The sequence below is a fragment of the Gavia stellata genome, chromosome Z (assembly GCF_030936135.1).
Source record: "Gavia stellata isolate bGavSte3 chromosome Z, bGavSte3.hap2, whole genome shotgun sequence".
Lineage (NCBI taxonomy): Eukaryota > Metazoa > Chordata > Aves > Gaviiformes > Gaviidae > Gavia > Gavia stellata.
The window spans coordinates 44,850,056-44,922,144 of NC_082637.1; the positions used below are offsets into that span (position 1 = coordinate 44,850,056).

Here is a 72,089-nt window from a genome sequence, read left to right on the forward strand (position 1 = left end):
CAATGTAAACAATATTCTATAGACCAACACCTTGCAAAGCAGATGAAAGATAATGGATCTAACTTAATCTAGATTAGGTAAATACAGCTAGATAGGAATTGCAAAACTCTTTGAACTCAAGACCAAAGTTAAGCAATCAGATTGCATACTCATTGAGAATTCAGTGCCAATATACCCGTGTGGAACAGCCTTGGAAAACTTAAAGCAACACGAGCTCTCTACATGCTGTGTATAACAAATGCGCTTGCAAGACAATGTCAGAGATGTTTATGCAAACATCCAGGACAACCATTAGTTTTCCCCCTATTAATGCAGTAAGTTAGGGAAGTGTCATTCACTCGTACCTTGTCTATTACCTTAAGTACAAACTCTTGTTTTAGACAGCACTGCTGCATCTGTGTGCATGTTGGGAATGGGGAGAATACCAAGCACAAACCATACACAGATTCGTCTTTCTGGTATAAACTAATTGGAGTGAAGACAAACAGCAGCCAGACTACTTCTAGTCTTGGAAAAAACAGAGCTTCTAGAAGAAGTAAAGTCACTGGAGAATGAAAAACACCTATTCACTTTTAACAGTATTCATAGTATTATAACTGACCAGAGATAGTGATTCTCATGTAGATTTAAAACACTAATAAAACTTACAAGTTGTGACAGCTGTCTATCATATGGAAGGATTTCTTATCCTAAAGGTCACCAAACAGTCCCTACAGAAAAGGGGAAAAAGCCCATTGCTCTACTTTGTGGGTCCCCAAGAAATCCAGATGGAGGGCATGTGTATCTGCATTTCAGCACCATCCCTTTTGTGGGAGGGATGGCACAAGCAATGCCCTTCTCTGGAACCAGCCATAAAATATCAAGGGAAAACATGATCACCACATGTCCCATCATCTGGGCCTGCAATAGATGTATGACACTTAACTTACTGAATTTTGAAACAAATTACTTTCATTTGTCTCTAATATTCTAGGTAATTAGAATTCATATTTATGATGCAAACTGTAAGCTTCATAATGCTTCTAGTAATATTTCCACACTCTGAAGTTGTAAAGTTGAAGGGGAAATTAATTGTATGTATTTACTTACATTGCTGAAGCTGTCAAGTATTTGTTTATTTAGTACTGATTTTTATATATGACAACCTCTCAATGAATCAGCAATGCTAAATCTAGTACCCACTGAAAGTGTTTCAGATAAATTTATGGTCAGTTTGCTAGAATCTGATATACAGTGAAATGCAGTAAATTAAATGTTCTATAGGTTTATGGTTTATGCTCAGTGATGAGCGTGCATTAAAACATATACTGAAGAATCATGTGATGCTTATAGATAACCACCAAATGAAAGTATGAAAAAGGCAGTGAGGCTGTATTACCTAAAGTGGAAAATTAGAAGATGGTAGAAAATAACAGTAATGGGTGGAGAGGTGAATGGTGGAGCAGATGGGGAGGATGGCAAGGTGTTGAAAAATTAATTAATGTTTGAAGCATCTTGAAGAGGAAAACGACTTTATAATCGGTAAGTACCATCATTAATCAATTTAAGTTGATTTTCTTTTTTCAAACAGCCTGTTACACTGAAAGATTCCCCTACATGTTGTGGAACGATGTAGTACCTTCAGCATTTCTTTGAGCTGAAGGGCTTGTCAATTTATTGACTGTTAGGGACATGAAGTTCAAATGCAGAAGCTTTGTAATAGCTCTTATGTTCAAACAAGAAGGCCACAGCAAAGCCATTATGAAAAAGAAGGCAGTCTAGTGAGAGACGAATGGATTTTGCACACACTTATTCATACACGCACACAAAAAATCCTATACAAAGGAGTTTCCAAGTGTACCAGTACAAGTCTAAATGCTGGATCAAATAGAAGCAAAGTAATTACTGGTCTCTATTGTTGTGTTAAATATGAAAAGATATAGAGGCTATGGAGGGGCAGCAGTCAAGGTTTTGACCAAGCAAGTATTTGTTGATCTGTTAAGACCTGACTGGTTACATATTCTGTTATTTTCCTGTAGTTGTCATCAGCTATCACCACATTACACATTCTCTGAAAGATTATTTTTCTCTGTAATGAGAGAAACGAGAGTAATGAGAGAGACAGTAATGAGCTGGTCTCTATTAAATGTGCATCTACGCAATAGAGGCTACAGTCTAGCATTATTTAGCACACCAGAGATATAGTTCATAGTTGTAAGTGAATCAATGCTTCGACATGCAATCAGTTTTTCAACAAGCAAAAATTACTATTTTCAGGCACTACTTAATTCCTTTCCTTTCCCTTCTTATTTGCAGGAGATAATCCACCAACATGGAATTTCTGCTCCAGTGACTGCCCCGACATGTGTTCTACTGCCACTGATAGCAGCACTGCCTTATTTGCTAAAACATGAATCAGAAGATGTACCTCATGCCCGGCAGGTATTCCTCTTTCATTCATTTATATATTTATTGGGTTTTGTCTTTTAATACAATTCTGAACTGCTGAATACTGACACCATTGTTTGTGTGAGTTTAAGGTATGATAACCTAAGCCTTAGTTATCAGGTATTTGTAAATCCAGGTCAAAAGACATGCTTACACTTGATCCAAAAGGCTAAATCCCCTCTCTTCAACCAACACATCTAAGCAAAAAAAAACGCAAAGAAGGATTATCTTGGCAAGAGTACATAAAGGTTATTCTTTTAGCTACTGTAGTAGAACACAACTACTTAAGAGCACTATCAGTTAGCAATGTCCTTGTAAAAAAAAAGCCTGAAAAAAACAAGTCAGACCCACAACTTTCATACCTTAGTAGAAAAGAATTGCACACATCACCCTGAGCTTTGTCTGTCAAAGAATTTGGATGCCAGACACATTTCAAACTATGCCACAAAATAATCTTGTCTTCTTGATGAAAATAGACAAAAAAAGGCAGAAAAATGAAACAAAATTTGATGGCACGTCAGTAGTTATATAATTCTTTCGCTATGTCTTTTTGGTGAAAAAAATAAGGATAGTCAGTAGAATCAGACACTGGGATTAAATGACATTGCCATATTCTTCCCAGGAAAAATATTATCTGCATCATATCCTTCTCTGGTCTGAAGGATACTCTGTATGTATCAGCTACGAGCATACTTCTATAGTGGCTAAGGTCCTTACCATATGTACAGTAAATTGAAGAATTATTTACTCAGAACAAAAACAAGTGGAAAAGAAAGATAAGGTGATTTAACTTTCATTGACCACTCATCCTTTTCTGTACATTCCTTAGTACTATACCTAGGTTAATTTTAAACGTGTTAGTTACCTTGTTCAGTTTTGGTCCTTTTTAATCTGTAGGATAGGAAAGGAAGCCTAATTTTAGTCAGATGTTCCATAAAATGATACAACTCTGACTGCAGTGTTCTCAACTATTCTTTTCAAATTCTCATTCCATGATCGTAATAAAGCCTGTTTGCAAACATAAGTAATTTTTCTTTGATGGTGTTTTTACCCTTTGATTAATTGCAAATTAATGCATCTCACGCCAAAATCACAGTCTTCACATAAGCATACACTACCCATTCATAAGTTTGAGTGATTCCTCACATACTATAAATCTCAAGTATTAATTTAAGTTTTAACTCAACTTGTCTTTCTGCTAAGAAGATACCAAAACCAAGTAACATGACTGAATCAAAACATAAGGGAGACTGAGAAGGACCATTCACTACCAATAAAAGAAAAAACTCTACTGGATCACATGAAAGGTCCCTCTAGGCTAAGTTCCTGTCTCAAATAGTATCTAGTAGTTAGTTTCTTCCCAGCTTCCTCTTCTTTAATCCCTGCTGATCAGGGAGAACTCTAAGGTTTGAAAGGGAGAGGTGGTACCCATGCCCAGAGAGAAGAATTTTTTTAAATGTATCTTGTAACAGATGAGTAGGTGTGGTGGGTTGAACCCAGCCAATAGCCAAATACCCAGACAGTTGCTTGCTCACTCACCTCTCCCATAGGCTGGGGATAAAATAGGAGAAAGGTGAAAAGACCTTAAAAGTCCACTGAGTTTATTCAGTCCACGACTTGGGATCCATCTATTACACTGATTGCTCAGAAGAGAAGACATGGTTTGTGGTGTTGTCGAGAAGCAAAGCCAGCTCACACTGAGTCACCACCATACTTGCCCGGTTTCTTGTAAGGTTCATCCTCCATTCGTTTGGGTGGTTCCTGCTATAGCACTTCCTATAACATACAACTGAAACCATGCGTTACAACAGGTTAAATGTATATCCATTACAATCTCCACACCTTGTCCCTTTGGACCAGGCTATAGAGTTAGTACTACAACAACATCCACCCATTGCACCTGTACCAGCGTGGATCCTCCATGGGCTGCAGTCCCTCTGAGGGTGTACCTGCTCTAGTACGGGTTTATTCACAGGTCACAGTCCCTTCAGGGGTGTTCCTGCTCTAGTTCATATTTGACTTCCTGCATGTCTGGTATGACAGTACAGGAATGGCAGTAATGCCAGGGTCATACACCAGCCCAGGCACATGGGCACATACTGTTAACAAAATGTTACCAGACACAGCAAAGTAAGATGAGAAGCAGTACATCAAACAGCAAAAAGCAAGCACAGCCACTAACAAGCCATAGGCTCTAACATACAACAAAGTAAATGAGCCCCGTGGCAAGCACTGGAGCCTGCTAATTAATGGCTAAGCAGTTATAATAGCTATAAATTCAGTCTAGCAGACTACAATCAAATCTGACATTATGTCAAACCCCTTAAGCTCCATGTTGTGCAACAAAACGGCCTGTGATGGATTGACCCAGGCCAACAGTCAAACACCTACACAGCCACTCGGTCACTCCCCTATGCCTTGGGAAGGAGAGAAAACACAAGAGACACAAGAAGACTCATGGATCAAGGTAGACATCTTAAAAAGGTGAAGCAAAAGCTGCATGTGAAAGCAAAACAAAGGAGGAATTTTTTCACTATTTCCCAGGGGCCATCAGATGTTTTTCCACTTCCTGGAAAACAGGGTCTTAGCACACATAATGAAGACACAAACCATAACCACAAATGTCCTTACTCCCTCCTCCTTTCCTTCAGCTTTTATTGCTGACCATGATGGTATACACACAATATCCCTTTGGTCAGTTTGGGTCAGCTGTCCTGGCTGTGTCCCCTCCCAGCTTCTTGCCCATGCCCAGCCTAGTCACTGAGGGGGGAAGGGGAGGGAGGAGAGTGAGAAAGAGTGAATACCTTGATGCTGGGCAAGCACTACTCAGCAATAGTCAAAACATTGTTGTGTTGTCAACACTGTTTCAGTTACAAATTCAAAACAGCACCATACAGCCTACTATTAAAAAAAAATTTAAGTCCATCTTAAACAGACAGAGTACAGTAGGGAAGAAAAGACTAATGAATTAAGGATAGTGATACTTCCCTGGTGAACTTTCTTAACTCTCAGTACTCTGCAGTTTAGGGATGTCCTGAGGTAGTGGCATTAAGCATTTGATTGGCTAGCTTGTGCTATTACTAGATTTTTAGCTAGAATTTAGAAAATTAACCAAATAAAAACCTACTAATCTTTTTTGAGTATATGTAGACTACTGGCATACACATTCTGTATGACAGACAGTGTTACTGTAATTTCAATTCACAAGTGAAAAACATTTTTCATCTCTACTGGAATGGTTCTGTTCAGGGAATTACACATGGAAATAAGATTTTGTGCCACATAGTGCATGCCCAATAAAAAAAACCAACTTATTTGCACTGCACAGTCTGCATGCATGCCACTAGGTCAGGTCATCAAAGTAGTTATCACACCCCAGGTTATCAGACCTTATCAGACCTTTGGACATGTTGGACGAGTGGTTGGAATCCTCATATTGTGCACAGGACAGTTCAAGGAGGACTCGAAAAAATAAATAAATAATCCTCACAAAACCAGCCAAGCATCCAGATTTTCCTAAATACGTGGCAATCAGAACCACTGCTCTTAGGTCTTTTCTGGCCACATGTTTGCATCTCCCCACTGAACACTTGCATGACTAGTTATTTCTTTTCCCTTTGATCTTTTATCATATTTTGGGAAGCTCATCTTTTCTGCCTTCATTTGTTCTACTGTATTTCTCACTGTTTTATCTGTCCTCACACATCCTACTAGTTTAGCAAAGCCTATGCCTCTTCCACATTGATCACGAAAGACACACACTCTATCATCAGTGCCTACATGACTTTAGGAACTCCTCAAAAAATCAACACACAGGTCAATTCCCACCCCATCAAATTATAAGATCTGTATCCACAGTAATTTGAATGATAAAGTTCACAGAAAACTATAAAATCCTCCCATAAAGGCCATTTTGAATATTCCATGTCGGATATCGATGCAGTAACAGATCACACAATAGTATGATTTCACGTATTTTTCACCATTTATAGAAGCAATGATTTTTATAGTTTTTCTTCTCTTCCTCTACAACAACTTGCACTTCAGTTCTACTAGCATTTATTTTCATTTGTGTTGCAAGAATAATGAAGGTTGCGTTACGCTTGTTATAATTCTATCCCTTGCTTATAAATTCAGCAAATTTTACTAGTTAAGGATTAAATTTTCATGCTTCTCTCTGGCTAAGGCTGTGTTAAATTTATTTAAATGTACGAGCAGAAACAGCTCAACCATTTCCCAGAAAGAGGTCAATGGGAAAAAGAAAAAGAAAATTGGTGAAACTACCTATTTAAGTCAGATGATTTGTTTAACACTACTAGCCACTTCATGACTTGCATTCTGTAGAGGATGAGCAAAACATCAAAACGTTGCATTTGCTATCTTTATAAACATATACAGATTTGAAAATGCATTTAGAAAATAGAGAAATCTTTTGTCCAAGATTTAAGTGAGATTTGTATCTTAATTCTTTGAAAGGTCTAGCTTTCCTTGACATTCCCAAATCACTTCAACCAGGCACTTTGACAGTCTGTTACTTACTGGCATAGGAGCCTTATGAAAAATATGCTTTTATTTGCCAGGAATAATACTATCCATTTTGCAATACCTTCTGATACAACCAAAACAGAACTAAGTCTTCTACCACATAGAACTGTAGCATCTATGATGAGCAGACCAAGTCTACGCTTGACTGTTCTATCCTCTATGAGAGTTTTCCCAGAAATGTTATACTCTTATGCCAGAGACAAGGGTCAATCACAGGAACTTCAGGTATCAACATGCCCCTGGTTTCCAGCTTACACACACTAGCGATTCAAGTAACACTGTATCTCTAGTTACTTAGGTTAAGAACACAAGCAATAGAATATAAGAGTATCTTCTTGCATAAGAGAAATCCAAGGCTGAGATGTGAACAATGGGTATTACATGGGCTTTGCCACTTTTGGCTTCCCTTGATCCCCTGAAACAAGAGAAGAGAAATGATTAGCCAAATCATTCAAACTACAAAACCCAGACCACTGCTCTGGTAGTCTAAATGGATCACAACATATATTTGCACTCTGACAAGATTTAACCAATTTCTTTTTTTCCAGAGAGATGGTGTTCACCATTGAGGATATTCAGAATAATTTATTTTAGGCAATTTATTTTAGACCTCATGCTCCTACATTTTACATATTTCCAGTAGATAGTAGAGACCAGCGCCACAATTAAGAAACCCTTAGCTTGAGCAGCTGTTTGATGAACTTGGTTGTGAACTCAGCCTCAGCAACACCTAACTTATACACAAAACAGGAAAAACAACTTGGACAAAGATTATCACAAGTGCACAGCCTAGGGTTTTCCCGGAATAAACTTGAGTTTTACAATACACAGTGGTCCCGCTCTATCCTGCTGTCAGTTCTATACTGAATCTGTAAAAGATGGGAGGCAAAAAACTGAAAAAATTATCAGATAAAAATAAATTAGACATGGAGTTTAGATTTTCAACATTCCAGTTAAAGCTGTCTTGCAGTAACTTTCAAAGGGCTAGAATAGCTTAACTTGTTGCACGTGCTTAAAAAGAAAACCTGCAAGACCAAATGAGGAAAAATCATTTGTCCCCAGAGTTAAGTGACAGAACAGGAAGTTCCCTTTTCCATGTGTTTAAAGTTCTTGCTCTGAGATCAGTAGTGGTTTACTTTCTCATGGTAAATAGGCAACAGATTCATATCCATAGTTCAAGTAGATTCTGCATGAACTTCTTGTGGAGAAGTTTCTGAACCACAAACAGAAGAGTCCTTGAAACTGTGGTCCCAAGATAACCAACTGAAAAAGGAATAGCAAGCATCTGATGTCAACATTTTCTGCTACTTAAAAAAGGATTAAGCAAATCTTCAATCTAGATTTCCAGCCATTTTTGGCAGACAGCTACATCTTATAGGCTGGACTCTGGCGGGTACTCTGGAGACGGTATAATAACCTCCATTTGTCATGTTTCTCCTGATAGCCTCTCTAACTGATAGCCATTTCCTTGCTAGGAAGAAATCCTGCTAGACAATACTAGTCTCTTACTTGCTAAATTTTGAGGGGGTAAACTGAGTGAATATAACAAGCCTGTAGACATTATCTAATAGGTCCTACTGACTCCAGCATTCACAAATAGTCCATGAGAAGTGAGTTGCCTAAATAACTGCCATGTTCCTCCTTCCCTAGGTGCAATCAGTTGCTTTCACACTTGGATTGAATTCCAGGTTTGGGGTTTAAGCTATTAGGCTTCATATGTATGGAACTCATTTGAAAGGCAACCCTTCTCCTTTGCCATACTCGTAGAATTACTAACACCAGTGTCTAAGCTGGAACTTCAGTGACATATAAGAAGGCATAGCTGGTAAGACTTGCAGCTTCAAAAACCTACTTTCTTACTTGTTCCAGAACAACCCTTATCTGTCTCTGGGGCACACTAAAAGTAACTGCTGAACTGGAGCTGCAAGAAATTGGCTGGAGATGCATATCACTACTGAGTTAGTTGAGATGTGAAGACTAACCTTCTATATTTACTCCTCCTGGATTAACTTTTATCTGATTGAGTTTCACTCATCTGCTAGGACAGCGAACTCAACTCAGTGAGATTAATTATTTTGGAGTTCTGATAATATAATGGTTAAGCCTGCTCTTCTAGGCTAATCTAGATCAGCATCACACGTGCCCTGTAATTATTGTTCCACTACTGTCTCGTGAAGACTCTGTTAAGGTCACATAAATATTTGCCTACCTGTAACAACTGTCATAATCAATCCCTAAAATACACTGCCAATTAGAATTTTTTATTTACACAAGGAATTAAGATCTTTTCATTTACAAAAACTGTATTTGCCAGTAATTCACATTTCAGTTCTACCACAACACACAGCAACATTTACATCAATTATAAACAAGTTGTTCAGTCATATATTTTAACGTATATGTTGAAACCTAATTAGCCTCTTAAGTGAAACTGATTATGTCTTTTTAAATGTTTGCTTTTCTTATTTGCTATAAGTAAGATTTTAAACACAAAATATACTAGGCAGCATTTCATCTGAATCCTATCAAACAAAGTTATTGAAGCATGAGGTCTATATAACCAGTGAAGCAGAAGACCATGCTATTACATGGATAAATGCTCCAGAGTTACTGAAGCAACACAAAAACAATCGTAGAAACATGGCTTTTGAAACCTCATAAGCAACTCATTTTGGAAAAAAAAGTTTGTGTGTGTCTGCGTATATATACATACACATATATATATGAATATACACACACAAAAAAAAATAAAAGCCATTTGATATCAAAAAGTCCAGAACAGATACATGTGTCTTTGATTAAAAAAAATTTTATTTCCCACTCACCTCCTCCCAAAACCAACAGAAAATAAGCCAGAAATCAAAGCTATCTATCTATGAGACTTAAAAAATATATATATATCCTTATTTCCTTATCATTTATTGTTCTTTTTCACATGTTCAGACAAAGGAGGAATAACAGTCATCAACCCATTTTGTCTTTTGAAACACCATTACCTCACAGTAGCTTCCGCACTCATCTTACAAATTCCTCCAGGGTTCCAAGGGGGCTGTGCTCAGGCTCTAACACAACTCATACTCAGTCACCATTTGGGATTAGACACTACCTCCTGGCCTACCTTTTAGACAGCCAAACTTATGCCCATGTATGTACGGTGTTGGGGCATTGTCTCCCCAGGGTGACTGGAGAGGGCTATCGGATACTTAGGCCTGGATTCCCCTGCTCCCAACCACTCCGCAGGGTTTTTAAAAGAAAAAAAAAAAAAAAAAGAAAGAAAAAGCTTATGTCAAACAATGTGAGTTTATATAAAGCAGCACAGCCGAGCCCCATGGAAGGCTGCACCCCGCTCCCCACACAGCATGTGGGAGCACGAGGCAGCACCAACACCCAGAGCGCGGCAAGGCCAAACACGGCAGAGAGGCTGGCTGAGCACAAAATTTTACTCTTCTTTATGCAATTCACCCAGCGATGCAGAAGAACACACTTAGCAGCCTGCAGCCCTGACATCCTCTCAAAAATAGGTGCTGTTACAGGGTGCCCATATAAATAGCACTCTCTCAAGGCCTCCATTTACCCACTTCGTGCTTTCTACCCCCATGTCTCCCCAGCCCTCTAAGCCTCTTGCCCTTCACAAACATTCATTTCCTCACCACCCTCTCCGCAGCCTTGCTAGCCTGCAGCAGGGCAATGTTTGCTCTCTCTCCTCTCACGCACAGGGCCTCCACACACAATGTGGGAGGGGTTTCCCTCAAAAAATCCACACTAGGGCATATCCCCAACAGTAGACATCAGCACCCACCACCCCACCATGCCGCTCACCCCAGGGGATGCCATTTTATACCACCACCACCACCTCTGGTGGAAGAGGTGGCCCTGCGGCTCTACCCTCACTCACCACCCCCACTGCTATGGGGGGAACCTTTGGGTCAACCCCCTGGGCCAGGGTCCAGCTTCACCCTCACCTACCAGCTCCCAGGGTGCCCCAGCCTCTTTAGCCATCCCCCACCAGCAGCGGCTGGCGCCTTCAAGGGCTGGAACCTCAAAAGAGGCCAGCAGCAGCTAGTGGGGGCAGATCCCGTTTCTCCTGTGTTTGTGCAGCACCCAGAAGTTTTTAATTCAAGCCTCCCATGATCCCAGGGGACAGCAAACTCTCCACAGCCACAAGCAGCTAGCCCAGGCCTCAGCCACAAGGGCACTGGGCTGGGGGGGTGATGGAGCGCCAGCTCTCACCTCAGCGCACAACCTCCACAGTGAAGGCAAAGGCTACCATAGCACCAGGCCAGCGCCTTTGATCCAGGGTCAGAGGCTGCCACTTAATGAGTAGGTTTTTTCCATGTTTGCAAGTGTTTTCCATGGCACACAGCAAGATTAGCGTGGCGCTCATTTGTTTCCAACTGCAAACATTTGTTCATTACCCTAGCCTGATCAGCAGGGTAAAGAACAAACATTTGCTGCATTGATGAAATGGGGCAATGAATAAATACCTTGGGACTAGCCAGTCTTAACATTTACAGTTGTTTTAGTTAACTTGAATTAATTGCCAATTAACGCGTGTCACTACACAACCAAAAATTCTAATCAGGATAGTCCCAAAGTGAAGGCCTTCTATTTCTTGTATTTTAATTATTTACTTACTCAAAATTAACAAATTCAGACTATCAAGATACACGTGTAAGGGGACTCTTAAAAGAAGATACTCACAGGATATAAGAAAGAAGATACCCACAAGATACTCCAGGACACAAAACATGGTACACATTCCTCATTCTGTGCAATGTTGTCAGTCAGAGGAGCTGGAATGGAGATTTTTCCTTCCATTCAAAGACCATAATGAAATGTTTTTCGTCACAGAAAACTACCCTTCAGCGATTTGTTTTCATAATAATAATAACCTAAAAGACAAATGAAAGCAGTCAAAGAATGAAACTAATCCAAGCAATTTTGCAAGAACAGCAGCTGGCACCCATAGCCACAAACATATCTGCTGCACCACTAACTGCAACATGAGTACAGCCAAACCAATGTACAGCAAAAGAAATGTGCTACGGGAGTGGCAGAGTGGTTAGATTTTTGAATGTGAAGCTTAGCCTTGAGGTAAGTTTCACAAGCAACTAATAAACCAGTCAGAAGGGTTGTTTTCCTGAAAACAGTACTGAATTTAACTAATACGGTACGAATGTTCTGCTATACTAACCTACTTTTTGACTGTATGTATTTCTAATACGGGGTTTTTTTGTGTGTGTGTTTTTGCGACAGCAGCCTAACCTGAGGGAATAGTTAGAATAGTGTTACATTGAACATTTCTGCCCTCTAGTGACTACACAGAACAAGCAATTGGAAGAGAGCATAGTTGCAGCAAAAGGTTTCTTTGCTCTCAAGATACAAGTCATCAGTTCGGTATCGTTGAACTATGATAGAATTTTATGAGAGTGAAATCTTAGTTAACCTTAGCCTTAAAATATCATTTGAATAAACAAAGTGCTTGAATGTAAATAAATAAGTAAACATTTCTGTAAATGGAATGTGTATTGCAACAGATGATCACAATCAGCAATAATTTTCTGTTGCATTAAAATACTGCATGACAAGTAATTCAGAAAAGTTACAAGAAATCTGTATTACATGACAACTAGTTCAATAAAAAAATTGGTCTAATTTATCTAGGAAACATTTTATCTATGTGGCAGTGTTTACACTACTGGGAATTTTCACAGTAAACACTGTCAGACATTTCAACAAAAAACAGCATATATCATAAATGTGCATCATTGTCTTCATTCCATAAATTGAGCATGTGCAGAATTGCCCATCTTTTCAGTAGGAGTAAATGAGTACTATAAGGTTTGTTAAAGATTCAAAGGGGTTTTTTACAAAATCTGTATTTTTCAGTAGACAAGTTGTTTGGTATACTTAATACTGTAGTTCCACGTTAACTCTAATGGGACCTTGCCCATATTACAAACAATGCTGAAAATCATACCCTTTGATGCAGTTTCTTGATGCAAATTCTTATGCCTATTGGTTTTACCAGCGTAAATACCAATTAACTGGACTAAATTATAATAAACTGAATATCATAGTAAACCACTTCAGTAAAAACCTCTTTTTTAATCTTTATGTGCAGCACGCTGGTGGAGAATGTCTGCATCCTACAGACATAAACCTCCAGTTGGACTTCACAGTCATTTGTAACAATATAATAAAATTACCACAGCTAGCAACATAATCACATAACTAGTGTAGGTTTGTTGGTGGAAATGGGAATTGGAAAGGGTTAATGCACCATTAATGTTTCCTAGTGTAATCATTCTTGAGAAACTTCACTGTTGTTTTTCAAAAGTAAGTTCTGGAATATGAGATGGTTGTTTTATGGTATTACTGCTGATTTCTCAATTTTAACTTCCTTAAACTGGTATTTCCTCCCAATAAAGAAAGGTATTGCCACTCAAATACAAAGTTACCAACTAGGAAAAGGAATAGCCTGTTCAAAAATTACTATTCAAAATTACTATTTACCATACTATTTACCATACTACTACCATACCTAGGCATTACCTAGGCCTATGTTTGGCACTATCAGGACATTAAAAGTCAGTCTCTGACCCAATGAGATTATAAACTAAGTGGATGGTGCCTTTATGTAAGCCAGAGTATTTCTTTTTCCAAGTTCTCAGGCTATATCTAAACAGCATGCACCACAGATGCTCCTTGGATGCTTCAGGGAAGCTTCTTTTGGACCTCACTCCCGTTTCCTTTCTGCTAAAAACCAAGATGAATGTGCAAAGCAAGGAGGAAAGGAAACAAACCTGTTGTGAATTGGGAACACAATCAGAGCACGTACCAAGGCCTAACAGATCAAAGTCAGTCCTGAGTCCATCCTGGTTAGTGATAGTGCATACTGATAGTGCAAACTTGTCTTCTGTAGCTAGCTTCAGTAAAATTCTCTTATGAATCAGATTAATACTGAAAAAAGCGCCCAACTTGTTCATGCCATCTTTACAGTCTTTCAGTTTGCCAATGCCTTTTGGTTTCTCATGAATTTGTGCTCTGACTAGCAGAACACATTCCAGTTTTTGGTTAACCCAGGACTACAATGTTCCAGATGAGTGCAGCAAAACTATTTCTTCTGTCATTAGCAACCTTTTATCTCTGTAATGAATCTGGCAGAACAGAGGGCACCAAGTACTAAACAGCTATCTAACTAATAATCAACCCCTGGGACACACACATGCACTCTTCTAGATTCCTGCACTGCACTTTTCTACTCAACCCATAAGCTCTTATCTGGAAAGAATCAGTGATAAAAACAGCCACCCATATTTTCCTATCTGAAATCAGACCAATGCCAACTACTCTCAGAGAAAGTGTCTACCACCTGGGCTCTTCTTTAGTAAGTTGGCAAAGAAACTGTCACATGATTATCTGAAAAAGTTTTCCCTGAGGCAGAGCAGAGACAGGCCCAGGAGTGTCAGAAGACAGAGCCCGTGCACTGGGATCACAGTGAAGCAGAAGGGATGGAAGTTTGCAAAGGAACAGCTATGGGTGAAAGAAAAATAGAAAAGACATGGATAATTGGAAGTAGATGAATGAGAGGGGTGTGGAAAAGCATCGAAGGATGATAGTGAGAGTATGGGAGGGATAGACAGGTAGAGACACAGGAAAAAGTTAAAAACAAAAAGACTAAAAAAAGAACTAGAAAACTCCAGGGCTTGGGAGCAGAACAGCAAGCCTTTCTGGGTGTGCTGTGCAGGTCGACTTTTGGCCTTCAAATATTTTGCTACATTTTTTGGATATATGAGTTTCCTTCAGGAAGGAAATATTTGAAATGTCTTGATATATAAAGTACTCAGTTGCCTAAATCCTAAACCTCAAATTTAAGATAAAAGCAAGAAAAAGATGGGATTTAATAAAATATTATGAAATATTATAAAATGTTTACAGAACTTGTCTTTAAAGAAAAAGACCCAGGTTAAACCTGCTTATACCTCTTTCATTCAAAGTTACATAGGCACTTCCATGCTTTGCTGGTTGGGATTTTAAAGCTCTCCATCTTCAAAAGTATTCTTTGGAAGTATAATTTTACCACTTTTATTCAACAAAATCCTATCAGTAGCTAATCACCAAAGATATTTCACACTCCACATCACCTATTTATTCCATTCACTGAAAGTGTCATACTCTATTTTGAAAAAGCTTGATTTGTCATCACGCTCTCTGGGAAAGCCACTACACACAGGCTGCATGACTCCTATCCTCCCCAGTACTTCATTACTTGTAAATACACTTCAAAAAAAAAAAAAAAAAAAAAGAGACAAGTCTTTCTTTAACAGGCAGAAAAAACTATCTCTCCGTTACACACATGAAATGATCCGTGCATGTTCCCCATTTAAGAAGGACAGATTTTATGCCCATCGCAGCACTTCACTGCTCCAATTATTCACGTTCCTCTTCAAAAAGCACAGCTATTCTGTGAGAACCGTAGTGCTCAAATGGGCCATGAAGTCTTTAGGAAAGACACTATTTATTCCTTGAGACCACCTTGCAACCTAAGTCATTCATGCAAATCTTGGAAGAGGATCATTCTGAGGCACTTCTATACTCAAATGTTGATGCACATTCCCAAGTAATTACACAATAGAATGAAAAAAATGTTGTAACACCTTTCACCAGGGAAGTGGTTGAGTCACCATTCCTGGAGGTATTTAGAAGATGTGTAGATGTGGCGCTTAGGGACATGGTTTAGTGGTGGACTTGGCACTGTTATGTTTACAGTTGGACTCAATGATCTTAAGGGTCTTTTCCAACCTAAATGATTCTATGATTCTACGTTCAAGGTAGCTCAAAGCACTTTACAATAAAACACTAAAAATACTCTGTGGCTTTCAAAAGCAAAAGTAGTTGCCAGTATGTGCTTAGACAGATACAATCTTGGATTCAGAACAGACTTACGCTAAGAGGAAAAGATGACAAGAACACTGATGTCACTGTTATCTTTTATGAAAACCACTATGGGAAAGCTCCTGTGACCTAGGATTTTATTTTTTTAAGGGAAAGACAGTAGTCATTGTTTCACATACATATATGCATGCATAATACATATATATATACATGCATGTGCGTATATAAAAGAAAAATAAGAGTATCTATACTCTAATGTGTGTGTGTGTATATATATATATGCATATATATATATGTATATACCTCCCTAATCCTGATTTTCCAGAATCGGAATATTGCTGTGCAATAAGAAGTTACTAGTCTCTGCTTAGCCTTACACTACCGCTCATGTTTGGTCACTTCAGATGACTTGAAAATAAATGTGGAAAATTTTTGTGTATTTGCTGAAATCTCCTAGAATTTATTTCATCTATACAGCTTTGTTCAGATTTCCACCAGCTTGACCAAGGATAACGGTCAAGAATGGGAAGAGTTACAGTGTTGGCAAGCATTGGGTATGGTTCAGTTAGGATGCTTGTGGCCCACAACTCTGGTTACAGGCAAGTTTGATGTCACAGCTCTGATAGTACCAGAACTGTTCACAAACTGTTACTATAATTCACAGTTTGGGCTTCAGATTAGATTTGTCTAAAACATTTCACTGAATTGATAAATTCTATTTTTATTTGCATCACTTATATACATAATTTAAATACAGCACCATCTGTCCTCACAGGACTGGTTTTAATTTGACATCTTTCACACAGTTAATTCACTACATTATTTTACCTTTGCATGTGCATCTATTCAGTATACAGAGGTTAAGTGAGTTTGTTTAGTGGAATCATTGCAAATCTCAGGCACTTTGACTTACTCAATTGCTCAATTGATAAAGGGAACTTTTCTCATAAATTTACTGCAAAATGCCTGAAGATTTTCTTTGACAACTCAAATAACAGTTACCTCTGTACAGATATGTTTGTGACATTAACAGAACGGTTCCCTAAGAACTGTAAAAGGAAACTACAGAAATGGATACAGACTAAAACAGAAAGCTACTTCCAGCAAAAAAAAAAGCCATGAGGCAGTCAGTATTCTGTTCTAAATACAGTAGCCTTGGCCTTTTTTTCTGTATCTTCCTATATCTTAAATGTTTCCATTGCTCTTTTATTCTGGTGCAAACACTTTTAACATTTTTCCTCATGGAAATTCACAATTGGAGCTGGGGAGCAGAAAAAGTAAGCAACTCATAAGGAGGATTTTCTCCCTTCCTTTAAGGATTCAATCCTTGACTCTGTCGTTGATTTTTTTTTCCTATTTTTAAATAAGATCAAAAATAGACCTTTTGCAAAAGGAAAACAATAGCAAGTTCTTAGCACAGTCAGTGATTGTTTGCACAAAGTAACAGAAAAGTGTAAATAGAAAACTACCAGGTAACTATTTTTAGTTGCAGTAAGATGACCAACTTTCATTGCTGCACATCTCATTTTTCTTGGGTTACACCACTAGCTTATGAACTAGAATTCCTCACTGACCATAATATCAGTAAGAACATATAGCCTCTTAATGTAGGACTATAAAAATTGTTTCTGAGTGTATGTTGATAGTATCAGGTATTAAATATAGCTAAATGTTTCAGTTTCAACAACAATTTTTAATTTGTGCAAATTATGAAGAAGACAAAACTACATTTTAATTCTTACTACTTTTATGGCCACAGGAAGAAGAGGTTACAGAAATAAGGGAGAAAAATCCCTGAAGAGGAAAATTAATATGAAAGTTAAATTTAATGTCTTACTTATTAGCTTTGTGTTCTAAAAGAAGGGAATTCAGGCTTCGAAAATTTTGTTAGTGATACACACCCCACTCCCACCCCATCATTCCAGGGCTTATTGCTCTGTGGCAGAAAGGAGCACATATTCATGCTTTAGCTCCAGATCCAATCACTAGTGAAGCCATGTGTGAGATTAGAACAGGACTCGCTCTCACACTATGCCTGCTGTCCCAAGCCATGCTTTTTCTGTTGTTCTAACTCCCGATTAAATTGGAGATTGATATGCATGAGAATATAATGCCTTTAATGGACTTCAGAGTAGCTACAAAAGACAACTCAAGCAAATCTAAAATTCCTTGAGAACTGCCAAGCAGAAGGTAAAACTTTCACTCCAAGCCTATAAACAAAAAAAGATAGTTTACTACTAGCCAATGTCACTCTAAACTCGTTTCATCCAGGAGCTCAAGGTGCTAAAACTTTGCAAGCACAGATGTCACTAGTACTCAGGAAAGCAGCAGCTGTTCTGAAGCCTAGGAACATACACCACAGCAGTTCTGCCAGTAAATCTAAGGACTAACTTAAAAATTTATGATATATTTTACGTTGTTCTCAACTACCTTACTTTTTATTAAAATGATGTATATTTAGTATTTTAAGTATTGTATTTATTAAGAATGTATTTGTAAGAAGATACCAGACAACAAAGTGTTTTGAAGCTCCCATTGGATCAGCATGGATGGCCAGGCTCAAAGAGTTGTTGTGAATGGAGTTAAATTCAATTGGCAGCCGGTCACAAGTGGCATTCCCCAGGGCTCAGTATCAATGATCTGAACACGGGGATCAAATGCATCTCAGTAAGTTTGCAGATGACACCAAGCTGGGCAGGAGTGTTGATCTGCTTGAGGGTAGGAAGGCTCTGCAGAGGGATCTGGACAGGTTGGATTCATGGGCCAGGGCCAACTGTACGGGATTCAACAAGGGTAAGTGCCAAGTCCTGCATTAGGGTCACAACAACCCCAGGCAACGCTACAGGCTTGCGGACGAGTGGCGGGAAAGCTCCCGCGCAGAAAAGGACCTGGGGGTGTTGATTGACAGCCAGCTGAATATGAGCCAGCAGTGTGCTCAGGTGGCCAAGAAGGCCAACGGCATCCTGGCCTGTATCAGAAATAGCATGGCCAGCAGGACTAGGGAAGTGATTGTCCCGTTGTACTCGGCACTGGTGAGGCCGCACCTCGAATACTGTGTTCAGTTTTGGGCCCCTCACTACAAGAAGGACATTGAGGTGCTGGAGCGTGTCCAATAAAGAGGAACAAAGCTGGTTAAGGGTTGTCGTGGTTTAAGCCCAGCTGGCAACTAAGCACCACACAGCCGCTCACTCACTCCCCCCAGGTGGGATGGGGGAGAGAATCGGAAGAGTAAAAGTGAGAAAGCTCGTGGGTTGAGATAAAGACAGTTTAATAGGTAAAGCAAAAGCCGCACACGCAAGCAAAGCAAAACAAGGAATTCATTCACCACTTCCCATCGGCAGGCAGGTGTTCAGCCATCTCCAGGAAAGCAGGGCTCCATCACGCGTAACGGTTACTTGGGAAGACAAACGCCATTACTCCAAATGTCCCCCCCTTCCTTCTTCTTCCCCCAGCTTTATATGCTGAGCATGATGTCATATGGTATGGAATATCCCTTTGGTCAGTTGGGGTCAGCTGTCCCAGCTGTGTCCCCTCCCAACTTCTTGTGCACCCCCAGCCTACTCGCTGGTGGTGAGAAGCAGAAAAGGCCTTGACTCTGTGTAAGCACTGCTCAGCAGTAACTAAAACATCCCTGCTTTATCAACACTGTTTCCAGCACAAATCCAAAACACAGCCCCATACTAGCTGCTATGAAGAAAGTTAACTCTACCCCAGCCAAAACCAGCACAAGGGTCTAGAGAACAAGTCTTATGAGGAGCGGCTGAGGGAATTGGGGTTGTTCAGCCTGGAGAAGAGGAGGCTCAGGGGAGACCTTATCGCTCGTTAAAACTACCTAAAAGGAGGCTGTAGCAAGGTGGGTGTCAGTCTCTTCTCCCAAGTAACAAGTGATAGGACAAGAAGAAACAGCCTCAACTTGCACCAGGGGAGGTTTAGATTGGATATTAGGAAAAAATTCTTCACTGAAAGGGTTGTCAAGCACTGGAACAGGCTGCCCAGGGAGGCGGTGGAATCACCATCTCTGGAGGTATTTAAAAGAAGTGTAGACATGGTGGTTAGGGACATGGTTTAGTGGTGGACTTGGCACTGTTATGTTTACGGTTGGACTCAATGATCTTAAGGGTCTTTTCCAACCTGAATGATTCTGTGATTCTATGATAACATTTAAAGTTGTCAATTTTACCTGAAACAGCTTTTAATTTGGGTTTTGGGGCGGTTTCTTTGACATATGTACCCCTAAGTATTTCCTATTTGAGGTCTAGAGCCCTATATAGAGCATATTTGCAATAGGCTTATTACTTCTGTCTATTTTTTCTTTTCTTTCTTACCTTACTAATATCACATATTAGTGGTTAGAGACAGAGTGGCTAAAGCATCTTTGTAAACAGATACAGCAGCATAATATCAAGACTTACTTGGGACAGCTTATCTCAGATCAAGTTGATGACTGTTCATTGAGGCTAAGAAGTTGGAGGCAGCCAGAAATACCAGTGGTTGCATCACTCTTGTGTGCTGTCGGCCACAGAAATTGGTGAACCCTAACGACATTAAGCTGACAGGTCACAGTTGCTATGCTGGACTGCTGCTCATGAGCACTGACAAAAAGAAAATACACTGAAGAAAAATGGCTGTTGAATCATATTTTATTATATAGCAATTTGTAATACAGAAAGTGTGTAGTTGTTTTTAAACATACATATGTAAAAAATAACTGAATGCAGTGATCTGTAGTTTTGAGGAGGAACAAACGGCATCAACACCACAGTTTTACTTGTAAACAGTATAAATTAAAGTTCCAGAAGTTTTCACAATGTAGAGCCTTATTTGTATAATATTTTTATTAAAAGTTGGCACATGCAATTGGCACTGAATTTCTTCCTCATACTAGTATGAAAATACACATCTATTTAAAGACGTCACTTTATATTCAGTGGGAAATCTTCCCAGCTTGGGTTTGTTTGTTACTCAGCCACCTAATGACAAATTTCCTATAAACCCAGCTATTTAAAGCCATAACTCAAAGAGCAGAAATTGTAGAAAAAGGACTTCTTTTTACAAGCTGAGTAATACATTTGAGCTTGGATTCCACATATCTGAGTCAAATTTTCTTTTACCATAAGCATTTTATCACAAAACAAGATAGGTGGAAAAAAAAAAAGAATAATGATGAATATTGACATTACCAGTCCTAAGGATAGCAGTAAGAAAGGATTAGGCCTGATAGTGGAAGAGAAATACTAAAATAACTGGTGATGTAAAAAGCTTCTCCAATCCATAAGTAGCCTTGACAGGGTCAGAGGGATAGCATTACATGCTAGCAGGGGTAGTGGTAAAGGGCATTTGAATTGTACAAGAGATATTGCCCCTTTTCTTTAATTACCTAATACAGTCAGAAACATCTTGGAAGTAGGTCTCTTTGTAATATAATAAAGTGCCTTGACTGTATGAATAAATATCTCCTTTTGGTTTATGAATTAGGGATCTTTCAGTGAAATCTTTTTCCCTAAAAAGTTACCTAGCATTGCTGTACAGCAGTGGATTGAGGAAAAAAGAAAACCTCTTTAAAAGGATCTGTATATGAACAGATTGCCTGCACCAGCACAGAACCTACTGGCTTAATTGGGGATCTGCATGGGTGTACATCTACATTATGCTCTTTGCAGGAGTGGCCTGTAGATATTTTCCTTGGAATACACTTTAATAGGCTATACAGATTTAAAACTATAATTTATGTTTCCTAAAATAATAGGCAATTCTGTAAGTCAATACAAAAATAGTTACACAGAAAAATACTTAAACCATGTTAGGTCATAACTGTACTTCTAAGAACAATTAAAAGAAGCTGCAGCTTGTCTTATTAAGCCACTAAAGCATGCTAAACAGGCACAAAGTGGTTACAAGAACTTATGTGATCAAAACATTTTCAGAGCATCTCACAGAAATTACTGCTTCAGAAATGTGTACCATGCCACAATTAAAAAGGGTCAAAACCAATACAGGATAAAATAATACTTCTGTGTCAACTGAATAAAAATAATTTATTTACAGATCATGAGGAAAAACACGAAAGGCCTTTCCTTTTCAAATAAATACATGTATGAAGGGAACACATCCACTAACTAAAAAAATAACTGTGCGATTAAATGAATAGTTCTTATGTACTAAACAAAACCATAAAAACATTCAAAGTACAATAGTGCAACCATGTCAGAGCAGAAACCTGATGTTTGCCATTTTACATTTTAGGTAGAAGGTAATGTAACCTTTCAAAGCAAAACAACAGAAAACTTTATATATTAATTATTTCTATGTATAAATGCGTGCTTTAATTTCTAAATTTGATTAATTATTTTTCCAAGTTATTTTGCTTTAACATGAATTCTACATGGTATTATATGACTATTCAGACTTGATAGAACTGATCATCATAGGATTTCTAAAACCAGTTCCAACTGAGCTATAAGCTATATCCCCATTTGGTAGTGCTTTTTTAGTAATTTATACATTGACCATAAAACTACTCCAAGGTAAAACTTTGTTAAGTTTCCAACCCTGAATCTTATTTAAAAAACAACACTGTTTCAAATTAAAGTTGCTTTACATGACACATAAAAATTACAGAGCTTAAAAAATGGGATTCAGTTTATATAATTTGGCCAAATAACACAAGAGAGATTTTGGTCATTAAAATAAATGAAAAAAAGTACCCAAAATATCAAGGGCCCAATCCTGCAGAGAGAAAAAAAACAGGTGTGAAGGCAGGTCCCTGAACTCACATCCTTCAACCAGGCTCTCCAGAGGCATGGACATTCACATGGCACTCTCTGTATGATAAGAATCTTAGATATGAAAGCAATTACTGCACATGCACACACGCTGCTAACTCGGGGATGTGGAACCTGCATTTCCAAGAGGTACCTCACAATGTTACTACAATGGTGAAAAGAAGGCCAAGGGGGATCTAATAGCCTACAGACATGAAAGGAGAGTTACCAAGATCACAGTCAAACTCTTCTTCGTGGCAGGAGATAATATAATGAGGGGAAACGGCTACAAATTTGTAGCCACTTGGGAAACTGAGGTTGGGCATGGAGAGAAAATTTTATCCAGAAGGAGAGTGCAAGCACGAGAACAGGTTGCCCAGAATGGTGGTGGTATCTTTGTCTTTGGAGATTTTCATAGCCTGGCTAGCCAAATCCCCAGCTAACCTGACCTAGGGCTGGCAACAGTCCATCTCTGCTTGTGTGCTTGGGAGGTTGGACAGCACCACTTCCAGAAATCCTTCTTGCAAACAACTTTATGTGACCCTCTGTATCCTGCCAAAATATTTTGCTCATTCAGGTGTGTCAACAAGGTTTAGGCAAACATATTTCACCTCATTTACTGCAGGCCAAGACCACAGAGCTGGTCAAACACTGTGGTTCAGGAGACACACATAGAACACTGAGTCTCAGTCTAAGCCCTACAAGTTAACAGAAGTTAGTACCACTGAAGGAGCAATATTTTGAAATGTAAGTAACAGCTTAGAATCATGACCTTCTCATACTGAGAAAATGCAAATGCCTACGTGTTGTAAGCTTACACTTCAGAAACCAAGCACTGGATCATCTCCCTCTCTCCTCCCTACCACTGCAGGAAGAACTATCTGCAAGTACAACCCACATTAATTCTACTTCCATTTCACTCCTTTGGAGAGAGAGAAGCTTTTACACACAAAGAACACAGAAGAGGCCCTCATCAATGCACTCAGTTAAGTGTGGTTTTCTTCCCAGAGAAGCTAATTACACCTGTCATTTTCTTGTTTAAATAATACAGGGTTAATAGTAAACAATACATATGTGACCAGGCATATTCCTGGTACACCTGCATTGCCTTTATTCTCTGCCACCTGCTCCAGATAAGTCTCAGGACTACAGTGAAGTCTCTTGTGCTGCTGGGTGGGAAGACCCTACCCTAAACTCTCCTGCATGGAATAAGGCAGTGTGTGAAGATTCCCTTAGTTCTTCAAAAAGGACACCAAACGTGTTTTCTCTTCTAGGGCTGAAGTACAATACAGTGAAATAAAATGTCTTACTCCTTCTGGCATGAGATTTCTCTGTCTTGTTAAGAACAAGATTTCAGGATTTGCTGCTCTGATCTAGACGTTTGAAAGGATGCCTAAAAACACTGCTCTTACTACTTTAAAACTGTATTTTTTAAAAAATGATGAACCAACCTGTTTCTGAGAACTCCACATTTTATGAAACTGATAAAGCAGTACAGGTTATGCAGTGTTCAAATATAGTGCTGATAAAATGCAGTAACAGCTGCTAGTCATCTGGGTTTCCAATCAGTCCATAAAACTTTATCCAAGGTTGATTTATTGAACTAGGTTTCAGTCTCAAGATGTTTTATTAATATACACAGAAAAGATTGAAATGGTTTGCTGCTCTGAAGGGGCCCTATCCCATTCCCATCAAAATTAGTGAAAGCTGAGAAGAATTGGATCATGATTGTTAACTGCAGAAATATCTACAATTTTTACTACACTATAGGACTCTTGGGAACTATTATAAGCAATAATAACTCAGTTTTCAGAGATGCTGACACCTAAAGCTACCATCCACTGGTGAGTTTCTCAGAATTTTCCTAAAATCAGGCAAAGGAATTCTCATTAAAGTAAGTGGTTGCTGTTCATTTCAGGGACTTCTTTAAATGAACAGTTTATACAGATGCTTGTGCACGTGCAGCAATTCTTTCACCTGCAGGTTTAAAACTTCAAAAATGCATAAAGAATATCCATTAAAACAGACTCCTCTGTACTATTACAATCCCTCAACTAATGTCTGAGTGGACGACATTTGAAAAACAAGGGAAAAATTACAACCCATATCTCTCTGCAATACTAATAATAATCTAGTCTAAACAAACAGGCAGGTATTGGATCATTAATTCAACTCAGTAATCCTACATACCACAGGTATTATAGTCTCTCTGGAATTTTGAACGGTAATGGTCCATGCAAATGTTCCTTTCACTTCTGAGCTGTGTAGGATCAGATGTAAAGTCTACTTGTCAGTTCTGAATCAAACCCCAACTCCCAAAATTAAATAAATTCTAACTCACCAATTTTTGCAAAATTACGCTAGAACCCCATGCACCTGCCACTCTCTTCTCCCAACAGAGACCATTCTGCTTCATGCCCTGAACTTAGGTTTTACCTGGATCTAGGCAACCTTTCAGTGGTTTGGGGTTTTCTTGGGAGATGTTTCATCAACATATAACTTAAGGCCTTCAAAAAACTAGATAAGCAGACATGAGCAAAAAGAGATTAAATTAATTGAAGCTGTAATTTTTTCTTTTCCTATGAGTGATGTATATTATCATAATGTTCTGTATGTAAGAAATATTGAGCCCACAAACAAGCAAGCAGGTAAAGAAGATATATTATATTACAGTATTGTATGCCATGACTACTGTAGCTCTGATTCTGAGCTCACTTCATTGACTTATATTACTTAAGAAAAGTGAAACCAGAGCCTATGAGGCAAAGCAAGCGCACAAATATGAATGAGTAGAAAGTAGAGTCTGGATTTTCAACATCATGTGCAATTTCTAAATACACAAATGTATAAATCCACAATAAAAAGAATACATTATTGAAATCCTTCATTTTTTTTTTTAAATATACAAGTTATTTAGGTCAGGAAAAGTATCTGTCACTTAAACATTGCAACAGTTTTTCGAGAGTGCCTGTTTTTTGACAGGTGTCCCAGCCAGGCTCGTCACTGACCTTGTATCATCTTGATTATCACTTCGTTTTCGCACTTCACTGTAAAAAAACCCAAATAAACAAACAAAAAAATGCACTCAATTAATATATTACTTTTCATGTTCACTGTTTCGTTTCTCCCCGTATATCTTACAGAGCTCATCATCATCATCTATTGCATGGTTAAAACTATGTTTTTTAGTGCACAGAATCAATATGTCTCATAAGTTTCCAATTTGGGAATCATAACAATATTTCTGTACAGGTCATAGTGACAGAAATATAATAATTTCTAATATGTAATAACTCCACAAAGTTCTGTTTTCCCTTTCCTTTTCTTTTGATCATTTTTCTTTAATTTGTTTGCTTCAGTATATTACCATAGAAACAGAATATGTTCATACCTGAAAGTATAAAACTAAATAACCGCAATTGCAAGTATAAATTTATCCTCAGAGGAAAAACGCACATTGATGGATGTTTTATTATAAATGCAGACTTAAAAGTTATGTATCTATGAGTGATTATTGATCTGTATTCTTATTATGGGCCCCCTAAAATGTCAAAAGCTAGCTCTAAAATTTCTTGCTTTTTATATATATATATATATAAAAATATAAAAAATAATTTAAGTCCTCCTCATATTAGTAGAATAAATTCATGAAGTTCCTCTCAGAACACTGTATTATTTAACATAACGGTAATAAAAATTTCTAAGTGAACATTTCATTTCAAAATGAAATGCTTCTTTCAAAGAATACAAATTACTAAGACTTGAGTAAAGATATTGCAGCCAACCATTCCAGACCAAGGTTCTGGGTAATGTCTAGACCATTTGAGGATCAATGAACCTTGTGAAGAAAAATAACAATTTTTTTTTTTTTGAGATTCTGAAAAGAGAGGCTCCAAATGCCAAAACATTTTTTATCCTTGTAACAGTTAAACAAAGTCATCATGTTTAAACATTAGAGATAATTTTCCAACTGTGATTAATGTTATATAACTGTGCTACGTATGTTCAATTTCATAATCCACTGCTGCACTCATGGCCAGGTTCTTGGAAATGAGTCATTTAACAAATCAGCAATTAACTTCACATTGATGCTGACAGAAAAATAAATGCCTACATTCTTGCTGCATCTCTGACGGATGCATTTTCCTGGAAATATGAGTGCTTTTGAAAGTGCCATGTGAAGAAGCAATGATACTCTCTAGAAAGCCAGTATTTTGTATTCAAGCCATGTTATTCGGTAGTATTTTAACAACAAATAATCAAATACTGACCAAATGTCAAAAAGTTTGATCATTGCATTAGGCTGATGCAAAAATCACATTAATATGGTTTGTAATTCGGACCTTGATCTCTATGTATTAAACTGAAAAATCAGAGACTGAGGATTCATTACATACTGCCAGCCCTTCAAAATTCTATTGTAACCAAGAATGGTTTGGAAAGCTAGGAGAAGCCCAATGTTTGGCTTACACATCATCAGAGAAATAACAGATTGCTAAATGGATATAATCAGAATTTCTATCTTCAAATAATCTAGAGAAAGGGACATAAAAGAAAATATGTGGGATTAGAACAGTCAGTATTAAAACTGAATATGTGTTAATATCTGTGAAAGAATCAAGAATTAATTATACACAGAATTATACACATTTGAAATTAATTTAAGAAAGAATTAAGAAAGTAAACCCATGTACCATTAAAAAATGTAATTCATTCACCAAACAGGTTTTAAAATTGTGAGCTCCATAACTGAGTTCTAATCTAAGTTGAGACAGCTTTGTAATGTTTGCAAGCAAAAATGTTACTTGATTAAACTGAGAATAAATGCTGTCTTGCATTTATCTATAAAGATTTAACATGGTATTCTTTTTTAAACTTTGTTTGTTGAATTTGATGTTTGTACAATTTTAAATGTATATGTGTGTCTTTGCATGTATATTCACATATAATGTCCTTTTTATAAAATATACTCAGATGTGTTTATTCGAAATTAGAAACATGGCTACTTACCGAGCAAGGTGAAGAACTGCTTCTACAATATTAGATCCATCTTTAGCACTTGTTTCACAGAATAGAGCATTATAAGTCTGTGAGTAAAAATAAAATATTAAGCCAACTAATCTGAAATGGTCCCCACGTGAATATGTGTATACAATTACAAATGGTTTCCTAAACAGCACAAAGAAAGATGACACACATTTAAATGAACAGGATTTCTTCTGGTACTCTTCATTCACCAATATATTCAGTTTAGTACTGTGAAAAAAACAGTAATTGCTTTTTAATTGTATCTTTTTTATATTCTGAATTAACAAACTCAATAAAAAACACATTGTAGACTTAATGTCCAAACTCAATCTTCTTGTCCACAAGACTGCAAAATAGGAAGAGTTGCTAGGACAGGTTATTGAATCCAGCTTGTTAGCTGCTCATAAACTACAGCATCTGGTATTCTAGGTTAACCAGAAATATCATTCCGTAAGTAACAGACATGGTATCTGTCCCTGTATAATCAATCAACTGTGCAAGCACTCAGCAACTCAAGACTCTAAATATTTTACATTTTTTTGTGCAAAATATGGGATATGTGCATCCCTTATCCCCCGTACAAATACATGCAAAAAACTTGTCCATACTTCTATTTATAGCAGGGAGTTCCCTTTTTCTTTCTGCAGACGTGGCAGGAATACAAGATAGTGTCTTGAAGATGAAAACATTCCACTCAAAAGCTGGTGAAAAGCCTCATATGCTCACTAGTGTGCTCTATATTTGCACTGGCAATTTCTCCTTGGCAGCAGAAAAACTCAGTCTCCTAGTCCATCCACTTTTTCACCATAAAGACTGAGAAGACTACCCCAACCAATAATGAAGTTCAGTTCAGTGGACACTGAGATGTGATTTAGCCCAGCAAACACCATCAAAATAGGACAGTTTTAATGAAAAGTATCCATGAATCCTAATTACTAGATTTGAACAAATGACCAGAAAATTACTTTTGTTTACTGGTTTCTCACATTGTTTTCGGACTAAAGTTCTTAAGACCATTTTACACTAAAGAGGTTGACTTGGACCTTACCATAGCCAGCTTTTCTCCATAGTTTATAGGCACACATTTTTGCCCTTGTTCTGTAACAGCTTGACGGAGATCTGCTTTGTTTCCCACCATCATAATTGGAATATTCTCATGAGTTGCATCCTATAAAGAGGATTTTATTTCCTTATTGCTAGAACACTCAGAATACAAAAAAGTAACTAGCATCATCACGTCATAATGATTTCCTTCCCCCCAAAAAAGTCTTGTGCACTATCACAAAAAACGACAAATTATGAAAGTCATCCTGAGAACTTTTCATGAGCTAGTTGATATTTAAGCAGCCAGCTTAAACATCATCCTGCAAAGATGTGCTTCCATTCCCATAAGCCCTGCTTCCCAGCAAGGAATTTCATGTGTTAAATTAATCTAATGGAAACAGTTACTGTATCCAAATGCTGTATGACAAAATTACTATGGGAAAAGTGACCAACTCCTATACCATGATTAAAAGAAACGGCTTTCAGAAGATGAATTAAAGATTTTGCTTATCACTTTCTCTCCTATTAAACACCTCTGGTATGAGAGAAAAAGCCTTTTCATTAAATGCAAATTTGTAATCAAAGGAACAAACAAGAAGTAACAATAGAAAGAAATACTGAAAATGTCACTTGAACTGTAGCCAATTTAGAAAATCTAACACATAGGCTTAAAATGCAAAGACTCCAAGGAATACTCAAGCCACCCACAAGAGGGTATCTGAAATGGGTTCTCATGTGAATTTCAGAAGCGGGTGAATGGGAAAAGTGTGATTATATGATACCCTTTTATACAAAAAGATGTATCAGTTTTAACACTGACTGAATACATCAGGATACATTTAGGACATGCATGTAGCTTTTACTTCTATGAAGAGACTGCACTCTGGCTAATTCCAATACACAGATATTAAAATTTTATAAATAGTAAGGTGAACAATGCAGTGAAACATAGTTTGTAAGTTGTATATACTGAAGGGTCTTACCTCGATCATATCCACCCATTCTCGCACATTAAGAAAGCTTTTTTCACACGATACATCATATAGCAGTAAGACACCGTCTGCTCTTCTGAAGTACGATTTTGCAATACTTCGGAATCTTTCAGAAAAAAAAGATTTGCATAAGGCCACATTATCAAAAAAGAATTCAATTTAACATCATTAAGAACACAGCATTTCTTTATAGCACTGCTGAGTAAGATCCTCTCCACATTACAAGATGAGTTTTCTCATAGCTTCTTTCATAAGTAGCTCTTGAAAACTGCTGATGCAGGTCTACAAATGCTCCGTAAGGATCCATAGGACTCTGTCCTAAACAGCAGTCAACATTTTTTGTATTAAAACAATCTACAATGTATCTATTACAAATAATCTGCTTTGCACTGGACTTTTGATTAGCTGGCCAGGCTTTTTCACTTACATATAACTTCCTAAATTGAGTGGGTTACTCCGCTACATTTGAAAAAATATGAAACCAATAAACTTATTCCAGGAATTAATTCATCAGTTACAGTCATCTTTGCCATTAACATAACACAATCTACTTAATAACCAAGTACAGCAACTAGGTTTTTACATTATATATTAAAATATTCTTCAAAAATTTATTATGTGGGAGGAGAATGGTTGGGCGTCTGACTACCTAACTTCACATAAACACTCATTCAGGCAAAAGTAAACACAAATCTTGGTCAATGAACAAATTAAACTGACTTTCAACCTCTTAATAAGCCCCAAAAGCTGTAAGTAAAGAAGTAACGGCTCTCAAGTAAGGCTGTCATAGGATTTTGAGGAAACTCAAGACAGTAATTTGAAGGACCTCAGATATACATTCAGCAATCTGTACAATTTTTCCATAAGTCTTTTTAAGTCTTTGGGAAGAAGTTTTCGTATACTAAATACAATCAAAATTAAGATCAGGACTTTCAAGGAAAGAAGAGTGTGTGGACGCAGCTGGTAAAGGAGCCTACCAGGGGAGGTGCCCTGCTTGACCTGCTGTTTATGAATACAGAAGGACTGGTGGGACAAGTGATGGTCGGAGGCCGTCTTGGGCTTAGCGACCATGAAATGATTGAATTCTCAATTCTTGGCCACGTTAAGGAGGGGGGTCAGCAATACCACTACAATGGAATTCCAGAGGGCAGACTTTGGCCTGTTCAGGACACTGGTTGAGAGGGTCCCTTGGGAGATGGTCCTGAAGAGCAAAGGGGCCCAAGAAGGCTGGGCCTTCTTCAAGAAGGAAATCTTGAAGGCGCAGGAGCAGGCAGTGCCCATGTGCCGTAAGAAGAGCCGACAGGGAAGACGACTGGCCTGGCTGAACAAGGAGCTTATGCTGAGACTCAGAGAAAAAAAGGAGAATTTCTCACCTTTGGAAGAAGGGGCAGGCAGCTGAAGAAGAGTACAACGACCTCGTTAGGGCATGCAGAGAGGGAATTAGAAAGGCAAAAGCCCAGCTAGAGCTCAACCTGGCCACAGTCGTAAGGGATAACAAAAAATGCTTCTATAAATACATTATCAACAAAAAGAGAGCCAAGGAGAATCTCCATCCTTTACCGGATGCAGGGGGGAACATCGGCACCAAGGATGAGGAAAAGGCTGAGGTACTTAATGCCTTCTTTGCCTCAGTCTTTAACAGCCATACCAGGTATCCTCAGGGTATTCAGCTCCCTGAGCTGGAAGACAAGGATGGAGAGCAAAATAAACTCCCCGTGATCCAGGAGGAAGCAGTTAACGACCTGCTATGCCACCTGGACACCCACAAGTCTATGGGGCCTGATGGCATTCACCCAAGGGTGATGAGGGAGCTGGTGGAGCAGCTTGCCAAGCCACTCTCCATCATTTATCAACAGTCCTGGTTAACGGGGGAGGTCCCGGATGACTGGAGGCTTGCCAATGTGACACCCATCTACAAGAAGGGCCAGAAGGAGGATCCAGGAAACTACAGGCCTGTCAGCCTGACCTCGGTGCTGGGGAAGATTATGGAGAGGTTCATCTTGAGGGCGCTCACAGGGCACGAGCAGGACAACCAAGGGATCAGGCCCAGCCAGCACGGGTTCATAAAAGGCAGGTCCTGCTTGACCAACCTGGTCTCCTTCTATGACCAGGTGACCCGCCTAGTGGGTGAGGGAAAGGCTGTCGATGTTGTCTATCTGGACTTTAGTAAAGCCTTTGACACTGTCTCCCACAGTATTCTCCTGGAGAAGCTGGCAGATCGTGGCTTTGACAGGTGCTCTCTTGGCTGGGTAAAAAACTGGCTGGATGGACGAGCCCAGAGGGTCGTGGTGAACCGAGTGAAATCCAGTTAGCGACCGGTCACAAGTGGAGTCCCCCAGGGCTCAGTTTTGGGACTGGTCTTGTTTAATATCTTTATTGATGACCTGGATGAGGGGATTGAGTGCTCCCTCAGCAAGTTTGCAGACGACACCAAGTTGGGTGGGAGTGTTGATCTGCTTGAGGGTAGGAAGGCTCTGCAGACGGATCTGACCAGGCTGGATCGATGGGCCCAGGCCAATTGTACGAGTTTCAACAAGGCCAAGTGCCGGGTCCTGCACTTTGGCCACAACAACACCAGGCAACGCTACAGGCTTGGGGACGAGTGGCTGGAAAGCTGCCCTGCAGAAAAGGACCTGGGGGTGTGGATTGACAGCCGGCTGAAGATGAGCCAGCAGTGTGCCCAGGTGGCCAAGAAGGCCAACGGCATCCTGGCCTGTATCAGAAATAGTGTGGCCAGCAGGAGTAGGGAGGTGATCATGCCCCTGTACTCGGCACTGGTGAGGCCACACCTCGAATACTGTGTTCAGTTTTGGGCCCCTCACTACAAGAAGGACATTAAGGTTCTGGAGCATGTCCAGAGAAGGGCGATGAAGCTGGTGAGGGGTCTGGAGCACAAGTCTTATGAGGAGCGGCTGAGGGAACTGGGGTTGTTCAGTGTGGAGAAGAGGAGGCTGAGGGGAGACGTCATTGCTCTCTACAATTACCTGAAAGGGCGTTGCAGAGAGGTGGGTGCTGGTCTCTTCTCCCAAGTGATTATTGACAGGACAAGAGGAAATGGCCTCAAGTTGTGCCAGGGGAGGTTCAGACTGGATATTAGGAAAAATTTCTTTACCGAGAGAGTGGTGAGACACTGGAATAAACTGCCCAGGGAGGTCGTGGAGTCACCATCCCTGGAGGTATTCAAGGAACATGTGGACAAGGCATTGTGGGTCATAGTTTGATGGGCATGGTGGTGTTTGTTGGTTGATGGTTGGACTTGATGATCTTACAGGTCTTTTCCAACCTTAGTGATTCTGTGATTCTGTGAAAGAGGAGAGGAGGGTGAAGAGAGGGAATCTCTAATATGAAGCCTGCTCAGAAATACAGGTCTGGAAGGACAAAAAAACCTAAAGACTGAAAATGGAAGAAACAATGTACATCTACTCCATCTTTTTGTATCGCAAGAGAGGGAGATACAGATTTAATTAATTAATGCTATGGTGAACCTCAACTATTTCTCTCTGCATAAAGAAAAGATTACCTCAGGCTTCACCAAAGCTAACAAATAAACGTTCCACCTGTCTTAGGGTCTCAGCAGTGCAAAATCACATCTGTTTATAGACATTTACATATGGCCATAATGACTCACTATAGGACCGCATAATATTTAGTGGAATTTTTCTCACCTAGATGAAAAAAGGCAAATATCTTTTAGAAACAAAACAACTGAAATTACGTAAGCACAGAGAATCACTAACCTCTCCTGCCCAGCTGTGTCCCACAGTTGTAGCACTGTAGGTTCTCCATCAACAATTAGTCTTTTCATTTGAAAATCCACACCTGAAAACAATAATGTGTACAGTCTAATAAAAAACATAAATAAACCTAAAAAACCCACAGAAAAGGAAAGGTTATGTGCCATGTACAGCAGTTATTTCAAAATTCATCTCTTTTAATAGAGTATGAGATTTCAGTTGTTCACATACCCTTGAACTGAACTAATCCCCTGAACCTATTTTAAAGAAATATTTTACCCATGCGTTTTCCCAGAAGCATTGATACAAATTTGGCATTATGACCAGCAAACAAGAAGATCTCTCTCTGCTTTATTTTACTACATAGTTTTATGGAAGAAGAGAAAAAGTTTTATAGAACAGACTTTATTTCAAATGCCAAGGAGGAAAAAGATGAATTAGAACAAAAATCCTGAGTCAGAGGCAATAGTACAAATATATAACTATGATTTGATTGGAAGACAAAAATTCACGCTTTGGAATCAGTAAGACAAGTTTGTTAGCTGACAGCTATATATACAGAACAAGTCAGTCAGAAATCCCTTCAGCTGCATTTAAACCAAGGCTTCAATAACACTTTGAAGAAATGGAGACAAAAAATAGTATGAAAGACATCAAATGATAGTATGAAATACTACGGAAGGAAGAAAGAGCTGAGAAGACAAGAAAGCAATGAAAAACGCGAAAAGGATCGTACACACATTCTAAGTTTCTTACACTGAAACTCCCTTTTCTGGTGCTTTGCGTTGTTCAGGAACAGGCTTTGTGCTTTGCAAAGAGAAGCTAAATTAGAGCAGTACCCTATTATCCACTCAAACAGCAGTTAGGCACTTCTAATTTTAGTAGTGAATTAGAATTCACAGCCTACTGCGTGTGTATATTCAGGAAACCCTGGCAAGCAATCACAGAGGGTAATCTTTTCACCCACTTCTGCAGAACAGCAATGAAATTCACTGTAGTATTTTAAGAACAACAACAACTATACCCAGCGTTGCACTAGTATTGCCTCGAAATTCATTCTTGCAAAGCCTCGTAAGGAAACTGGATTTTCCCACTGCTGCATCTCCAGCAAGAACAATCTTGTAAGCCTTCTCTGAACTGGGATATTTCGGAGTACATTCGGTTGCATCTGACTGAAAATAAAAAGAACCCCTCTATTTCAACTCACATAAAAATATTCTCTATACCAAACACTTTTTTTTTTCTAAAGAACTGGTTACCTGAGGGGTGAGAGCGGAAATGTATTTCCTTGTTGAAGCAATTGAGCTGCTTCGACTTACTGGTCGTGAGGACTTCCAGTCTAATACTGTAGTGCTGTTATCAGGACTGTATGCTTCTTCATCCCTGATCTCTGGAACCTGAAAGTACAAGCTAGTGTGTTAGCTCCAGTGAGAAAAGTATGGGTTTTTGGAAAGGCACAGCTAAGACTGATTAAAACATTTGTTTTAACAGTTTGGATTAAACAGCGATAAATGACCAAATAGAGCTGTGCAATTCTAGTCATAATACTGTGATTATTCTGTTCTTATTCACATTTGCTGTTTACTATAGCCTACATTTGGTCCTTAAACATGTTTGCTGTTTGGCATACATGCTTTCAGTTCAGTTTCCAGATAGAGTAAAATAATTTCCATATGGAAAATTTCAGCTTAAAAAATAATTACAATAAATAAATACTTTATTTCAAAGCTTATTTTACAAAAATTAAGAATTTCCCTACAACACATTACTCTCTATGCTATTACTACTCAAGCTAAATTAAATACAGCACAGCTGTAATCAACACTATTCATAGCATTTTCAACTGCAGACAGAAACTAGATGACTCTACTAAATGAACAGTAAAGGATCTGCTCTAAAAAAAACCCCTGCGTTCTGCTGTGCTTGATACTAGTCTTGCTACGTAGTCATGAGTAAAGGTCATTTTAGTAACAATAAAATGGACACATTAACACCTTCCCACATTTCTAAATTTCTGAGACTTACTGTGTAAGTCACTGTATGCACTAACAACATTCTTTTTTAGATATGAGATTTTTTCATTCACTGCCACAGCATAATATGAGAAAGTGAACAGAAGCCTATTTTACTTCTATAGTATCTGCTTTTTAATCATTAGAAAATGGGCTCCTCTCTGCATGCTGTTCAACAACCTTTAAAAATAATGTGTACTTCAAAAATTAAGTTATTACCTCAAAAACCTATCAAATATGTCAAAACAAACATTTTGTTTTAAAGAGGAGTAACTATTTATGCATTCTCAAAAAAATTGTCGCTGATCTTATTTAAATGCATATAACCCAAATAGTTTTAACTGGCCTATGGGTAAAGATCCATTTCATTTTAAACACAGGAAACTAATTTTGTCTCCAACCAAAGGTCTTTCTCAGAGAAGGAGGAAGTCTGGCACTTACATCTGTATCAGAAGCATCACCACCAAAGCTTTCTTGCATACACTGTGACCTTGGAATAATCCTTTGATGCCTGTATTCCACTTCTGAATCATACTCATTTGAATCTCTCAGGGTAGACAAACCACTGTCAAAACAGCTCTCAGGTAAGCTGTCAACTTCACAGTTTATCCTTTGCATAGGATCACAAAGGGCTAAAGAATCATAATCTTCATCCACACAAGAAGAATGAGATGATCTAATAAGAAAATATTGGAGGCAGAAAACAAAAATTAGTCCACAATTGTTTTTCCCAAGAAAATCTGAGACATTCTGGAATATTCAATACTTAGGAATGCTAACTGCACAGTTTAAGACATATGTCAATGCCTATTTGCCTTTCTAAATAATTTCTTTTTCAATCATATCTCTTAGGATGCTCAAATTATATAATGTTATTGATTATGACTTCCTGAGTCTCAGTAAGAATGTCTATTTGTTCATACACAGAAAAAAATGATTATTTAAAAAAGATTCAGAAAATTAAGTATTATGAAGACATCAATGGCAGAAAATGATAGCTGATGGTTTAGTTAATTTTGGCCTATTCTAAGACACATGAAATAACCTTGAAATACTGTATCGAATTTAAATGAATGCTTTTGCTCACAGAGGCACACAGGCCAATAAGTAACAGCTGTAAATATAGAAAAGGAGGTAACCGAGTGCAAGACATAAGTAATGGTGGAAGAAATCACTGAAACGTGTTTTCTTACAGTTTGGTAGGCTATGCAAAATTTAAGGTTTTAAATGAAAGTCCTTTCTTTCCCCTCACCCTTCCTTCAAAGGCCTTTTCTTTTTTTTTTCATTCTCGATGCTGTAATAGATAAAAATACTTAAATGGATGCAGCAATGACAGTGTGGCCTACAGAAAAAACAATTTGGTTTTTATTTATGTAAATGAAACTACAAAAAAGAAAGATTAATAGAGTGAATCTTAAAAAAACCAATCTTTTTAAAAAGTTTACTATGGCTACAATCATTATCCTACTCTTGCAGCAAGACAGGGACAGGCACAAATTAACGTGAGGTAGTAAAGGTCTCCAAGTCACAGTGAAGAAGAGAGAACTAGTTTGGCTCTGTCCTATTGGGAATGGATGTGAAGCACTGAACTGCTAGAACAGACAAGGTCAGCATCAATCCTTGTAAAGATAGTTTGCTGCCAGAGGGGCTGGGAGCTCCCAATGCAATGGCACACCACAGAAAAGTACACCGGGGAGAATCAGCAACTTTTGAAGCTGTTACTGAGTCAAATATAATTCCTCCCTGCAAGTGGCCAAATAGGGGTGACAGAGGCATCATTGTCCCATGCAACAACATCCAGAATCATCTAATTTACATCCTTTCAGGCTAATGAATAATCACATGAATGAGAGTGATCTTTGCAGCAGAATATCACAGCATCCATGCCATTTGTATTCATGCACCTGCTAGCCTATACCAAATCACTGAAATGCAGAGGAAGGGTGCATGCTACAATAAAGTTAAGCTTGTTAGGCATTCCCTGAAATAAAGGTCTTTAGTAAGCAATTTTCATGAATTCAACGCTGGGAATTTCGTATGTGCTTAAAGCAAGTTAGACCAAGATGTATGATACAGCAGGAAAAAGAAAGTATATGGCTTAAAACATGTTAGAATGCAAATCAGTATCTCTTAATGCTGATCTGATGTGAGGAGACGTACGAAGTACTGAAAATGAACAGGTTTTGGGATATTCATATCTCTTTCTGTCTTTCAATACTACTAAGTCACACGTGTTAAGAGTAAGTTTTATTCCTACCACATAAACTTTCTTCTAAAGTAGCTTGCATTTCTCACTTTTGTGGGAATGCCAAGGATTGCACCATGTGGCCAGTACTAAAAAATATTCACAGAGAAGGATATCACTAAGCCTCCAGAGAGGTTTTAGTTATCCCTTCAGAAAATTACTCAATGTAATGTGGAACTTAGTAGCGGATGCCTCTCAAAATTTGCAGAGGGTCCAACAGAGGGGAATTGGTTTTATCTGCATTCAGCAGAAGGAATCAGTTTGCGACAAGCAAAACTTTACAGCCAGCAAATACATCTCACATGGAGACAGCAGAATAAGAGTAACACTGCTGAATGAATCGCGATATTATTAGTGTGAAGCAGAAGCCAACTTAATTCCTACCAAAGACACTCATCTCTCTGGCAAAATGTAAAACACACTACTAAGAACTCTTAACAGAGATCTCTCTAGAGTTTGAAGTACCGGTGAAAGAAAAATAAGACAAAACAATCTATCAATTGAGTAAGGACACACATTTTTGCTGGCAGTTCCAGCTGTATAAAAAAAAAAAAAGAAGAAAAAGAAGTGTGAAAATATAGCGTGATATACAGCACTTGAGGTTGAATCCAATGCCCAGTGACTTCAGCGAGAGTCTCTGTGGTGATCTGAGGAAGCTCTGATCAATGACCTGCATCCAGTAAATACAAAACCAAAGTAGCTCTGACCATTTGATATTTGCATTTACAGAATCACAGAATCAGTACGGTTGGAAAAGACCTGTAAGATCATCGAGTCCAACCTGGGGAAAAAAAAAAAAAAAAAAAAAAAAAAAAACACACAACATCAAAAAACCCACAAAAGAAAAGAAAAAAAAAAAAAAAAAAACACACAACATCAAAAAACCCACAAAAGAAAAGAAAAAAAACAAACAAACAAACAAACAAAAAAAAAACCACAAAACCCACGCCACACAACAACAATAACAAGCCACAACCCACCCAACACCACACAGCACCATGCCCATCAAGCTACATCCCACAATGCCACATCCACACGCTCCTTGAATACCTCCAGGGAGGGTGACTCTACCACCTCCCTGGGCAGCCTATTCCAGTGTTTCACCACTCTCTCAGTGAAGAACTTTTTCCTAATGTCTAGCCTGAACCTCCCCTGTCGCAACTTGAGGCCATTTCCTCTTGTCCTGTCACTAGTCACTTGGGAGAAGAGACCAACACCCACCTCTCTGCAACCCCCTTTCAGGTAGTTGTAGAGAGCGATAAGGTCTCCCCTCAGCCTCCTCTTCTCCAGGCTAAACAACCCCAGCTCCCTCAGCCGCTCCTCAGAAGACTTGTGTTCCAGACCCCTCACCAGCTTCGTCACCCTTCTCTGGACACGCTCCAGCACCTCAATGTCCTTCTTGTAGTGAGGGGCCCAAAACTGAACACAGTATTCGAGGTGCGGCCTCACCAGAGCCGAGTACAGAGGCATGATCACCTCCCTGCTCCTGCTGGCCACACCATTTCTGATACAAGCCAGGATGCCGTTGGCCTTCTTGGCCACCTGGGCACACTGCTGGCTCATATTCAGCCGGCTGTCGATCAACACCCCCAGGTCCTTTTCTGCAGGGGAACTTTCCAGCCACTCATCCCCAAGCCTACATAACTTACTGTTCTCTGCAGCTCTTACCCCACTAATATCCAAGTGCGTTCACTACTCTTGCATGTCAGTGTGCGATGAGGATGTTTATTCTTTTGAAGAATTAGGCCCACATACCTTTGTAATAATTATTACATGGGAAAAGCAGACACACAGGCTGAAGATATAACCAAAAATGTTTTCTTTCTTAAGTACTGAGTAAACTAGCTAACAGAGGTCCTCGGTAGATTTTTATAGTTTCTTGGAGACAAGAATGGGAGATTGAGGATCAAACTAGAATCAAAACAGTCCAAGACCAAACAAAAGGCTGTCTGAACTCTCCATATATTCAGGATTGTCACTGAAAAGAGTTTTCCTGAGCTTTCTGAAGTCATTGAAAAGGCTCCTATTGACTTCGTATACTTTGGATCACGTGCTATGGTCACACATTTCTTCTGAATCAGACAGAACTATTCTCTCTGTTATTTGACAATATTTGCTCTTCTAAGACAAGTGTGATGCCCTAGTCTTTTTAAACTTAATAAAAGCAAACCTGGCTTACCTGTCATACCGTGGGTTTAGAGGAGACTGTCCACCATTAAATTTAGGACTGCTTCTAGAAATGGTACTTCCTGGAGAGGTGTTTGCTAACCGCTGCCAAAAATACATAACAAATACATAATAAATTTGATGAACACAGTGTAAGCATCTAGATTTGTCATGAAGAAAGTATGCATCATCAAAATTACTATGTATTTTCATATATATTCAACTACTTATTTTTAATTAACCCTCATGCTTTATATAGGACTGGATGTCAAAAGGCCGATTACATATAGCATTCAGGCTCCACTGTTGTCTTAACACCAAACCTGCTAGCCACACTCAACCACAAAAGACAATGGAAATTCCAAGAGGATGATTTCATTTGACTATACCTGAAGACTTGGTAATACTAAACTTTGAAAAGCAATATTTAGAAAAATGGCATATTGACTACTAAAGTGAAAAGGGAAATGTCACTGGCTGACCTAATTTCAGTAGAGATACCTCCCGGTTCTTGAGTAAGATAGTGGAGAGAAGGAGAGATCTCAACCGATAGCATGTGACCGAGTATTCCATACGTTCTTCTGTCTCTCCACAGATTTATCCACTGAGAACAGTTTCCTCTGTCTCCTCTGTAGTCTGCTGCCCTTATGTTTCAGGGCATGGCAGAAGGAAATGGTATCTCTTGTTGCATCTACAGTGAATCTCTGGTAGCCTGTATCAGCCAAAGGTATTCGCGTTCATTGGTATGGTACACTAGAAACAGGCAATGACCCCTACTCTCTTCCTTCCTGGCCAGTATTGTCTCTGTGGGCCCATTATTCTGGCCCCATCCTTCTAAAACAGTTAGTTGCTTTCCTGATGATGTAAGGGCTTGCCCAATCATCAGGTTTAGAGTTTACAGGTTTCCCAATATTGCGAAATGGCAGTGTAGAGTAGATTTTTAGTAACTTTCAAGCCTTCCTTTCTCTGGTTTGGAGGATGCCAGGCTACATCTGTTACAACAGATCCCCATACAGTTGTAATAGCCCAAAAGGGTCTGACTGAGGTCCCTATTATCCGCAGTCCCTGTTATTCATTTTCCCAGTGACTTCCCTGGACGAAAGTTCAAATTAGGGTAAGACCTTCCTACTAAAAGAAAGCAGTTTTCTGAAAAAGTGTGTTTTCAGTGGAAGGGCACTCCCTTATACACAATACAAACATACTCCCTTTAGTGCAAGAGAAACTGCTGATTTATTCACCTCATCAGATACATTTGGCCATAACGTATTAAAAAAATCACTACTTTCCAAAGCACCTCAGAAAGGAGTTGTGCTCTAACAAAACTCCAATATTTCACAAAACATAAGTAAAATCTAACAAAATTCAACTACACAAGTTCATTCCCAGAGTGAGCCCACTGAGTAAAACTCAATTTTCTCAGTACTCACTGCAGTACAAACAAATTTGCATTTGGTGTGTTAATTCTTAAATGTTCTAGTACAACATAAAAAATTTATAAATACATACCAATGATCTGTTGTACTTGCTGAAACTGTTTTCAAGTGCACTTCTTAAACCATCATTGCTGTCATGTAGCTTTCTGTTAGCTGATCTAACAAGGAAACATAGTTTAACTTGCAGGAGTAGAGTAAAAAAAACCATTAAAAATTATGTAACTTATCACAAAGAAAAATTGAAAAAATACATATCAAAAAACTCTTTTGGCTTTTTTAGATAAACACTGAAGAGTAATGTGGAACTAGAAATGTATTGTTGTATACTCAAACAAATGACTGTACGTGACAAAAGCACTGTGAAGTTTAGCCTACAGTAGCAGCCTAAGAAACCCTTTTCACTTCTGTAGCATGGTCTGCAGTCAGCTGAAAGTAAAAAAGACACTGTAGGAATGGCCACAAAAAAACAGCTAAGGGGTAGTAAACTCGTACAGCCATTTCTGAAATACAAAGTGACTATCCTGTAAGCATTGCTGAGATTACTCTAAAGACAAATGTGATTCAGCTGCTTGAAAGAAAGAATATGTTTAGGATAAAGAAATTAACTAAAGATATAAAAAAACTATTCATTGTGACCCTACTTGAAAGCAAAAATCTGTGTGCCCCTTGTGTAATACTGCACACACTTAGTACTTTCCAGATAGTGGTAAGACAGGGAGTTACGGGAGAAGTAAAGTCAATAAAAAAGGAGCCAAGTAATACTTTTTATAATAGCATGGATTGACAAATCTCATTCAGCTTATAAAGGAATGAAAGTCAGTCAGGCTATGAAAAAAAAATCACTAAGAACTTACTGAAGTATTTCAATTTGTCTTTCCAGATTATCTCTGTCTTCAGTATACTCTCGGATCATTTCTAGGTCTCTGCAAAAAAAACCCAAGAAGTTATACTTCACAGGATATCCTTTTTTATTTTTATATTATTGCTTTTGGCAGAGGACAAACCTCAACAGTCAACATCTATAAGAGGTGATAAATATATAGTGGGGAAAAGATACCATTTCAAAATACTTTTGAATACAGTTTTTCTATGTTTACATTTCTGCTGAAATGTGTTAAAAGCAGTTTTATGCAGAGGAAAATCACTTGGTAACTTCAATGATCTCTGCCATTGCATCTCAACAAAGACTATGAATGAAAAATAGAAGATCTACAAAATAACCATATGGACTGCCTCCTTTCCCCTTAAAATATCATTTGTGTTATCTGAAGATAACCACATAATGAAACTGTCATTTACGCTCCTTTAAATAAGTATCTAGAAGCAGTTTTCATTCACTTCAGAAAAAACTGGTTGAGACTGATGTGGGAGGCTTCCAAAACTGTTCTCCCTAATATTCATACAAATATTCATCTGAGTGGAAGTCATGGAGAAAAAAATTGCCTGATGGCAATTTACTTTTACTCCTGAGTCCCAGTAAAATCAATGGGCTTCCTTGCAAGATTATGAGAGTTCACATCATATCCATAACTTGTTCTTTCAGACACATGACAAGAGAAGTGAACAGTAGTCATGGTATACTTTGCATGGTGTCAAACATGTACCTGTCATTTACGGCAAATTTAGAAAATAACAGTTACCAACTGCATACATAATAACTACATCAGACAAGATTTTTTCCCCTGGTGAAAATAGTATTGTATCGAAGTACCTTACCTCTCAGTGTTCAAAGTCTGATCTGCATACTCGCTTTTCAAGCTATCTAATTCACTCTGCAAAAAAGCTATGTTTGTCTGTGCTTCTAAAAGATCTTTCTTAAGTTTCTGATTTTCCTTAAAAAAAGAAAGATATTAGATGTTAGCTGTCATAGTCACCTGCATAAGATGTTGACATATTATAATGGTAAAATAAACCCCATCAAAATTAAAAATGAAACACTAGAAAATCTGAGCATAGAGGGGAAAAGAAAATCAAAGAACTCTAAATCAACACAGAAGTCAATAAATTAGCATGCAAGAACCACTGAAATTTTATTTTTCCATTTCAGTTGCACAAAAAGGGGACTATATCATCTCAAGCCATTTCTAAATATTGTACCTAGAATGTGTATGCATTTATACAGAACAGGTTTTTTTCCAAGTTACAGATCCTCATACACTTATCAACAACTTTAAAAGTTTATTTCATAGCTTACCAATACTAAATGTAAAAAAAAAAAAAATAGAAATCTGTATTGCAGAGGCTAAAACTGAGGGTAAATTAATATGTTAATGATAATCATCTCTTACCAGCAACATATCATGTATTCTTTTTTTCAGTTCAACAACATCTTCCCTGTGATGTACATTTTTGGATTGCTCCTCCAGCTAGAAGGATAAGAAAATGCACAATTAATGTATGTTATTGATTGTTCTGATTCAAAGTACATAAAAATTAATTGAAATCATACTAAATAACCCCTACAACATTTTAAAGCTACTAAAGTTTTTAAAACTCAGAGTTTTCCTAACTGTGTGAGTAGGCAGCATTAGTCCAAAAATCACTGGCTTTCTATACAATTTTTTAAATCAATACTTAAAAAATATTTAATGAGCATTTCACACTCTGTAGGTGTTGAATATGCATAACTAGTAACACAGAAGCCAGCTATTGAGAAGATATGAACAGGTGTATTGGCATTAACCTTAAAAAAAATTATATACTACCTCATTTGTGTAGTATTTATACTACAAGTTCTCATGTTTCTTGTGAGAAATTTCCATTTCTATGAATGCTCTTTTAAGTGCAATTCAATATGAATTGTGGTAAAACATATAGCAAAAACTAATGTGAAAATTAAACCCAAATACAAAATAACCCAAACCAATATTCATATCTGAGATTTCAGTTTACCTTACGCTTAGGTACTAAATGAAAATACCAGGTTGGAGTTAGGTTCAGTATAGTAATAACTAGTTCCACTAGTAATTTCAGTTTAAAACGACAGTTTAAACCCACCTCTACCATTAACATCTGAGGAAAATGTACTAGCTGCCAAAAGGCAATATATCTCTGTAAATCACTATATTTGGGCTGACAATTTCATCTAAATCTACAAATTACAAATCCTTAGAGGCAATATATTAGACTATTTCTAATGTATCAAATACAAGACCAGGTAAATGCAGTATTAACAGCTTGATGGACCTAGAAAATTATTCAGCAACCGAATTTGGCTAGCAGTTGGTCCCTCTCCTAAGTATTTCAGTAAATTACACAGAATGAATACAACATCACAGAATGACAACACAACCTAAAAAATTATTTGCAGTTACAATTTACAAATACACATTAAATTTAAAAGATACAATTACGATTATCCATCTTGGGGAAGGCACTTCATAAGGTCAGTATCTCTTAAAACACTTCAAAAACTCTTGCCATGACTTCAACTCACTTACCTTTTTAAGTTTTTTTATTGTCACCTGGAGATCCCCAACTTCGGTATCATACTGGCGCTTCAGCTCATTTAGTGCTTCTTCAGCCTTTCGCTTCTCCTGCAATATTTTTAATCTCATGAAAAGTTGAGAAAGGTTTCAAATGTTTATTAAAAAATGCATTTATCAGTTTGGAAACCACAGACTTTCCCCTTAATGTGTGTAATTTTGTCTTTCCATTACTTCAACCTGACCCTTCCTTAAAATCCAGATTCTGATTCTGTAATTGCAGTCTACTTATAAAATACTCATAGAAATAAAATGGTAAGGTGGAAGCAAAGATACAGGTTAATTCAGTGTTTGTTATTCATGTCATAGTCTCCTGTGCTTAACATTCTCAATGTCTTAAAAAAAAAGTGAAAGAGAAGTGTTCAAATTTTATTTGTACATAAATTTAGGTGTGTATTGCATATATAGATGTATATATACACAACTGGACACAAATCAAGGGATTACATGCTTTTTTTCAAACCAGCCTTCTATGGCTTGGTGTACAATATGCTAGTAATAACATTACTGTGCCGCCATCAGTTACTTACTTACTTCTGTTTTTCTTTTAAATATTTTTGCTTGCAAGTGTTGGAGTGTTAGAGGCCCATGTTCAGTAAAAGGTATGCTGATGACAGCATCTTTAGTTTCATATGGTACTTGGACTGAATATCAAACCACGTACACTCTTCTGAATTTTATTCTAATCAAAACACATGGATTTTGAAAGGAAGTTACATCAAGCACAATGAGAAGAATGGTATGTTCCGCATGCTATAGATGAGTATGTGTTTAACTCACTGTAGTCACTCCCCAAGGACTTCAGTGCACAGTTTCACAATACAAGAAACCAGAATGCAGCAGTATATGTGGTGCCAATGAGACAGGTTGAGTTTTCACACGGAAAAGGCAGACATGGACTTTGCTCAGAATTCAATGCTTTCCTGTAGGTGATACTGACATCCGTGTGTTAAATGATAATCTGTGTGTTAAAACAATAATCAAAGCAATCAGCTTAAGCTGGATTCTCCTACTGTTGGCACCTATGTAGGCCTCCTAAGTATTGTTTGGTAACTATTTGCTTCCCTTGAAGAAACAAAATGTAGGATAGGCTCAACCTGCAGATACTATCATGCAGAGGCAGGTGTCACAGTGGCATGAGTGAGATCACTCTGACAAACAATAGCCTTGCGTACAGGCATTAAGATTAATGGTTTAGTACAATCCCACAAAGTAAATATTTTACATTTACTCTCAGGGCGTTTTAGCATGTGGAGTATGTGGAGCTACGAGCAAAAGGGAACATTTAGCAGTGAAAATTAAAAGATCACTCTGAGAAACAAGTTATAGCCCATCTTTCATGTATATAGTTAGGTGTGAACAGTGAAATTGCAATCCATGCTACCCAGTGACAATCTGAGGATTTTTTAGAATGAGAAACACAGACTAGATGTGGATAATACATAGCAGATGTGTTTTTACATAATGCTAGTATGTAACTGTGGACGTTCTCAGAGTGAACGAATACACACATCCCAGTCACCTTTTTACAGTAGTGAAAAAGTCTTCAGGGCTTTTTTCAGTAACTTACCACATTTTGCAGAACAGAAATTTTCCAGAGCAAATGTATTTGTTTTCTAAACACGAATGCTTAGTCTCTCTGGAAGTGGAAAGTTTCTCTCTACTGAGAGTTGCATTATCATTAGTTAAACATATTATAATATGCTTTTTGGGGTGATATCTTTAACATTTTTATGTCATTATATTTTGTTTCTAGGAGAACAACTGACTTCTATGGTTTGGTAGGAATGTTTCTTCTTGCATAGAAGAAGATGTTGTTTGAAGCAAATCTATCAGAATACCATTTACCTTCACATACCTATCACCATGAACTATTTAAAATCAGCAAGTTGGCAGACTGCACTTCATTGCTTCTGATTCTGCAAATCCTTTCGTGAAACAACCCATACAAATATATAGACGTTCAGTACATTGTGTGTCCTACAAAGCAATAACTATGCCCATAGTATATGTTTTAATTAATGCATTTCTTACATCCACATTAGAACACTTTCACAAACTGTTATGCACATTATAAAGTTAGGTTTATCCTACCTGAATTTAGTAACACTGCAACATTAAGCAGACAGCACAGGTAGGGTGGTTTTACTGTACTGCTTTCTGCTTAGAATTACACAGTCACATGTGGCTCTAATATATCTTTCAATAGGTAAGGGGAAGAGGATTCTTCTACTTTTCCATCAAGACTGCAAGCTAGTTGAAACTACGGCTAAAACTTGAGCACATTGAAACAGAATTTCCCATCAACTTTGGGAGGTCCAGGCCCCCACACACTGTCATCACAATTACCCTCTCTTATGTCTGTAACGCTCTACAATATAGTTGCAGGATGAGAATGGGGGAAAGATCACCACTCCAGTCAGATATACAAATTAGGACCAAATGATCTAAGCATTAAGTTCTACAAAAATTCATCTACTAGGAGAACTAGATTCCATTCTTTTATGGTGAAAGGTCATTTTCTCCAATGTTTCCAATATTGGTCTCAGAAATAAACTCCTCTAGCCCAGCCTATTCTCACATAAGAGAAAGACTTCTTTTTATTGGTTTATTACATCTGAGCAGCCATTCCTCTTTGGGAAAGCATTAAGAGAATACATTTTCAATTGCATTTGGATAGCTTCTTTTCATCTGCCTTCGGCACCTTTGAGTCAGCCCATCAGGATCAAAAACACACCTGGTCATCAATCCTGCTTAAGACCACTGAGAGTTTGGTTATTGTGAAATGCTGTAAATATAAAATACTCACTTCCTTTTTAACTTTATGCTCTGCAGCCTGTATCCGTTGTTCCATCTCTTCCTCCAGCTCACTGAGCTGAACTGCTGCTTTATCCTGAGCTCTAAAATTTAAAAGTAAATACTCTCTTAGGAATTGCCCTCTGGCTTGACAGAAATGTTGTGTGAAACACATCTGCCTACCTCAGCTGAAACAAATTAGACAGACAGACATGGCAACAGTTTAAGATTGCCCAGACCTTGAAACTGTTATGATTGGGAACCAAAAACACAAATGAATTTGAAGATACAGGCAAATTAGATTTTAAACAATAACAGACAGCTGATGATTAATATGAAATACATAATGTCTGCACTCTGAAAATTAAATTACAGAGATAGAAAGCCCCTCTGGTTATCCTGTGAAGAGACTTCAAAAGGATAAGTACAGCAACTTTGCATCACCCACACATACAAGATCTCTGTCCTGAGCTAATCTGTTTGGTTTTGGCAGCAATGATGTAAGATTGCAAATGCACAGTAGTTACCATAGGTAAATACACCCCTTGAAGCTGAAGAAGCAAAAATATCATTTCTAAAATGAAAGTATAATGGGCGTGTATACTAAAACTCAAAAGTTACAGCCAAGGAAGAGGAGTCAAAATGTTTTAAGACATTAAACATAAGAATAGAGCCTGCAAAAAATTTGGTCCAGGACTTACCCAAAATATGAACAGCAAATCATTTGCAAGCTACTCTATGTGCTTATGCACATGTGTGTGCATATAAACTAACCTTTGAACTCAGTTTATGGAAATACTCTGCATGACATATTTTGGCATTAACTCCCAGTAGTTCAACCCAACAAAGTGTGATAGAGGAAAAAAGTAACTGCGTAACTGAACTAGAAACACAATTCACTATACCTTTTTACTGCGATGGCCAAAGTTTCCATCTCTGTGCTTTGAAGTTTGATCTCTCGGATGAAGTTCTTAATGACATGCTCATACGGCTGGATTAATCTTGGTTCAGCTATGTGTATGTTCTGATACAGAACACTGACCTGCTCTTGTCTGAAAAAGAGAGATAACATTTTAAAGCATTTGTTGGAACAATGTTCTATAGCGGGTTTGAAAAATGTATTACAAATGAAGATATTCCCCTTTTTGCATATTTTTAAAATACAGCAAGTTAGATATGGACTTTGAACATTCAGCACATTATGTCTGAATTCTTCTAAATTATGTTTACCCTTCCTGCGTCTCTACTTTAATATAGTTACTGTAGAAAAAACTTTTTAGCGTAAGTAAATTTTTTGTACTTCTATTCATGGTGTACTGAAGAGCATGCCACTGAAGTAACCCATAATGTATATCAAGTTTGTTGGTGGTTCTGATGTTAATCACAATCCATGAAGAAGTTTACGACTTCAGGAAGCTGCATAAGAAATGGTAATGGATATGAATGCCAACCATCTAAGTTAAAATGGATGTTTAAAGGGGAGAGAGGGAGGTGATCGTATCTCCTTCAAGAAAAAATGTTTGACGTTCCCTCAGCTGTTAGGACTTCTAGTGTTTACATCTCTTGTATCACTGCGTGGCAGGAGCTGTAGGGGATATGAGAATACAGTTCTTTGGTTTAAGACAAATTATTCTGGTCCAGACGACTGCAATCCTCATAATGCCAGCCCTGTTTTATACCCCAAAAAATTCATTGTTATAAGAAGTTAATTCTGTGTATCATCCTCATGTGAAAGAAGAAGGAATAGAAGAAAGAAAGAAAATGTTTCTGTAGATCCTTTAGTTACTAAATGCCCTCCTGAAATCTATACTGCTTCTTAAAAGCTGTCCCAGTGCAGGAACAGTATATTCTAATTTCCATTTGATCTGGACTCATTTACATAGATTGTATACCGGTTTAATTGTCAAAGCAAAGAATCTTGACAAATTACAAAACCAAAGAATAGCATAAGCACCAAAACATTATTACACAGGTTACTACATAAAAAGCACTGATTTCTGGTCATACCACTAGTAACGCCATGTAACCATTTGTGTTACGTGCCAACTACGTTCCAATATATGGATTACCCTAAGGCAATATCCCAGTGAAAATTCTGTAACAGAATTTAGCAAGGGAAATTGAAGCCAATTGCCACATAGACTATATTCCAGACCATGTACTGGTATTCAATAACTTAAAAATCAAACAGAAAAAAAAGGAAAAAGGAAGATCAGGTCTAGAAAGGTAGAGGAAGAAGACCAGAAATGAGGAAATACAGCATATCAGTGGCAGAAATGCAAACAAAAATAATGTTTTGCAAGTTCCGATCTAACAACATATCTAACATATCACGAACACATGACCTCTTTTTGTTGTTAAAGGAAAGCTTAAACTCTGATTTAATGATCCTCCTCGTTAGACAGCTGATGTTCTCCTATCTTCTGTGGAGGTAGAGCTATCTAATACCTTCACCATATGCATGACATCAGCAATCAGTGTATATTCTCTGCATTTTTTCCCACTTGAAGCAATTCCACATCTTAGATAATCAACATTGCAGCACTCCGCTTCTTCTGTTTGATTTCCCCACTAAAGGTATAACATTTTATTACAACAGTACCATAACTGTTACTATAGCTCAGATTCCCGCTTTAAACAACTGAAGTATTTCAGGACACTGTAAAATCTGTTTCCAGCTGAAATGCTGACATTCATTTCAACATACAGAAACTTAACAGCAGCACAAAGAAATATAGATTTACTGATGCCAGGGGCATTTCTGTGTACATACATGTTTCTGTCTTGCAAAGGATTTCCTTTACAAAGGCCAGTGCTTTAGCTGTATTTAGTATTTCCAGAAGTTAAGTTAAACCTAATATAGTGCTCTGAATATCTTCCAATGTATGCACACAATTTCTTTTTCAGAATGTATTTTAAACAGAGTGATGTAAAGGTTCACAAATAGTCACAATAATGCGCAGATTTATCTGATCATCAGATGCTACAAACTATGTATAAATAATATATTATTAAAGAACTCCCCAAATGTATGTTTACTCGGTTAATAATTCACATTTAAAAAACTGTTAAGGGCATTTTCCTCAGCAACAACTTTGCGCTAAAACAACACTGACATTATCAGCACCATCAGAAATATTAAAACTAGGAAAAAACAAACAAAAAAAAAAAGTAGACTTAAAATCTTCCCTCCTTTCACTCTGTACTACACTCCTTACACTCTGTACTCATACAAACAAATATGAGATTTCTGGGCTAAAGGGTTTACTGTACAACAGAGTTTTGGAACAGTTCTGATGATAGCGTGTTTCACAAAATTAGTCTGAGGTTTGAGTTCATCAGATCTCAATTAAAGGTCAACAGTACAGCAGATTTGTTATCATTTAGACACTGACTTCCAAGTACACGCAGCTGGACAGACAGTAAGTTCAGTGTCTCAAGGTGTTACCATTCACAGAATTCCTACCATTCATAGAATTCCTACCATGCTTCCATTAATGTTGGGTAGGCTTGAAGCTAGACCCTGGCTGTACTTCAAGCATTACAAAATGTAGCCCTTCCGTAGTCTCTCCATGTGAAAACCCATTTATTTTTGACAGTTGGACTGAGAGCTGGCAACATATGCTGCATTTCATAAATTCCTAGCACTTCAGCAGTTATCCTTCAGAGCTGCAAATTGCTCGCCAAAACAGCCAATAAAGTATTCCAGAATAGTTTCAATTTTTAGATAGAAGCAGACATTGTGCATATCCAGAATTAGCTGCTGAAGAATGCATGTAGAATAGAAATGGCACTAGCCACAGCAAGATGGACAGAGTTCATCAATCTTCCAAGGCAGACAAATTCAGCACAATCTAGGTCAACATAGATGATTTTTAGAAATATGAAATGCAAACATGAAATCTGTGTTCTGAAATTTTCTTTTTTCCTTTAAATTTCCTTTAAATTTCACCAACAAGATGCTTACTAATAACCTTGTTTCCCAGAAAGTAAGCAAATAGCAGGAAAATTACTTGTTACTTGATGCTAACATAAAATATTCGTTACTTGAGCAAATGCTTTCCTGATTCTCTTCCAAATCACAGGTCACTGAATTAGGGTTGGATCTTTAAGGACCTACATAACTTTTTTTAAAGATTATAGGGTTATGTTGGTACTCTATCCTTCTCACCCCATCTTGTGCAAGGTTAACCAGCTGCTGCCTTTAAATCAAATGAAGCTACATCCATAAAACTACACTGTACCTCAAACTGTACTACAAATCCCGTGTTCAGAAGCAGCACATGCATAATGTTAATACCAGAGGCCTCCTACCACACAGATTATTAATGGAGTAGCAAAATTGAAGGTACAGTATCTTACGCTGATGGGAGTAGAGAATCAAACAACTAGTCTGGCCTTTGCTTACTTTGTCTCAGGTGCAGAAGACATTTGTAGTGGAATATTAGTAATGTATTTCTGCAACTTTCATCCTCCTTAAAAGAATGCCACAGCCACTCCCTCTTGCAGCTTCTTTTCAAAGAGTATGCAAATACACATACCAGAACTGAAGATAGAAATCAGTATCTCGATGCTGCTGAGCCTCTGCCACACAGCTAAGTCTGCTTCAAGATGCACTAGGCAGAAGCACAAAGTAGTTATTGTGACAGTTTATTCTCCCTCTGTGATACAAAAACCTCTTTATATTTATTATTCCTCCTTAGCCCAGTGACCAGCTAGCATCCAGATGGATTCAAAATATCTCAGTGACCCAGTTTTATGAAGCAATACTTAGGCTTAAGAAGCAAAACAATACCCATACAACCACAACGGTGCAGGATCCTGGAAAGGGCCTGGAAGGCTTTTTTAGATTAAAATTGGCCACTGAAATTCTCAGTAACACTTTCCTGAGTGCTTCTATGGCAACTTTATGGGAATTCTTAATTAAAAATATGACTCAAAAACTACTGCAGCAACAAAAAAACAGAGGAGAAATTAAAGTCATGCAACAAAATTGATGGGACTCTGCTTAATCACTTACGCCTTCAGCAAAAAGTAATACACTTTCTTGAATTGGGAAGACTGCTATTGATTTAATCACTCCAAGTATCCGTGATGAATTGGGAGCAAGCACTGTGATAATATTTTATAGATACTCAGGATTTTAGAAGGATGCAGATATATACACTCTATATCAACATATACTAATTATTTGATGTTTATGAGAGGATTGTTCTGAATTATCTCTTTCCATATTTTCAATTGCTCCTGTTTTCACTTGCTTTGGTAAATATGAGTGACACCACTGCAGAAGGACAGATGAGTTGCAATGAATATTGCCCAATTCGTTTGTTTGTCTCCAGTTCCCCTTGAATACATGCTATTTATTTCTGCAAATTCATTAGTTATTAAAAATTATTTATCAAGGAATATTCTACAAATGTATTTTGCCAAGCTGACTCCTGAACTCTGAATAGTCTATCTTTCTGCTGCATAGACAGGCAACTAGAATGCTCTTACTTCAGTTTCAGCAAAATGCATCAGAAATGCTCAGGTTTGCCCTTTAAAACTGGTCTTCCTTGAAATCCTGAAATCATATCATATTCATATCAATTCATAGTCTTACTTTGGTTTGCTGAATGTACGGTTTGCCTGATGATCCACACTCTGAATGCAGCTGTTAGTTGATGGAATTTATCAAAGAACAATAACTCTACAGTTGCTCAGTATCTTACATGTGTTCCCTATGTAGTTGCAGAGAGAGGATGCTATGTTACATGGGCCCCTTAGTCTGACCCCAAGGCCAGTATTTTCAGTACAGTATTCCATCAAAGATGTACAAAGTGCAATAAGCTAGTGGAAAATGGGACAAAATCAAAGATGTACCAGTGATGTTATAATACCACCTTCCCTCATTCACGTGGTGAAGATTCAGTATTTCTTCTTTTGCTATTTTGTGTATGTTTACCTGGTTCTGCTTGAGAAAGGTGGAGACTGACAAGGTGACCAACACAATTTCAGCCCCCCCCTGTGCACAGCACTCTGGGGAGAACAAAGCAGCAAAACAAGGGAAAAGCTCACTTAGGCGGGAGCTGCACACGGGCTGTCAGGCTTAGCTGGGTGAAGGTTGTATTGAGAGGGAAGAAAACGAGACAAAAGCATTCCCCAGCAAGACTGTTTTTGTAGGTTCTTCTGTGTATATCCATATCTTTCTCAACACCATCCCTTGCCAATTACTGTCCTCTGTCTTCACTTCTATATTGTTTCTTATCCATGTTCTTACCTGCAGACTTAAGGTGCCCAAACATTTTCTCTCTGTTTTCTTGACCTAGACATCTTTCAAGCACTGGAAAAATATAGTTTCCATTTTTGTAGGTGCAGGTAAAAACAAAGATAATCACCACTACACTTAAATTTGTTTTCATGCTGGTAACATGCTCCAATTCCTAAGTTTTAGAACGCTGTTCTAATGGTCTCTTCCCAGTGTAGGTGAGCTTGTAAAATTACTCTCACCACTTGTAGCAGCTCTGTTCTGGTATGGGCATGAAGCAATGAAGTATAAGGTGGTCTGAGCCAGGAAGGTATGAGCTGGGTGGTTGGAGCAAGAGAAAGATCAAGCATTATGCATCTGATGATTGTCCTTACACAGAAGACCAATAGCCTATGCGTGCCACCAAGAGATAGAGAAATACCTTTTTCTGAAAAGCAGACACATTGGATATGCCACCACAGCAACCACCAGAAAAGATCAACCAAATCCATTTCAAATTGGAAAGGATCTACTTTTGTCACAGCTGAGTGCCTAACACTTTGTCCTAGATTAAATGCCTTGAGGAAAAACAGATTACATGAAACATTAACACAGTGTAAAATACAAAGTATTTCTCAACCTGAAGCATGATGGGGTTTTTTAATACCACCTTTTGTTTTTCTGTATCTGCCCCTTCAGAAACAGGCTGCATTAAAAGAAGACGAACAAATCTGCAACCCCCAGATGACAGAGCCTGGCCAAGGGCTGATTCCCAGGGAAGGGATTTTTAATGTTTCCAAGGAATAAATACTGTTCCCTTCCTAAAGACAGAGGGTGATTTGGAGCCAGCGGAGCAGGAGTGGAAAAGACTGTGGGACAGGGAGGGAAAGATGAAGTCTGTGGAAACGGAGAACGCTCCAAAGGATATGGTTATGAGAAATGATCGTGTGACATGAAAATACCAGGAAAACAAAAGCTATAGTGCTTAAGTTATTTGGCACAGATGCTGTTCTGATTAAATCAAAAAACAGAAGAGCAGTAAAACCTAAGGTAGCTCAGAAATTCTTCTAGCTCACAGAAAGGCATCCATCACACTTCCAGCAGAGCACATTTGTCAAACCCCTGTCATGAGATGTATTAAAAGACAAGACATCATTTTTACAGCAGAGATCCCATCTCCAGCTCTGTGACAAAGGGGAACCCAGCATTTGTTTTGTTTCAGGATTTGCCTTTATTCCCTCTTTGGGGAACACACTTTGACGTCCAAGGAAATCTCTCCAGTGCGGGTATCATGGCTCATCATGTCTTGGAAGTAAACACAGATTGCTGACAAGAGTTGATGCTGTGCACTGTATTGACTTTGGCAAAAATCCATCCTGGCTCACGGTGGCAAGAGCACGACAGGTTTTGGACGGTTTTTTATGCAGCAGAGCCCGTGTCCTTTGCTGTAGCACAGAAGTATATCCCATGAGCATCGCCTGTCTTCACAATTTATGTAGCTCATATTAAGAACAGCATTCTTTGCTCGTTTTATCACACCCCCCCCCAGATCCACATTTTCTATACAGCTCCAGATGACATGATTGGGGGCAAATTGTTATCATAATCACATTAGGATACTTTGGAATTGTGTGATGCATAAAATCTCACAGTCTGGCAGCGCTGAAATTGGAGTCCAATGAACGGCCAGCTTGGCTGAAAGTAGAAGGCACACAAGTAAAACAGACCTCAAGACTAAAAAGCACTGCAACAAAGTATGAGGACTCTCAGAAGCAGAAGAATTTAACTCAAAATAGGGATACACACTTTCTTCTCCAGATTCATCCACCCATTCATGCTCAAATTAATTTAGTTCATTTTCCAATCAGATTATCCAATTTGCCAAATATCACACAAAAAATGCCTTAAAGGGATTCAGTTTATCCCAGAGTGATCCCACAATACACAAGAACACACACAGCACACACAGTCCCAAGTCTTCGTTCTTTCTGATTGAAGGTCTTTGACATTAAAATTTCAAAATCTGTTTTCCGGGAAGTATTTTGCCTGTAATTTACAGACAGAAACAACTGTTGTAACATTCGTAAGTACAGTTTTTCTCTTGAAGTATCAGTGGATGTTGGATCATTCTTTGTTCAAGCTGAGGAATGGAAAAGCATTGCCATTAGGAGACTTTCCCACATGCTTCAACGAACACATGCCTGTTAGGAGCGTTAAGGGAACCTTTCAATCTTACCACTGAAATCCAATCAGACCTGAGGTTGGCCACATACTAAAAAAGAATGCAACACCCAGCAACAGGGTCAAGGGCTAAACCCTGCCAGTGCGGGCAGTACACTGGAGCACTCACTGCCTGGAGCACCAAATAGGTAAGTTTCTTAACTTTTTTTGTCTACTCCTGTACCATTGCAAATACTTCTTAGAGAAACAAACTAATGAACATGACTGAGTATTCAATAAAACAGATCTCCTATGGCTCACACAGGTATACTCCAGTTGGCAATTCACTACATACAAACCAAAGGCATTGCAATCTTTTGTGTTTAATTACCCATTATACATGATTGAATACAACAACACTGAATGGTAGCTGCATTTTAAATGAAATGAATGCCAAAAAAGCCCCCAACTCTCTACGCAATTCCACTAAAATCAGACTTCACACATTATATTAGGTCATGAGCCTGGAAAGACTTTCCACTTTTTTTGTGCTAGTGGCACAGTTGCCTGCTGAGCATGTGTAAAGACTGTGGCAAACCATACTTTGACTCACAGTGACCACCTTACGACGAAATCTAACTGAATTTAGTCCCAAAAATCTATTCAGATGGGGAGGGAAGAAGCAAGGCTGAAAAGAAACCCTTTGATGTTACTCTTCCTATTTAACTGCAAGCAATACAACCACAGCCCCAGTACAAGACCTGGATGTTTCAAAGTATAAGCTAACAGAACTGTGCAACCGGTACACCAAACTACACAGAGGCAGGATCCATCCCGTAATAAAACTATCTTTTTTGAAATCAACTAAATTCAAAATACGCTTATTGTAGTATATGCTTATTTTAGTACCTGGAACGAGGCAGTACCTGGCAGTAAACAATGTTGCATCTAATGTCTGCTACTACACTGAGGACAGGGTCAGTATATGGATCTGTCACTGGGCTTCACACCTCATTATGGAGCCTTATTCATGGCTTTTAAAAGCTCAGTCACAGAAACAGAGGCTGAATCATATGTATTGATATGAGTGAAAAATTTCCCCTTGACTTCCACAGGCACTCAGTCAAACTCAGGAATGATAGAGACCACAGGTGTTTACTGCGTAATTTTCTCCTGACTTCAGCCCCGGTTTTATGTCACTACTTCCACCTGCTATGCCTTGCTTCTCTCTGTATAAACCACAATAGCATCAAAGCATATGTGCCAGTGTTTTGATAGTCTGGGGCCAGAAGGCACAGCATTTTGAGGGACTGAACCCCAAAATGATCAAGATAAAAAACACACATGACAGAGTTGAAAAATACGAACATCTCCACTCATCTGGGTTTGAGGACTCCCTTCTTTGTAATTACTTTTCTCACTCTTTTCAAGGCCAACGTTACAGAAAACATATGAAGAGCAATAACCACAATGTGAGGACACCAACTGTTTTATAGTATTGAAAATGCAGGTGTGTTCCAAGGTAGGTCTGTTTTTCAAAGTACTGCCTTTCCCTAAAAAAAACCTGAACTGATAAACAACTAAGAAAAACTAAATAATTTAAATAAAAAGATAAATAACTTTTTTGTAGTACCAGCTTGTACTTTACATGGGTTTTTTATATTCTGTTGCTTAAAATCTCTCCTATGCCCAGACTCCTCAATTTCAATATATTCATTACTTACACAAGTGATCCTAATGATTTTAGTGGGACTATTCACATGAAAAAAACCTTACACATACATTTCAACAAAAAAGATGTGGGCCACAAATGGGAAAAAGTTGACCTGTAATACAGATCTGCTTCTAGCACTTCAGGACAGGAAAGAGAGAGAACAAGAAAACAAAGGGCATGCTGTTCTTCAGCTGACGTTGGCACACACCTAATAAATACAGCCAACTACGAAGGATGTTCAAAGCTATTTACAAAGCTGAACATGAATAGGAAGCATTTACACCAAATACTGCCCACCTGATACACATGTATTTTAACTATCAAAATCTAGTTCTGTTTGCAATTTTGATGCACAAGACTCATAACACAAATGACACTAACTGTGTCATGCTGAATTTAACAAAACTAAAGGACGTTTCTGCACAGTCAAGCCAACGAAAACTGTTCCCCTTCACTCCTGCTATCCTCGTAGACAACCAGCTGGACTATCTTCAAACTGCTGCTGCAAACATAGTAACCAAGACACTGAGATGGGCGTATTACCAAAAGAGGACAGATGCTTTCACAAGCCACCACTGTTCATGAGTCAGATATTTTCCATCTCCTATTGAGTTTCTATCTGGCTTTAGTTTAAGTTATGAATTGCTTCTGCAAATTTTCAAACTGCCTTTTTTTTGTTGTTGTTCTCTTTCTGTAGAAAGCAAGTATGTAGCAAGGAAGGCATTATCAACTAAGTAAGAAATACCTGTATGAAGTTACTGCTCTGTCTGAAATGGAGCAGTCCAATAAGACTAACCAACGTTACCTACCCTTCCAGTCCAGAAAGAAAAGAACAATCGACTCTAGTTGTGCACATGAGTAGCAGGTTAAGTAACTGATAATTTATCTGAACAAACTTTTCAACTCACAATCCAAACACATTTTTAAAAGTGGTTAGAACCCAATTATTGGGGTAGATAGGAATTTAAGGTACACTATGTGGACACTGGTATGACAAAAATTTGCCAATGATTTGACACATGCTCCTGTAAAACAACAAACTGCACATTCAACTCGATTGTTACAAAAGTTACACAGAAACTAATGTGCTTTTTTAGCTTCTGTGTACCCCACAGCCAGGACCCGCTGCAGCTTGACACAGTCTCTCTGGATATATTCATGTATGTATTCTTTAACTGCCTCTTAACTAGCTGCCAAGCCCTTAAACTCAGATTTCTTGTCTTCCACCTTAAATTACAATTTTTAAATGAAGCAGACTCACTCAGTACTTTTTATGGCCAACATTTTCATACTAATTTTGAGCACCTCAGGTTTCAGGCAGATCACTGCGAATCACCAAAATGTGCCTCTGTAAACTGGAACAAGCTCGGTACTGACAGACCCGAAGTAACTGGGTTTAATCCCAAACCAAGCTACCGTCCGTTGTCTTCACTTCATAGAATCACAGAATCACTACGGTTGGAAAAGACCTGTAAGATCATCAAGTCCAACCTGAAAAAAAAAAAAAAAACAAAAAAAACCAAAAAACAAACAAACAACCCACGCAAGCCAACCACCACACAACAACAACAAGGCACAACACACCAAAAACCAACCCACCCAACACCACACAGCACCATGCCCATCAAGCTACATCCCACAATGCCACATCCACACGCTCCTTGAATACCTCCAGGGAGGGTGACTCTACCACCTCCCTGGGCAGCCTATTCCAATGTTTCACTACTCTCTCAGTAAAGAAATTTTTCCTAATATCCAGCCTGAACCTCCCCTGGCGCAACTTGAGGCCATTTCCTCTAGTCCTGTCACTAGTCACTTGGGAGAAGACATCACTGACATCGAGGGCAACGGCTCCCACGGACTTCAGCCAGCTCCTCAGCCCGAGCGCCGTTCTTAGGAACACCGTTAACCTGGAGGCAAAGGTGGTGTTGGTCTGCCTTTACCAGGAAAAGGAAGACAGGGGCGCAAGAAAGTTGCTGGTCGGAGGACAGCGGGGGCACAAAGTTTCATTTGCGGAGCTGGCGGCACTTTGCGTCCCGTGCGCTTCACCGGCCTGATTTTCCCACGTGGGTCCCTGGCAGAGCAGCGGAGAGGAATCAAGCAAGCGGCTGCACGCTGGAGAAACAGAGCTGGAAACCCTCAAAACCGGGAGGCAGAGGTGGGGAGGGCTCCGCACACCTGCAAGCGCAGCGGGCGAGGGGTCAGGCTGAACTGCGGTACGGCCGCTCCCCAGTAGGGTATTGCATCAGCACCGGCGCAAGCTACTGCCAGGAGGGCTCCGGAGGGCGGCAGGGGCCGTTTGCGCCGCGAGGTCCCCCACGGGGCGGGGGGGACAGGCTTCAGCCCCGGTCCCCGTGTAGCCGCAGCCCTGCTCCCACCGGGGCGGGCGCCCCTCCCGCCGCCGCCGCCGCCCCGGGGTCGGGGGGCTGAGGGCGGCAGCGCCGGCGGACGCGGGCCTTACCTGGGGATGTACCTCGCCTCGTCCCCGAGCCGCACCTCGAAGTCCCTCCAGGGCTGCTCCAGCCCCGCGGCGGCCGCCGCCGCCGCCGCCGCTGCCGCCTCCTCCTCGCGCTCCGGCTCGCCGCCGCCGCCGGGCCGCCGCCGGGTGGCGCCGCGGAAGCCGCGGGCGAACTCCGGGAAGGTGATGGCCCCGTCGCGGTCGCTGTCGAGGCGCTGGAAGATGGCCTCTGCCTCGGCCGGCCGCACCCGCAGCTCGGCGCAGAGCGCCGCGAAGTCCTCCCGCTCGATACGGCCCGAGCCGCTGGTGTCGCAGACCAGGAAGAGGGCTCGCAGGCGGGACAGCTCGTCCCCCGCCGCCTCGGGATCCATCGGCCGGGGCCGGGGGCGCGGATCCCCTGCCCGCGGCCGAGTCGGGACGGGACGGGACGGGACGCGACGGGACGAGTGGCGGCGGCCCAACCTGGCGGCGCAACTTTGCCGTCGGCTCGGCGGGGCGGGACGGGCCCTGCTCCGCCCCGGCGCCCCGCGGGGCCGGGAGCGGCCGGGAGGCGGGGGGCGGGACGCAGGTGCCGGCTCTCTCCCGGGGCGGGCGCCTGGCCCGGCTGAGGCGTCCCGCGGCAGCCGGGTAGGGCTGCCGGCGTCCCCGGGAGAAGGCACGAAGGTCCCGACCCGGCGGCCGGCGGGTCCTGCCCCCCTCCTTGCCCCGGGCTCCCGCCCGCAGCCGGAGGTGCAAGGGCAGGGTGTTGCCTCTGCGCACCTCTCTGCCCAGTGTGTGGCGAACACCACAGGTGACTACTTACGAGCACCACACGTTAAAAACACGTCCCACCCCCCTGCAGCAACCAAATGTGAGTCCCAATACTATGCAGTCACCGTAAGGTGTTAAATCTCATTTCTGTTTTCTAGCAGAATAAAAATACTCTCTATGTTCATGGAAGACAAGGAACCCAGGATGACCCAAAGTTTCACTAGACGAATTTTTGCTGACCATCTTGGAGTTATACATGGCTGAGTATGTGCTCACTGCTATCCCACCATCAGTAGTTTAGAAACATACATTGTTAAAATACCAGCTTAAACTGACAATGGAAAAGCTAGATTCAAATCAATAAACCAAAGGAGTCAGATTTTCAGCACTCTGTATAGAAGAGCTATTGTCTGTCTTTCTTGACAGAAGTCGAGACTTCTCACTTTCTTGAAGTCCGACACAAAATTCAGGTTTTATTGGAAGCAGTTAAATGTTAACTGAGGAGGTTTTTTATTTCTCTGTACTTACTCTTGTTTGTCTATCTGCAAATGTAAATTGCATATACCAAAGTTGTGATAGAGTTAAACAGAATACAAATCCAACTATCGAAACCGTGTTTCCTTACTGACCGAAACATAGCCCAAGGCTAAATACATGATCCAGCAAAGCACAAATAGTCCAGCTGACCTCTCATTAGACTAAATCACGTACTGTAGGTGGGAACTATAAAGTGTTCCTCTGCCTAAGAGGTGTGGAATGCCCTCAAAGGAAATTATTAATATTTTACAGTTTTTTATTACTATTTTGTCAGGCTTGGACAGACTTAGCCTAAAATCATGCCAAGAATGCATCTCTAGTCAATAAAACATTTTGTGAAATGTTCCCTGTGCTCTAGAGAAATACAGCTGTTAAGTAATTTGGAATACAAATTTTAGCTCAAAAATATCAGATAACTGAAGGACTTCAATTTATGATTTTATACTTTTTTGTCACTACATTTCCATTACACAACTGTAAAACTACTAAGAGTAGCAAAGCAGTATCATCTTCAGATTCTGAGTCTAGTGGTTTAGTAAAGCAGAATTTAACAAAGGCTCTTTCTGTTCCATGGTTTCTCATCTGCCCATCAAATTTTTGTACCCAAAGAGCGTCATGAAGCCCTTATGGGGCTGATGAAGGGTTGTTCAGCCATTGAAAGAGACAAACTTATCTTGCTTACACACACCAGCTCTCTGCTGATAGGATTTGGGACATTTGGCTTTCAGTGTTGACAAGCTCCTGAGCTGAATGGGAACAGCCTCATCTGGGACTGAATGTGTCTCACTAGACAGAGGATTCCCACACTCAAATCAATGTGCTCACCTTCTTGTTTGCTTTTGTAGCTGCAGGTTTATGCGTTGATGTTTGTCAGTAATCCTTATCCTGCCCACTCTCTTACTCACTCTGTTTTGTGTATCTCTTGTGGTTGTGACTACCTTGGACCGCGAAGTAGAGGGCATAGAATTTGGATATATAGCCCCCATCTTTTTTCTCTCTGAAATTTAACACCATCCTTTCCCAAACTTTTCTATGTAGTCCTGTTTCTATATGACTTGGGATTTGACCCTCCTGCTGCAAAGGTCTGCATCTTGGTTTTCTTTGAAAGCTTTATGTTTCTACCTATGTGATAAAAGTAAATAATAAGTAACATTGAAAACAAATAGAAAGCTTCACATTAACATTCAGTTTTGAATCAAGCCATGTAAAAGTCTTGCAATATTTGCTAATGCAACGCCTACATGGGTCAGATTTCTGCCTTCATGTGCAGAAAATTCCTTGTGTATTTAGTGGATGTCATAAGACAGAATTTGGTCTTTGGCATCTCCCTTATTTCCACTGTTACGGAAGTTTTGCCACACAAATCTCAGGCACTGGCATGAGTTATGATGTAACATTTAGCACTATCATGGCATAGGTATATCCTGCAAAACAGATGGTGCCTGCAGTGTTACACAATGGCACACAACCAGTGCTTGCTTCGCAGGCCATGGTTCAGTCAAATGGTCCTAGCACAACAGCACAGAGATAACAAATAAAAGATTATTTATTTGATGAGACCTAAGGGTGAGTAGTGAGGGCAGGATTCCCAGCAGGCAATGGCAAAACAGTGCTTTGTTCTGAAATTATGTGCCTATTCTTAGAAGGATCTTTCCCTTTAAAAAACAGCTCTAAATTATGTAAGTATGCAAAAGCAAAGCAGTGTTTCTGTGGTCTAATAGTGTGGATATGGTACAGGAGGAGTTTTAAGTTCATAAGTAAGATATTGAAGCTACAGATACAAATATACCCCACACACAATTTTCAGTCTATCTGTTTTACTTCACTGTGCCGTGAAACACTTAAGTAAGTTAGCTGGAGCATCTGTTCATCTGAAGAAGCAGAACAGAACATGAAATCACGCTCAGGAACTTCAGGGAGGCCTAAGATAACACATGAACAAGAAGAGGTTCATTATATCACTACTAAAGTGTCCCATTGTACTGAGTGGAAAAAGATGGGGTTTGATGCTCTTATAGCCACAGAGGTTAAATGGAGCAGATTAGAAGAGACCGGGTAACCAGAAATGGGAGGTGTGGCACCATATGACATCAAGACCTAGCGTTGCCCCAGGAAGCAAAAGAGCAGAGGACAAGAGCTGGCCAGTGAGATAAGCTACAGGACTCTTAAATGCTATTTGAATACATGTGGTCTCTGAAAGTAACTTTGCAGAACTGTGCAGAAGTCCAGAAAAGCTGGAATGTTGTGCAGATCTAATACCTGGGATCAGGCAGATCCCATACCTGAAATAGCAGCCCTCTTCCCATCCCTCTTTAGATACTGTTTTAGGAATCTTACATACATACTAAAGGAAGACTTTTGCTTGGAGCATCAAGCATTTGAAAGTTAGGAAATAGCACATAAACTGGAACAATTATTCCATAATTTATTTCTCCTCATTATTGTATGTGGCCTTGGGCATTATTTACAATTTAATGTACACTATTTAGACCTTACTCTGAAGACAGAGTATTTCTTTTCTATAGTTCTTACATATATTAACTAATCTTCCCAATATTATGCATGGTTAAGGGAGTGAATGGATGCCTTTATGGTTGCAATAACTCTTATTCACCTTTGTCTGTTTTACATTTGGACAGCTTAAGTAATTTAGCTCAAACTGTGCAGTTTACTTGGAAAGTAGAGCGTAAGTAAAACAGAATCAACGAGTAAAATAAAAATATCTCACTGAAAACAGTTAGTATTACACACAGGTATCATACCAGCCACAGCACCATGAAAACTAATTAATTAAACCTACTGCAATTTCTCCACTTGGTGACACAAATTTTACCACCTCTGCAAGCCACCATATATCTCAAAGCATCACAATCCCAATTTGGCACTCCATCTCTTCCTTTTGTAGCCCTAGCTGTTCATGAACCTCGCTCTCTCCCTACGATCAGGAAGGGAAGCACAGTGTGTGCAGGTGGGTGAAGGGCATGATGAGAGGGAGGCATGCAGAGTGGAGTGGCTCTGGGAGGTCTCCAGCAGATGGGCTGTGGCAGTATTTCTTCCCCCCTACTGTTTCCCTTCTATGTCTTTCTCCTACTGTGCCTTCATTTGGACTTTTTATTACTTTGATGGCATTTTCAGCTGTTTACCCAGTTATAACCAGGCATGTACCTCGTGCGAAGCATACAGGATAGGTGCACGTACTTAAATGCCAAGTCTGGGCAGATTGTAGACCATTGCTACGTACTCTCATTTCCTGCCGTATAATTTTTAGTCCTACTGAATGTGACTCACTCTTATTCTTTTCAGTTAAAAACTCAGGGTAATGTATCTAGTAAGAGCCATCATGTAGTCAGTGTTTCTCAGATATATTGCGTCATTATAACCTCTGAAGGGGAAAAGGCATAATCTATATCTTTAAAAACTTAGTCCAAGGCAAAGAAATTAAGTAACTTGCATAATATTGCAAAAGAATACGATTTTATATTTTGACTTTGTAAAAAATGAGACATAAAGTGACATAAAAGCACCTTGTCAAAGCAGAGGTACATTGCAAAGCCAAAAATGTCTCAAGATACACAGAATTTTTCATTCAACTGAAATGTTAGTTGGGACAGTAAGGTTATGAAAGATTTTCGTGGTTTTATTGATTTCTTTAATGGACTCCAGACCGTGACTGAGGCAGAAACCATACAGAGGAAGCATCTTCAGCCTGGAAGAGAGAAAATAGACCATTAATAAAAGAATAGTGAAGTACCCAAGGGGCTTTGCAGAACTTATTAAGTATTGGCAGCAAAGGAGGTATGAACTTCTGACAGCCTTTTTAAAATCTTGTCTGTATGATCAACTGAATAGCCAGGAAGATGCTGAAATGACCAATAATGACTGCTGGGCCTATTTTGGAGGTGTTAGCAGTCATCCTCACGCTGCTCTAACAACAGTACTCCAACCCCAGAAATTACAGAAAAAGACTGTTATAAACACACGCTGTCATGTTGCCAATTCTCAAAATCTGTAATGGTTTTGAATAACATAAGCAGCTAGCACAAATGCTTATGAATTTCATCTTTTACAGGAAGGTTTTCATGATGATTTTCATGATATCTTGATTTTTTTTTTAATAATATTTTTAAACTGTCCTATTTTTAAAGTGTTAGGAATCCTGACAAATACCTTGCTTTTTAATGAACAAGAATAGAAATGCAGAATTGGCTGAGTGAAAAGAAACAGAACTCACTGACTCTTAAATTCCACCTTCAGGTATGGAAATAACACTTCCTCAGAAACAAAGGGGCAAATGAGACTGTTTCACATGGAAAGATCCACAAGAATCCTGGGAAAATAGAGGCTTTTCTTCCCTTGTCTTTTCAGCCCCACTAGGCTCAAAGAAATCAAAGCTGCTAGATCCATTCTGGCATTATTTTCTTGTGGTAAGGCTGGATTGCTACAACAAGCAGTAATTACATTGTACTGTGGAGAGAAAACCTGACCACTGCTTAATTTTTTACTATTTCCTTCCCATTAGCTGTAAAAGAAATTAATCTAAAGCAAAATTTTCTGAGTCCATTTATGAAAAGAACTGAAAAGAAAAACAGTTATTGTGTGCACAGAGAAATAACAGGTCAATGGAAAAGTCATTTATTACATTAGATTATTACATGCTGCTTATTATTAAGAGTTCGAATTTCACCATGGACTAAATATTCCTTTGTGCATGGTCACAGATGGTGAAATCCATATTCATCAGGCTCCTAAGTTTCCTACAGAAGCCATGAAGAGAGTCACTGATAGTGTTCTAATGGACAGAATAGTCTAAAGAGATAGGTAAAATAAGCTTTCTAGGATAAGATAGTATCTTTTTTTAACTGAAAGATACACAGTCTGTCAGGTACATAAGCCTTCCTTGTGTTTGAAAGTCTACATACTTTTTCCAATTCTAATAGTCAAAACCAAATTACATCTACTGATGAACCTTCTCTGTTCTTGAAGAAATGGGCATCTCAAAATGCAATTCCCCATGTGCAAATCTAGTTAATGATGAGCATTACTGAAGACAGAGGATAGACGTGTCCTTTTCAGGACCGAGATGTACCATGTTATATCAAAAGTACATATCTCCTTCCAGTTAGGATTAGCTTTGACCTTTTTCTGCAGAATCATGTCAAAGCTCTTTCGAAAACACAGCAAGGTCCAGGTTTTCCTTTCAAACAGAAAGGTCACTGTTTCACTATCTTCCTACCTCCCTTTCTTGCTCAGTGTGTTGGAACATTTCCCCAGAAGCAGAACTGCCCTGCCCTGCCTGAAGTAAGTAAAAGTTACCTTTCTTTTTCCTCAGTCAAGTGTCCTAACCACAAAGGTGCTGGGGACAGTGGTGGAGTTGAGAAGCATCCAGCTGCTCAAAGCCACAGCTCCAAGTACCTGTGTTTTACAGTGCATTAAAGTCTTTGGATCAGATGTTGGATGCCAGTTTTCCCTGTGCCAGTGGATCACCGATCCATACTTCATTTCTCTCTATCTGGCTCAAAAAATCTTACTTTATTTTCACACATTCTGGCTAAACAGTATATATTAAACCACTTGAGCAACTACAAGACAGCCTAAAGGACAGGGTTTCTTACATGGAGCAACAAATATCTGAATCTGTTCAGAGAGTAAGACAAACCATCTCCCAAGTTTGTGTATAACGCTCTTACCTTCAGTCTGTTCTATACAGAAGACACACACAATCAGTACTTCTTTCTACTTTATCTTGGGTAAAAGTGGCTGCCACTGATTCATTATGTGAAACCTTGTCCTTTTCATATTAGGCAAACTCTGTGTATTGATATCAGAGCAGACCCTTAAAGAATGAAGGAAGAATGTCCCATTTCTGGATCCCAAGAGGATTTTGGTTGCTGAACTGCTCAGTGCACACGGGGTTATTGGACATGCCCACGACTTCAGGCTTCTGGGTAATTTTCCTGGGGAAAACAGAACTGGTCAATGCCCCATTGAAAGCAGTTTTGGATGTTTTCTCTCAGTCCCCTTTACTGCAACTAATAATTTCAAAAGTGCCAAGGTCTATGGCAAAGGTACTGAACTCAACCATCCACACTGTTAAATTGTTTAGAAAAATCCCCTGGCATCGGATGCAGGACAGCTAACATCTCCCAAATGATTTCTCTGTCCTAATGAACACTGTTTGGGAGATAGGATAAGCCAGTTTTGATGGGGCCACCCCATTTTGGAAGGTAAGTCCAGTTTAACAACAATGAAGTGGACAATGCCATGCCCACTGGCCTCACTGGCAGAGAACAGTTCTGATGTTTTTTAATTTACTGGGGTAGAAAAATAGCTTGTGTAGGCCTTTTTGTTTATAAAAGGTCAGAATAACATTTGAGATTATAATCTTATTAGAATTTACTTCCTGTAAATAGTACTTTGAAAATAGTTCATATTTAAGTGCTGGATAAATGTGAACACAACTAATTTGACTTTTCTCCACCTAAGAAATGTTACGTCTATATCATGTGAGAAATAAAATAAGTGCATTCAAAAACATTAAATAATTATTTATTACAATGTACGACCAAACAATATTGCAATAAAAGAATGGAGAGCTGGACAAGAAGAAAGACGTAGTAAAGCATCCCTAAAGGAACTTCTAAATAAGAAAGTGTTAAAGGAAATTCATGGGGTTTTTAAACCAAAGAATATTAAATGTTACATCAGTCAGAGCTGAAAAGTAAAACAAACGACATAAAAATCACAAAGTTATAAAACCACATTAATTCTTCTGGAATGTAAGAGAAAATTCTGTGCTTGTTCACCTTGAAGAGGAGTGAGATTCTGTCATAGCCTTAGACAAAAGACTTGAAAAACCATCCGCCAGTTTCTAACAATTTAAGAGCTCCTCTTTTCTCATCATACAAATTACAGAAAAGACAATGCATGTCAGCAACATAGTATAAAATCAGAAAGGAAAAAAATGAATTCTAGTGGACATTTCCTCCTCTAAGAGGTTACTAAAACTAGGTTCCTTCTTATCTGCCTCCAAAGCATAAAGAAAAAAAATTATGTTCTTATGAGCACAAATCCATTAACAGACTTAATATACCCTTTTAGATATGTGTGTTATCTTGCACATCTTCAAGATCTACACAACTGGAGAAGACTACCTACAAAAGTAACTATTTCCAAAGTGTTATTTTTCTATAGGTGAAACTTCTTCCACAAATTGTATTGTATTAAACTTTGCTCACAAATCTTTTACAAAGTGAGTATACTGATGTTCATGTATTACTAAACTTCAAGTAAATACTCAAGAACATCTATGGAAAGTTAATTCTGTGTAAGTAAAATAAGTGCTTTCAGTGGCAGGCTGAGCCTCTTCCTAAAGCACTGACTTCTGAAACCCGAAGATAACAACTGCCACTCACTCAGCTGCATTGTTAGGCCGTAGTTGTGATGAGGTCTAAGTGCTTTAGTTGACTGCACTGCAGGGCTAAAAGCTGTTGGATATACTCATTTTGTATTTCATACCACTTTATAGCTATGTGACATTTAATTCTGCTGACTGCTGGGGGTGTTTTTAGCACAAATGGACAATCACATTCACCCATCTGATCAGGGTGGAAAAGCATATCATGTGACTTTGTCTTCAGAAATGAGGACAGCTGTAGTTTCAGTCAGTCCTCATGAACTGATAACTTTCAAGCTAAAACTAAGGATGATACACTGGATAATTTTGAATAAATGCATTTGAGAAAAAAAAAGAGAAATTATTCATAGGCAATCCAGAGCAACAGAAGAAGTTTTGCTCTTAATTAACAAACTATTTGTTAAATGATTTATTGCAACAGTGTCAAAGATGTGTATAATCATTCTTACTCTCATGATAAACTTTTTAAAAAACATGGCGTTTAAATAAAACACAATCTTTTGTATACAAATTTACTCTTCATGAATTTCTGTACTGTATAGTATTAAAGATACTACTTAAAATAGCTCCATCATAATGCTGTAAAATACTCTGTCCTTAAGAGCTGTAATTTTGAAAAAGTGGTATACAACCTATAAAAGTTAACAACAGACATGATGAATTACTATAACATGATTATAACACACTGTAGTGCAGACAAATTCCTGTAACACAAACTGGTTGCATTTTAAAAGTTAGTTGTGAATGGCTTTAAAAGTATATTTTGCATTTAATGAGAATAATAATGCTTTCATATTTGCATTAAATTATCAGGATCTGACCGGAAATGCTGCAGCTGTAGCCAAAGACTGAAGGATATTTTGTCTGGAAAGCCAGACACTTACCTTTTGCAGTTACTACAGAGTATTTTAATTGCATTCAAAGTGACATCTCTGCAGAAACTGAGCTTCATGCAGTCCAGACTGACCTAGCAAAAGCTGGCCAACAGGCACACCTTGAGACCGACAAGCAAAAACCAAGTTAAGCCTACATTCTTCCAGATATCTTTAAGAATACTTTCATGGATTCTATAGGCACAGAGAACTACACATCACATCATTGTAAGGGCTGAGTCAGCTTTACTTTCGGAAAACCATAAATAAGCATTAAATGCAGAATCCTAGTAATGTTGATGAAGTTTGAATTTCATTTTCCATGTTTTAGAAAAATCAAAAGAAAGAAAGGGAAATTATGTATAAGCTGAGAAAGAAGAAACCTCTGGAAATAATAGCAAGATTTGTAAAAAAAATTAACTAAAGGTGAATTTAATATGTAACTTTCAAGGTTAGGAAGAGGCACTTTGTCCACATGTCCGACTTACTTAAATAGCTAGTTTTCCTCTTTGACATGTCACTGCTACTTCATAGACACCGTAATTCAGCTGTTTCTGCTAGTAAGTAATTAGACCATTTCTTGGCACAAATTTGGCCTGTTCTAACTAGCGCTCTCTGAACAATTCCCAGGCAGCTAGAATGGTTCAGAGACTGTTCCCAAAACGGGGTGTGCATGCAGTCAGACTGCACAGACACATGCCGTGCCACACGGATTTGTTTTAGTACCCAGGAATACTCCCAGGTGCACTCATTTATTTACTAGTGCAGATATAAGTGCTATTGCTTTTCTCATAGGACACTGGGGTGCCAACTAATTCTAAAGAAGAATTGTCAAATGGCACATTTCTGGGAAGCGATCTAAAAATATAAAAATATATCAATGACTAGGATAAAGAAAAGGAAGTACTTCTTTCTTTACAGTTCCCATTTCCTATAATGGCAAACAGTGGTAAGTGTTTCTAACAACTTCTCCGTGGCAATTGTATGGATTTGGTAACTGAGCTTGAACCAGTCCATATAAATGCAAGATGATTCACAGACCAAAACTAATTGATATAAGGAGGCATATGTGACAATTCATTTGACCAGCTATTCTTCCAGATTTTGTTTCAAACTAATTAAACACAAAATGAACCAGCTGTATCTGGTAAACATAAAAATGAAATATGCTCCATTATATTTAAATAAAGACAGAAACAGAACTGTAACATGATTTTAGAATTTGAAAAAAATTTGGGTTTTATACAATATTTTGAAAAGTAAAGGCAATTACTGTAATTCAAATCACAGCATCTAAGAACTTAGGAAACACAACTGGCAATGAAAAGTTTACCAGTCTGTCTCAGGTGTAACCTGCAGCTGGGAATATGGTTATCATTCTCATATGTGGAAGGGGGTGGTGGTGGAGTAACTTTAATTGCTATTTTAACATGAATGCATACTATACTACAAAGCGTATGCATCATGCAATAAGCTGTAAGGACTTGTTTTTAATTAAGACTTTTATAATTAGTGCTCATTTTCAGAATACATAATTATGTCTAAGTACTCAATCTTGTTCACTTACCGCAACTCAAGGAATAAGATTAGAAAGTGACAATATGTCAGTTAATAACACAATTAAAAGGAAACTTGTCTGTTTTTCAATAAAAATTGGGTTGGAATGTAATACCGTAAAGAATTCCATAGCAAATATAAATGTAAAATTGTAACTAATAACAACTGAGAAATTAAACTAATAAAATAATTTTAAAAAAATAAATAAAATAATTCTGATGAGTACATTCATTTGCATTCTTTCAATTGACACAATATGACTATTAATTGGGTGAACTCTGACATAAATATTCTTGTGATTAAATTATCTCTGAAAGATGCTTACTGACAGAAGCATTTGATGAAGAAAAAATTGTGGTTTCCGGATCATTAAGGACACCTATACATTAAATTTTTTAAAACGACAAGTCTTACTCAGCTGACAAAATCCAAACAAGGTGGTTTGATTCACTGCCAAAGGAAGCAGCAGGGGTAACATTTGGCTCTGGCTTCATGTTAGTTGCTGATAGCTAGCTCAAGGCTACATGTTCCTATTTTCTCTTTCATTTGTGGAAAATAGGAAGATTTAAAAGCTTTCAAAAGAGAGCATGAGTATTATTCTGTTGAGGGACATAAACCTTTGACTGTATTGGTTAGGCTGCAGAGAAGTGGGATAATTTCTACATCCTGCTATTTAATAAAAAAAGGGCAGAGTATATGTTTGTTCTTTGGAACTGCCTTTCTTTATGCCTAAAAATCTAAAACGAAAGAGGAAGCATGCAAAGCGTAAGGCAGTCCTTTGTGGTCAAAAAGCTACACATTTTCAAGTCTGCAGGGCTACCACTTCTGCTAC

General features: G+C 38.7%; 1 protein-coding gene across 1 annotated transcript; it reads right to left on the bottom strand.

The window, feature by feature from the left end:
• Positions 1-25,569: 25,569 nt before the first annotated feature.
• Positions 25,570-60,498, bottom strand: RASEF (RAS and EF-hand domain containing). The gene is made up of 17 exons (XM_059834151.1): positions 60,131-60,498; positions 48,472-48,618; positions 47,580-47,670; positions 44,726-44,821; positions 43,574-43,651; positions 43,002-43,117; positions 42,140-42,208; positions 41,359-41,443; positions 39,866-39,957; positions 35,883-36,117; positions 34,689-34,826; positions 34,454-34,601; positions 33,433-33,514; positions 29,687-29,801; positions 28,708-28,827; positions 27,642-27,718; positions 25,570-25,678 (listed from the first exon to the last, which is right to left on the bottom strand). The coding sequence occupies exons 1-17, from the start codon at positions 60,496-60,498 to the stop codon at positions 25,570-25,572; spliced, it is 2,166 nt and encodes a 721-aa protein (XP_059690134.1).
• Positions 60,499-72,089: the final 11,591 nt, after the last annotated feature.

What these genes read in the sequence shown, in the direction of transcription:
- RASEF (XM_059834151.1), bottom strand. Translation starts at nt 60,498, where the DNA reads ATGGATCCCGAGGCGGCGGGGGACGAGCTGTCCCGCCTGCGAGCCCTC. An exon ending in GTGATGCTTCTGATACAGAT is followed by an intron (nt 34,827 to 35,882) that starts GTAAGTGCCAGA and finishes TTGTACTTTCAG; the next exon opens with GTTCCAGAGATCAGGGATGA. An exon ending in TTTCCGCTCTCACCCCTCAG is followed by an intron (nt 34,602 to 34,688) that starts GTAACCAGTTCT and finishes TTTTATTTTCAG; the next exon opens with TCAGATGCAACCGAATGTAC.